This window comes from Cnephaeus nilssonii (genome assembly GCF_951640355.1).
Source record: "Cnephaeus nilssonii genome assembly, chromosome: 16".
NCBI lineage: Eukaryota > Metazoa > Chordata > Mammalia > Chiroptera > Vespertilionidae > Cnephaeus > Cnephaeus nilssonii.
The window spans coordinates 40427636-40499340 of NC_137087.1; the positions used below are offsets into that span (position 1 = coordinate 40427636).

At 44.8% G+C, this 71705-nt stretch overlaps 2 protein-coding genes across 3 annotated transcripts; both read right to left on the minus strand.

The window, feature by feature from the left end:
• Nucleotides 1-5468: 5468 nt before the first annotated feature.
• On the minus strand, nucleotides 5469-42554 carry ALDH18A1 (aldehyde dehydrogenase 18 family member A1). 2 transcript variants are annotated; one of them, XM_079794354.1, is made up of 18 exons: nucleotides 42415-42554; nucleotides 38951-39066; nucleotides 31943-32157; nucleotides 26894-27043; nucleotides 26702-26806; nucleotides 23188-23340; nucleotides 22720-22810; nucleotides 21195-21319; nucleotides 20204-20348; nucleotides 19470-19543; nucleotides 19158-19251; nucleotides 16352-16572; nucleotides 13573-13710; nucleotides 11417-11612; nucleotides 11192-11313; nucleotides 10008-10194; nucleotides 8954-9049; nucleotides 5469-6665 (listed from the first exon to the last, which is right to left on the minus strand). In XM_079794354.1, exons 2-18 carry the CDS (start codon nucleotides 39036-39038, stop codon nucleotides 6484-6486), a joined length of 2382 nt encoding a protein of 793 aa, XP_079650480.1. In that variant the 5' UTR covers nucleotides 39039-39066; nucleotides 42415-42554; the 3' UTR covers nucleotides 5469-6483. The 2 variants fall into 2 exon arrangements, with proteins under 2 accessions (XP_079650480.1, XP_079650479.1); XM_079794353.1 differs by having other exon boundaries at nucleotides 23182-23340.
• An 11220-nt stretch (nucleotides 42555-53774) lies between these two features.
• TCTN3 (tectonic family member 3) lies at nucleotides 53775-71660 on the minus strand. The gene is given in 15 exon segments (XM_079793336.1): nucleotides 53775-56013; nucleotides 56016-56228; nucleotides 59933-60070; nucleotides 63788-63941; nucleotides 64509-64603; nucleotides 65044-65148; nucleotides 66259-66384; nucleotides 67371-67451; nucleotides 67885-67920; nucleotides 68417-68532; nucleotides 68621-68729; nucleotides 68946-69073; nucleotides 70458-70576; nucleotides 70898-71021; nucleotides 71194-71660. Coding segments are annotated over 15 exon segments (1815 nt in total). The 5' UTR covers nucleotides 71444-71660; the 3' UTR covers nucleotides 53775-55992.
• Nucleotides 71661-71705: the final 45 nt, after the last annotated feature.

Genomic DNA, 71705 nt, shown 5'->3' on the forward strand with positions numbered 1-71705 from the left:
ATCCAAACCCCGCTCTGTCTCTCATCCCCCAAAAAGCCTGTGTCCTTGCCTCTAGGTGAGAGGGTCTCAGGGAGTTGTTTTACTGTGCCAGCACTCCTGTAGGTGAGCATGGCCGGGTGGTGGTGGGGCGGGGTTGCAGGCACCAGGACTTGAGGGAGGGCTGACCTCCTTAGGTCTGTGGGGCCAGACTGCCCCCTAGTGTTAGAGGAGTCTTAGGGCAAGATGAAATAAAGAGTGAGTTGCTTTTCTTCCGAGGTGGCAATGAACTCTCCTCCCTTCCAAACTGGAGCAGATCTATCTGTTTTGTCCAAAGGGTTTCTCCTAGGAATTGGGGCAAAAGGAAGGATAAGCACTGGGAATTAAGAACTACTATCTGGGGGTAGGGCAGCATTCTCAGACTAGTTTTGAACCACCGGTTAGGGGAAATGTCTCTTATTTCCAGCACGTAGCACTGAAGTGCTCACTGAGTAGTGAATGAAGTTTTAAACCTCATTCTCACTAAAAGGGTTATAAGGTAAGAGCGGTTATAAGGTTATTCACTGAGTTTTGCCAGAAGCACTAGCAGAAAAGACACTGTAATTGTAACATGTAACCTACCGCCCACTCCAGGACACGCCAAGGGCAGGTTCACGTGCACAACTCGGAGAGAACGGTGACACTCCTCAGTTTTTCAGAAATAAGTCGGGGTCAGCAAAGGCATTGACTGACAGCCTGCCGGTCTTCTCAACCCTGAAAGCCTGTGGAAGATTCAGTTCTATTCTTAGGAGCTTAGGCTCTTTGGTCTCTTGCCCCACACAGTTTCAAAATTTAACAAATGTCATTTTAGGTTGCCACCCTCACTCCGATGTCCCCAATGGTTCATGGCTCTCAGAAAAGACCCCCTCCACCTCCCTAATTCTGCCCAAGTCATCCATTTCGATAGATAATCACTAGCCATGCTATGGGAACAATCTAAGTGTCCATCAATAGAGGAATGGATAAAGAAAATGTGGCATATCCTATCCTATATTAAAAAAAGGCTAATGTGCAAATCGACCAAACAGCGGAACGACCAGTCGCTATGATGCACACTGACCACCAGAGGCCAGAAGCTCAATGCCAGGAGCTGCCCCCTGGTGGTCAGTGTGCTCCTACAGGGGGAGCGCCACTCAGCCAGAAGCTGGGCTCACAGCTGGCGAGCGCAGCGGTGGTGGTGGGAGCCTCTCCCACCTTCGCAGCAGCGCTAAGCCGTCAGTCGGACATCCCCCAAGGACTCCTGGACTGCAAGAGGGTGCAGGCCCGGCTGAGGGACTCCCCTGAGTGCACGGATTTTGTGCACTGGGCCTCTAGTACATATATAATGGAATATTATTCAGCCATAAAAAAGAAGAAAAGCCTGCTATTTGAGACAACATGAATGAACATTGAGGACATTCTGGTAAGGAAAAGGACACAAGTCAGACAAATACAATCTCTCTTATATGTGGAATCTTAACACACACACACACACACACACACACACACACACACCCCAAACCAAGCTCATAGACACAGACAACAGATTGGTGGTTGCCAGAGGCAGGGTGTGGGAGGTGGGTGAAATGGATGAAAGGGGTCAAATGGTTCAAACTTCCAGTTCTAAAATAAATAAGTCATGGGGATGTAATGTACAGCTTGGTGACTAGAGTTAATACTCCTGTATTGGATATTTGAAAGTTGCTAAGAGAGTAGATCTTAAAAGTTTTCATCATAAGAAAAAAATGTGTAACTATATATGGTGACAGATATGAACTAGACTTAAGATGATGGTCATTTTACAATATATAGAAATATCAAATCGTTATGTCACACACCTGACACTAATATAATGTTATGCCAATTATACCTCAATAAAAAATTGTTGATCAGTTAGCACCTACATGCATTGCTCCTAGCTGCGCTCAGTGGGGAACAGAAAGACAGATATGCCAGCTGTGTCCCTACTGCTAACTGTGGCCAATATTGGGGGAGCTTCTTTCGTGGGCTAGGTGTCTACTCCATTACTTGGCTCTCTCCTGATAGGTAGGTGTTAGTCCTCTACTTTTTCCCAATAAGGAAACTGAGACTTATTTTAGTAAAAGTATGTCTGCTAAGTTCACATAATTTCTCGTTGGCAGTGCAGGCCAGTATGACTCCCAAATGCATGCTCTTCCCTCTATGTCACTCTGGCTAATTCTTTGGAATAACAAGTCTCCTTTTCTAAAATGCGAGTACTTCCAAGAGAATTACTCCCATTGAGTCATCAGTTTAAAAACAGATGCTTTTCTTATACTTTGGAAATTAGCTTTCTCGAGCCCAACTTCCTGCTGATCCTTGGTCTAGGCCCGTGGTCGGCAAACTGCGGCTCGCGAGCCACATGCGGCTCTTTGGCCCCTTGAGTGTGGCTCTTCCACAAAATACCACGGCCTGGGCGAGTCTATTTTGAAGAAGTGGCGTTAGAAGAAGTTTAAGTTTAAAAAATTTGGCTCTCAAAAGACATTTCAATCGTTGTACTGTTGATATTTGGCTCTGTTGACTAATGAGTTTGCCGACCACTGATCTAGGGCAGGTCTACAACCCACTCTCTGCTCTCCAGAATTGCCCAAGAATTTAGGCTTTTCTTCATCTCTTACAGAGCAATTTAGCTTTCCCATCCTACCACAAAATCTGAATTACAAAACCCATCAATGAGCTCAAGAAAACAAAAGAACCGTCCAAGAAAATCCTTATGGGTAATTGTGGCAAATAGTGCCAGCAGCTTACCCAATACTTACCTTTTTTCTTCCTTACGAAGAGGATCCTGGTTTTTGTTAGGACAGGAATGTGCCCAGCTACAAATATATTTCCCAGCTTCCCTTGCAGCTAGAATGGTCCATGTGGCCACAAACAGTTCCTTTCCCAACAGCCATGTTTAAGCTAATCGATCCCACTTCCAGCTCCATGATCAATTAGGATAATTTCCCTCTACCCAGTTTCCATCCTCCCCTACCAATAGACTCCTACTTCTTGGAGCTGCAATGTGCCCAGATCCCTTATAGACAGGGGAGGCCACAAGCCAATTCTGGCCAAGCCATTGGTTGGGCCTTCCTGGAAATTCACTTAGAAGGGGCAGCTGGCAATACTATTTTGCCCACAGTTATTTCCCCTTCCTGCTGTCTAGGATGCTGTCCTGATGGTTGGGATACCACTATCACGTGCTGGAGGTAGGAGGGTAATAGATTTGTTGTTGTTGTTGTTAATCCTCACCCGAGAATATTTTTCCGTTGATTTGTAGAGAGTAAGAGAGGGAGAGACACACAGAGAGAAACATCAATGTGAGAGAGACACATCGATTAGATGCCTCCTGCATACACTCCAACTAGGGATAGGGATAGGGGCCTGCAGCTGAGGTACATGCCCTTGACCAGGATCAAACCTGGCTAAGGCAATACAATTTTTTTATCCAGTGCCGCCTGAATAAATGTTGCCAGAAACAGTCTCCTTTCTCTATCTCAGACCCAAAATAGGCTTTTTACTGCTCATGCCCTCCTCAGTAGCAGCCACCCACATACTCCAGGTCTTAAATGTTTAATGAAACTCAGCGCTCTGTTCCTCCCTGCTCCTGTGGAGGGCAAGGCTGGTCTTCTGGTGACCAGATGGAGCTGGCATGGGGAAATCCGGCTCCTGAAAACTGCCTCATGAGGAACAGAAGAAACGTCTGGTTTCTTGTGAAGTGCAGAGTCAAGCACGCAGTTGGGCACCTGAAAGCCGCAAGTGACCTTCTCTGGTTTATTGGGTGCTCGCTATGTGCCCATGCTGTGCCAAGTATTTAGACTACTACCTATGTGGTAGGAGGTGTCAATATTCCTACAAGGAAACAGGCTCACAGAAGTCAGGCGACTTTGCCCAAAGTCACTTGTTTAAGTGGCAGAGCAGATGTTTGAACCCAGGTACATCATCCCAAGTCTTCTAAGGTGAAAGGGATAGAAATCCAACTCAAACTAGCTTAAGCAAAGAAGGGAAATTATTGAATTGAGTCCAGGGGTGGTTTCAGGCACAGATGGAACCAGGGGCCCAGTCTCTCTCTTCCCCTGGCTCCCTTTCCTCTGTGTGGATACTGCTTACACAGTCTATGTGGAAGGATGGATCTTACCGGCTTTAGTCCTTGAGAATTAGAGTTTATAACTCCAGAGAGTTTTTTCTAATAACCGCAGTGAAAATTCAATTCCACCAGTACGCTGTGTCGCCAAGTTTTAATCACATGCCTGGCCCTGAAGCCATTGCTGTTAGCAGGGAAACAGACTTCTCAGACCCAGGTCACAAGACTACCACTAAAAATAGCCAGGTACTGGGATATCAGCATCCCTCCCCGGAACCACACAGACTGAGCCGAATTACTGAAAATGCAGATGGTTCCCTAAAATAAGGGGGACAGAGCAGAGCAGACACCACCTATTGCAATATAGCCTGTAGCTGTTTCTCGGACCAAACCCCACCCCATTCCTTGCCTTAAGAAGAGTAGTTCCAGTCAAGATGATACCATCAGCCATTTGGAAGTAATACCTTCCTGTTTACCCACGTGAACTTCTGCCCCAATTGGAGTATTCACTTGTGTTCAGCCCCCATGCCTGGACTTTTGCTTGCACGGTCCCCTGCCTGAGTCTCTGCCCACCACTTCCTCACTCCCGGCGTCTTGCTTGGGGCCCAGATCCAGGCCTGCCTCCTTGGTGTCTTCCCCAAGGGCCTCCGTGGGTCACTTGCTATTCTAGACGCCAGGGACATTTGTTTGGCTGTGCGCTGATGGTGGTATTCGCCATGCAGTTCCAGGCGGGACTTGGTTGCCTTTTCAGGCAAGCTATGCCAGAATTCCCCACTCAGAGGACCGCAGGCAGGCTAATTTGCCAGACCCTGTCGGGGTCTGGATGAGAGGCAGTTTAGAGCCAGCCTGGGAACATGATCCACATGACACCGTAATTCTTCAAACATCCTCCGAGGATAAGCAGCAGCATGTAAGTGATGGTTATTTTTTGGGGAGGGCCTCCATGAGACCAGAAATCTTTCAGCTGTAGACTCCAGGGACCCCCAAGAACAGGAGCTGGGAGGAGGGTGAGGGGTGAGAGCTGCCAATGAAACAGGTGACCCTGAGGTGAGGAGGTCAGCTGGGGCCCTGGCCATCCAGGTGGACACTGTGCGGACCTGCACAATGGTGGCATGCTCGTGTCATACACACCCCCAACTTCAGACCATCGCCATGCTGTTAGTCCTTCAAGTCCTGGCATTTTCCTCTCCCGCCTCTAGTCTGGTCTGAGTCCCTCCCCTGGCACCTGCCGGGGCTGCTTGCACTGGCGCTGTCGGGGGAGGGCCCGGCTGCCTCCCAACCAGCTTCCAGGGAGACAATGTGTAAAAGCGAGGCTGTGAGGGCTGCCAGACGGGGAAAGGGAGGAGGGGAATAGCCAATGAGGGAGAAAACATTAATCCGGCACACAGGCTTTTCATAAGAACTTTATTTCTCAAAAAGGGGGAAGAATCCAAAGTATTAAAATAAACCTCTAATTTTATTTTAGAGGGAAAGGATAGGATGACAAAAATTCATATAAAAATTTCAAGCATAATCGTCAGATACTTCACCCTGACACCTGCACCTCCTGTCTGCGCTCCAGGTTCCAACTGCATCACGAGTACTGCCAATCTCCTGGACCGGAGAGGCTGCGAGCGTCCGGAATGCTTATAGTTACTCCACAAATAAATACAGATCAACCTCCCAGCGGAAATGATTGGCCCATTTTGGTGATTGTTTTTGATGAGAATGATGCCCCTCATCTAAGTTCCAGACCTTTCCTTTTTGAAGATGACTATGAGTGTGAAAGAAATGTGGAAACCTGTATTAGGTATGGCTGGCTCTGGTACCAACCAAATGCCAAGGGAGACTTTACCTCACTGAGGCAATAAAAAGGGGAGAAGCAGCCATAATTTTTCCATTGCCTCTACCTCGGAAACCTTATCTGTGTTTCTATCACTGAAGAAAACTGGACCATGCAAAGCAAAGTCCCTATTTGGAGCAATTAAGCAAAGTCCCCATCCATAATAATTATTGTCTTTTTAAAAATCTATTTATTGATTTCAGAGAGGAAGGAAGGAGAGATAGAAACATCAATGATAAGAGAGAATCATTGACTGGCTGCCTCCTGCACGCCTCCTACTGGGGATTGAGCCCACAACCAGGGCATGTGCCCTGGGCTGAAATTGAACCTGGGACCCTTCAGTCTGCAGGCCAACGCTCTATCCACTGAGCCAAACCAGCTAGGGCCATAATAATTACTTTCTAACTTAAAAAAATAAAAAGAAAACGGTGAGCTTGATTGTGTCATTAGCTAAGACCAATGCTGCCAAAATGAGCCCACAGCAGGAAGGCCTTCGGGACGCGGGAGCTGCGACCGGCTCAGCCTAGGTCCTGGAGCGAGCTCAGCGGTGAGGATCTCTCAGAACACCCGCTCTCCTCTGCGGCTTTTAGTTGGTGTTTCTCTGAGGAACGGGGAGGTTCTCGTGAAGATACTTTAAAGTTCCATGCTCTGAGAAATCCGAGACCACGTGGTCCTCCCCTCGCAGCAGCCACTTAGTAGTAAGTAGTCCCTCAAGTCCTACTGGTCCCCGAGCGTGGATTCGCGAGGTACTGATTCCCACTTCAGCTCCTGCAAAGAAGCACGGATGAGGGTGTGGCGTTTCCCGCCTCTGCTTCCTGTCTGCTCACCAGCCCCTCGCCCGCCCCTGCCCATCCTCCCGGCCAGCTTGAGCTTCACTGTCCCCACGTGTCTCTGGTCGCTGTACATCATGCCGAGCCTCCTTCTTCTCAAGAAACCCAGCGTGTGGGCTCTCCTGTGCTTTACCAGAAGTGCTCTCTGCTATTTGTTCAGTGTGTGGACTGCGCACCGTAATTTGACATTGGGGCATTTTCTGAGTAATATAACAATGCTTATTATGGAGGTTTCATCTCCCTAAATATTCTTCAAATCCTAGAAAGGGATAAGTTCTCAGGATCCCCCAGAATTCTTAGCACTAAACTGAATACATGAAAGGGTGTTGCTCATCTCCCACTCCTCTCGCTCCTGGCTCAGACGTGGCCATCAGGAGTCTTCCTGGGTCTGGCTCAGTGTTCTGCGCCTCCCACGGGGAAGGCAGGGTCCCATGTCCATCACAACTGTACTGAGCACGTACTGGCCCTGGGGATAAGGTGGTGAATAACTGATACAGTCCCGTTTTTGTGGAGTTTATGTTCTTATGAACAAGGCAGCCAAGAACTCCTGTGACAGACTACGCGGGCGGGTGGGGGACACACTGGGCAGAAGCTACGTTTCCGCTGAAACCAGAACAATGAGGAGCCAGCGGGGAGGGCAGGTACAGGGTGCTGCAGGCAGAGAGGAGTGAGGAGACCGAGTGGGGATGAGCTTGGGGTAGTGGTTGGCAAGGAGCCTGTGAGCACCACATTCCAATTCTGTTAACTAATGTAGAGACCATGTGACTCTGGGAGTGTTGCCTTGATCATCTTTTGTGCTTTGATTTTTGTCATTAAAAAAATGAGTAAAATAATCGATCCATTATGGAGATCTAAGGGAGATACTGCATGTGATGCACTTAACACAGTGCTGGAGATACAGTAAATGCCCAATAAGTATTATCTGTCAGTGTTACAAATGCATTTGACTCAACCAGAGCCTGAGCTTCTGCTCTGAGCCAGGAAAGACGATGGAGGGATCCCTGGCTCTCCCCACATCTTGACTTTCGCTTCGAAGCTGGGCTCCTCAGCCCTTAAACGTATGCTGCTATTTCTTCTTCAAGGCCATGGAATACAAAATTCAGTGCAAGTGATGTGATATTAAATCAAAACCCCAACACAATAGAGTCAGGGAACTAAAAATAAGGTGTCTAATGACTAAGAATAACTGAGTAAAATTCCCTTTAATAACTTTTAACAATTCAGTGAGAACTATTTCTCTCTAGGCAGATCATCTATTCAAAAGTTCAGAGGGATTACAATGTTTCAAATGCTTACACTACTTCTCAGATGTGTCATAACTGCCTTATTAAAGCTTTGTATAATGGCACCCCTGACAACCAGAGATGGTCTGAAAAAACCCTAACTACTGGGGATGGAGATTTTATTATTATTATTTTTAATATATTTTTATTGATTTCAGAAAGGAAGAGAGAGGGAGAGATAGAACCATCAACAATGAGAGAGAATCATTGATTGGCTGCCTCCTGCATGCTCTCCCACCCCCCAAATTGGGGATTGAGCTTGCAACTCGAGCCCATGCCTTGACCGGGAATCAAACCCATGACCTCCTGGTTCATAGGTCAATGTTCAACCACTGAGCCATGCTTGGGTGAAAGATGGAAGGGGAGAAGGGTGTCTTTCAGAAGCTTTTCGAAGTAAACCTTGTACCCCGGGCTTACCTGTCTGTTTTCGATGCTGACACTTAAGCCCAGCATAGGCACTAACACCTTTGTCCTGCCTCATGGGGAATTCCTAGCTCTGAGGCAACCTGGCTGTGTCTCTCTAAAGAACTAAACCTGCAATCGCAGTGTTCTCAAGGGACTGGCACAGACCCCTGTTACCACCTGTGTATGGAGACAGGCTGTGGTCTGCCTGCACTGCGGTGAGAGCAACCGGGGCTTCGGGCTTGCACAAGTCTGGGTTTGAATGCCAGCTGTGTGACTTTGTGCAAGTTACTTCACTTCCTTGAACCTCAGTTTCCCCATCTATGGAAAAGAAAATACAAGTACCTACCTTCTTAATATGTGGAACACCCAGAGCATAGGACTTTATCAGCTATGATTTTCTCTCACATTCCCACCCTCCCACAACTCTGTCTCTCTTATCTTGACCAAGCATGTGACCACTGAGGGAGCTGTCTCCTCCACCCTCATCATGCTCCTTCAACCACACAGCGGTCCTTTCTCCCATGACCAGAGTCCTTACCCAGCCCGAAGCGGTAGCCATCAGAGAAGCGGGTGCTGGCGTTCCAGAACACACAGGCACTGTCAACGTGCTGCAGGAAGAACTCTGCTGTTTTCTCTGCAGCAGAAAAAGAAGAAACTGAGTTAGGATGACCCACAGAGAACACCCTGCTTCCAGCCCCTCACCTGGGACTGACTGGGGCAGGGTCCAGGCACCAAGGGGCTTCCCCGTGTGTTAAACATGGATTTGTGAAAAATCCAAAGAGGAAGAAGGTAGACCGGCTTCATCAGTCACTGCTGAGGAAAGAGTAGCTGCTTGGGAGCTCCCACTGCAGAGGTACCCTCGCTGCTACACTATTTATTTAGAGGCTCTGGACCCAGAGTCTTTAAGTCTGAAGTCCAAGTTCACACCCACTAGCTGGGTGACCTTGGGCAGGTTTCTGAACCTCTTTGTGCCTAAGTAAAACAGGGACTGACAATGACTTAGCTCACAGTGTGTGGAGAGAATAAGATGAACTGACATCCACAAAGCACTCATCACAGTCTAGCACATAGTAGGTGCTCTGTAAATGTTAGCTGTTACTATTAGTGCTGTTGTGATTCCCCAATAAGTGAACTGCAAATTCCCTGAGGGGGCCATACCGGCTTTCTTAATCACTGGGCCTGACACCCAGGCATGTCCTGCAATACACATCTGTACAGTGAATGAATGACTGTGGCATTGGTTCTGCCCTTACTCTCCTGAACCTTGGTTTCCTCAGCTGTAAAATGGGTTTATTCCAATAACCTGGAAAGACTGTTGTGTGGATTAAATGGTAGCGCCTCTAATGCAGGAGTCATCTTTACAGTGAAGCTAATAATCTCTTTCCTGCCTCCTCCCACGGGGACACCATCACTCTATTATGAGGTAACAGATGTGAGAGCACTCAGCAAAGCAGCAAATGCAACCGACAGCCAGCATTCTCATCAGTTTGTTCAGTTACGTTTCCTACAGGCCAGGAGGCACTGAGTGGAGAACCACCGTAAAGACGAGGGCAGAGAGAGCAGGCGCCTCCGCTGCAGCATCTGGCACTGACCGTTCTCCGTGACGATGACCTCCGTGTGGGAGCTGCCGTACTTGTGGATGTGGTCGATGGCCTCCTGGACGCTGTCCACCACCTCAATGCACAGCTCCAGGTCCCCGTACTCAGTTCGGAGGGACTTCACTTCCGAGGGGCTGAAGGTCAGATAGGAGGCGAACTTGGGGCCTGCGTGAATTTTCACCTGGAACAGAGGAAGTCCAGGGCAACAACAGAAACCCACATGAGGAAGCAAGCTCACACTTCTTCCAGGACCAACAGCAGGCCCGATCAGAGGCCATTTGCGTGAAGGAAGGCCCAGCATAAGTGAGCATGTGCCCTAACTCCCTTTTAATTTGTGGGGTGCATCTTCATTTTCAAACAATGCTCTCAGGTTCTCACTAGGTCTGTGCCATATTTATAGCTGACTGGAGCCTCTTTTCCAGGAAAGGATGGAAGGGAAGAAACACGTGCTACAGGTCAAAGTGACCAAGGCCAGCAGTCACTCTGCCAGCTGCTGCACAGAACTCTGCCAGGACGTCCGATACATCTGACGGAAAACCTCAGGCTGTCCGTTTTTGTCTGGGGAGCATCTATTTCCTTGCAATAGGAATGTAAGATGGAGCATATGTTTACGTTGGAAACTTACTGGTATTGGTTGTTTATAACCTTAATAAAATAATCTCAGAAAAAGAGGATATTACACAAATTGTTGACTCCCAATACCACTGTATTAAGTAGGTTAATACTGGTAATTGAAGACATTTATGGAGGGGCGGATGCAATACATTTTGGTTTGAGAACATTTCTTTTCAAATCAAATCCAAACAGGAATGTGTTCAGATTCACAAACTTTAAACTATGTCGCCTGAATAAATGTTGCCAGAAACAGTCCATTCAACGGGCTGCCATGCGGTCTGTCTTATCTCTAACCCCTCTTTAGCACTTAACACATTCCACTCGGTAATGAAGCTATTTGTGTGTGTGATTCTCCCACCCACTGGGCTGTCAGAAGACAGGGGCCTGTCTTCATCTTACTCCTCTCTGTCTACTGAGCACAGAGCTCTGTACATAGCAGATGCTCAAAAATGCTGCCTCTGGAATGGCCTCACTGGCGTGGAGATGCTCCTGGTCTAGTCCCACAGGCTCTCAGTCTCCACGTGAGAGGCAGGAAGTGGTGCGATCCTGTGGGCTTGTCTTACCTGTTCCACTCGCAGCATATCAATGATCTGGTCAAACAGGGGTGTTCTCAGCAGGTCTCGGTGGATCAACAGAGTCTCCAAAGCGTTACAGGCAGCTGGATATTCACATTTAGAGTCTCTGACTAAAGAAAGAAAACAAAGAGTTGTTTCGATTAACATGATCCAGAGCCACAGAGGATCTGACAAATATTTTGCCTGTAGAACAGGGGACCCTGTCCAGCTCACCCAGTCTGGAGGCTTTATCGACACTGGCCTCTGAATCCACATACATGTGGCAGATCCCTTCACTGTGCCCCATCACTGGGATCCCCTTGGCGGCTTTCTGGATATCTCTGACCAGCTGAGAAGAGCCGCGTGGAATGATCAGATCTATCATTTTGTCTAGTCGGCAAAGATCTTCCACTTCTTCTCTGGTATTCACCTGAAGAGGTAGAGAATAAAAGGATAAAGAGGGTATCTTCTAACCTCATGAAATATAGAAGTGGCAACATCCCCGTTACAGTCACATGTCTGCACCTCCTGAGCACTAACCAGGCACTGTGAAAACTCATTCCAAAATAAAACTAGTCCCTGATCATGGGAATCAATGCTGTCCTGCAAATGCTCACCAAACTCCGCACACTAAGTGCTTTGCTGGGCATGACCACAGGCAGGACCCGGTCCCTGCCTCCAGCAGCTCAGAATCTAGTGGGGAAGAGGGGGTTAGGACACAACCAGCCATACACTGGGCAGATAACTTTTTAAATGCCCGGAGAGGTAAAAGTGCCACCTCTGGAATTAGAGGAGGCACAGATTATGCCATGTGATGAGGATCACAAGAGAAAGTGGCTGCCCTGGTGATTCTCTAACCACAGCCTTAGTGACAAGTTGGGACTTGCTAGGGAGTCTGGTTCTTCATGGCTTCTGCTGACAACCTCAACCCTGGGATGCTGGCTGGGCTAATGAAAGTACTTATGTTCGGACACTGACATTGTGGGCAGCGTTTTATCTTCTTGATTTTTCATTGTCCCCTATATGGTCATGTTACTTACAAGAGAAATACAAATATATGTTTAAAAAAATGCTTACAGCAACTTTAATCTGCATAGTCCAAAGCTGGAAACAACCCAAATGTTCATCAACAGCAGAAAGGACAAACTAGTATATGCATGTAAATGGAATACTACACGATAGTGACAGAGAAGACTACTGCTAGGTGCAACAACATGGATGAAGTTCATGGACATCATAACGAACAAAAGAAAATACAACAAAAAAAGAATGCATTGTGTGATTCCATTTATATGAAGTTCAAGAACAGGCAAAAGAAACTGAACGTGAAAGAAGTAAAAAGCAGTTATCTGGTGGTGGGGGCGCATACTGACAGGCAAGGGGATCTGGGAGCCTCTGGGGTGTTGGGAATGTCCTGTATCTTGATATGGTTGGTAGTTACATATGTGCATGTACATGTGGACAAAATCACATAGGATCTGTATACTTACTGCATATATGTTGTACATCAATAGGAAGGAGGGAAGCAGAAGCCTCTGAATTAAGCTAGGAGGTGGCAGAGCTGGGATTTGAATCCACCACTATGTTGCCATGAGAAAAACCCAGACTCTCATCAGTGAGCATGTGATGCAGCAGTTTTGAAGACCCTCTCCCAGCAGCCCAAAGAATCCTGCAATGTGGGAGCGAGTAGCCTCGATGGAACAGGAAGGATCCGGAGCCAGCCTAAGTCCAAATCTAAACCACTACAGACTGTGTGACTTGGTGTGAGTTACTTAACCTCTGTGCCTATTTTTTTCCATCTATAAAATGGGCCTAAAGTTGATGATATTTTTCTCATAGGGTTGTTGAGAGGATGAAGTGAGAGATAAGAAAGTGCTTTGCCCATAGCAGGTGTTCAATAAATTGCAGCTCCTACTATCTAGTTCAGAAATTCTACTTGACAATTGAGGAGTATAAGACAATGGTTAAGATAACAACAACAACAATAATAATAATAACAGCATGACCTCATATTTACACGCTCCCATGATGGTTTATGACAAACTTTCATAAATTGATCTCATCTGACTTGGCCTAAATGACTCTGCCAGTGTGCAGAACCCAGGCCTCACACTCTAGTGCTGGTATTCCTGTTGCCCTGTGACCTAGACAATGAAGGGCTAATAGGCATTCTCATGAAGTCAATGGTGCCGGGACACAGCCATATGAGAGTATCCTTCCTAAGCCACTGAAGACCCATCTGGCACTGTCCTGCTCGGGTCCTGCTGCCACTTCAATTAAGCCTGCCCATGGAAGTGGCTCAGACGCACATGGCCTAAGCTTTGCTTCAAATACCCAAAGACCTGACCTGGCTCCTCTGGACCCGACACGGCTCATTCTCAGGGACCTACCAGCTGTACGGCCTCCTTGACTCCGTGGATCGAGAGAGCCTCCTGGGTCAGGACATGAAGAATCCGGTTGCTGTGTGCAGCCTCCTTCCCCCCTTTGAGTAACAAGCCATTACCACTTGCAATAGCCAAGGCTGCCACCTGCAGACCAAAGGGGAGAGCAGTGAGCCAAAGGGAAAAGCAGTAAGAGTAACAGTAACGTTAGCACTCACCGAGCACTTTTTCTGTGGCGAGTGCAGTGTCAATGTCAATCACTTCAAAAGGCCTATCCTATTTAATCTTCGGAATAGGAGACCCTGACTTGGAGCCAAAGCACCCAGATCTTAGAAACTAAACTCTGAGTCTTCCTTAGCATCATCAGCAAAGTAACCTGAGTTAAGTGGCCAGGGTCACATGGCCCCTCCCTAAGGTGGCCACAGTGGAGGACAGGGTGCTCAGCTGCCTCCTGACCCAGATGCTTGCTCCACTTGCTGAGCAGAGGATGGGCAGCACTGCTGGCCACATCTTACTCTGGCCCTGTCACTGTTCTGAGAGCTCTGGAGAGGACCAGGCTCCCGCCAGCTCTGGCAGAGATGCTGGGAACGGAGCACAGTCTGTCTGGGAAGGAAGAAGCAGGCCATGTAGGAGGAGGATCAGTCATTGACCTGGTCACCCAAGGCCTGGAGCTTAACTTTCTGAGTGCTCCTGGGGTAAAGGAGAACCTTCCTGTTTTGTTTTTTTAAAGTAGCTAAAGACAGTTTCCTAAAAACACTGCCTGAATATGTTCACCTCCAGATCAGTGGCTCTTAATCTTTGTTGTTGCTCATTGAAGCCCTCATAAAAGTTATGTACTTTCTCCAGATAAATGCACAAACCCAATGAATTCTGCATACAACTTTTAGGATTCAGGATTCTGTGAGGCTATCCAAGCGAGGAACCTCAGCTACAGTTGGCCAAAGAGGAAACCTTTACCGTGTGAAGTGTCAGCTAGTGTGGCTAAAAGGGAGCAGAGAGACCTCATGGACACTGCTGCACAGAGACTAGGACTCATTTCTACCAGCAGAGGGGGCTGGATGGTGAACAGGCTGGTTTTAGGTCCTCAAGGAGAATCCTCCACAGAGCATGCTGGACTCCCATGGTCACTGATGCCATGGAGTAAAGAGTGCTGGTTGTTTGTTTTTAAATAGACTTTCTCCCTGAGACTTCGTGGCTTGACCAAAGAAAGAGCTGATATCGTACTGGACAGTCCAGTGGGGGATAATCTAAGATTTCTGGGAGAAAGTTTAGGGCAAGAGCATGGCTGCTTGGCAAGCTCTTTAATACATGCTTTCTCATATGTCAGATTCCTGGAAGATGATTGTAGTATAGTTTACATCACTACTAGACATTCTTTTTCTTTTTTTAAAAAAGTTTCTTTTTTATACCAGCTTAGTATTCCATTGTGTAGATATACCATAGTTTTAAAAAATATATATATTTTATTGATTTTAGAGAGGAAGGGAGAGGGAGAGATAGAAACATCAATGATGAGAATCATTGATTGGCTGCCTCCTGCACGCCCCCCACTGGGGACCGAGCCCGCAACCCAGGCATGTGTCCTTGGTCAGAATTGAACCCGGGACCCTTCAGTCCGCAGGCTGACGCTCTATCCATTGAGCCAAACCAGCTAGGGCTAGACATTCTTTTTCTAAGATGTACCTACAGGAAGCCACCTGAGACACTGATAATAAACGGCCCTTTTTTGCATGGGCAAAATAACTATGAGAGGAAGGACCTGCAGGAGGCTAGCAGGGACTCTGGGGTGAGGGACAAAGTGCCTAGTGAGCTAAGATACTAGGAAGTGGGCTCCTGTGGTAAGGGAGATTCATCTGGGTTTAAGGCTTAGATCCATATTAATAAGTTTCACAATACTACTACCTTCTATAAACTTCAGTTTCTTCAACTGTAAAGTGCACATATAAATACCTACTTTAGAATTATTGGAAAAACCAGCAACATAATTTACCTTAAGAACAACATGAGAATAAAGTCTCAAAAATTATTTTTTTGGCCCTAGCTGATTTGTCTCAGTGGACAGAGCGTTGGCCTGTGGACTGAAGGGTCCCAGGTTCAATTCCCACCAAGGGCACATGCCTGGGTTGTGAGTTCGATCCCCAGTGGGGGCGTGCAGGAGGCAGCCGATCAATGATTCCCTCTCATCATTGATGTTTCTACTTCTGTGGGGCGCAGCTACAGTGTTTTGGACAGGTTCAAGCCTTGGATTAATGAGAGGGCACAGTCCTCTCGTGGCCACGTGCAAGTCCCAGCTTGGAGGGCAGAGCCCTCCCAGCACAATTATAGCCAACAGCTGTACTTGTAAGCTTGAACCTGTGGTCCGAACACATGGCCCCACATGCCTGAGTGATAGCGTTCAGGTTCATGTAATTGAGTAGGATCGAAACCCACGAGAATGTTGTATACATCCTGACCACGCCCTTACTTTGCCTCGTGGAAATCTGGCTATAGAATAAAGACACGGCTTGTGGGCGCTGGCGCTGTCTCTCCATGAGGAAGCAGCGTCCCACCGAGACCCAGCTTTCATTCTCTTGTCTGTCTTTTCTAAGCCTTTAAGACGCCCCCACTCAGGGTCACCCTTGGCCATGCCGGCGCAGCACATACTTCTCTCTCCCTCTCCCTTCCTCTCTGAAATCAATAAAAAAATATTTTTTTAAATTTATTTTTTGGTGGGGGAAGATAAACGTTCTCACTTAAAAAAAAAAAAAAAAGAATCTTTGGGAGATTTATCTCGGCATTAGTCACATACCTGGGGTAGACAGTCGGGGCGAGACTCGAAGATGACCAGTAGGACTCCGATTGGGACAGTCACTTGTTCTAGTTCCAAGTTTTTGGCAACTCGGATCCGGCGCAAAACGCGTCCCACACTGTCCTGGGAGGAGGCTGCGATCTGCCGCAGACCGATGGCCAGGCTGTTCAACTTAGACGTGGAGAGGCTCAGTCGTTTCAGCAGAGGAGGTGCGAGTCTCCCTGGGGTGTGAAAATGCATGATAAAGGAGGAGACCTGGGCAGCAGCAACTGTCCTACTGGACGTGTGGTGCTGTCTTCGGACAGACATGGAATTAAGGGGCTCTCGGGAAAACAAGGACAGGCCATTTATACAGCTTTTCTGAGGGTAATAGCTCGCCACATAAAGGTATATAAACCTACACCTTTTGTGCAAGTTCAGCTCCAGAAGCTTATCATTTGCATGAGTGAACTTGCGTGTAAGGAGGATACTTAACACAGCATTTTTATAATAGTGGGAAACTGGGTCCCACCTATAAAATCAGGCAGTGGGCTACCATGCAGTTAACATAAATAGCTATATTAAATGATATGGAGAATACAGTTTGTGGAAAAGGAAAACTACAAAATAGTATGTATGGTAGGATCCTATTGATGAAACATGACATGTTTCTAAGTCTGGAAGGCATCAAGAACAGTGGTGATCGCTGTCTATGTTTCTGCATTATTTTAATCTTTTATAAGAAATGATTAGAAGCAATGAAGATGTTTTCTTTTAAAATAAAAACTTAAATAGAATTTCAAGTTAACAAGTAAAATTTTCTTTAAATTTAAATACAATGGTATGCATGGAGTGATTCTCTGTATATACACATGTTCAAATACATCCATGAATATATACTCAGGAAAACCATATGGAATCCCACATCACAAATCATCACTGTGGTTAATGACATGAGATTATGAAAAATTTCCCTTTCTTTTTAATAACCACAGCCAGCTAGATAATAAAAATATTTATTTTTTTGAGAGGAGAAACCAACCTTATATTAAGAAAAGAAATTAGCCCTAGCTGGTTTGGCTCAGTGGATAGAGCATCGGCCTGTGACTGAAGGGTCCTGGGTTCGATTCCGGTCAAGGGCATGTACCTTGGTTGCGGGTACATCCCCAGTAGGGGGTGTGCAGGAGGCAGCTGATCGATGTTTCTCTCTCATCGATGTTTCTAACTCTCTATCCCTCTCCCTTCCTCTCTGTAAAAAATCAATAAAATATATTTAAAAAAAGAAAAGAAATTAAACCATCATTCTACCAAACAATACCAATATCATTTAACTATATAAGAATGAATTTTCTTCACATTTTCCCGTGTGCTAAAAATCAAGTTTTAATTATAGTGCATGTTAAATGTTACACTCTAGTTTTTCACCTTACAATGCATGTACATTTTCCATGTTGCAAAAATTTAATTACTACTAAATATTTCATTGAGTTGATACAGGTTAATGCACTTAACCACACTTACGTTATCAGACACTCAGGTTGTTTCCAGTTTTCAGTGTGACAAATAATCCTGCTCTAAGAATCGTCACATATAGAGCTGTTTTCTCCTCTTGAAGTATTTTATTGGAATAAATTTCCTGCAATGGGCTTCCTGAGTGAAAGGGGTTACCATGCTCATGATGACCCAGGACTTTGTTCTCAAGCCACCATGTAGTCTCGTGAATTTCCAGAGATAATTGGGATGCTAACCACGAGTCATATGATTTTGAAAAACATTTGTGGGTCTTAATTCTTTTACTTTAAATTAATGGATAGGATGTCATCAAAGATTTCCATTTCTCTACAGGAAGTTCGAAAGCAATGGCTCAAACATGTATTAAGGAATGGAAATAATGTTGTTAAGCCTTGCAAGGTTTCTTTTAAGGGCATAAAACTAACTTGGATGTTTAATTTAAGGCACATTTATTCAAGAGAAAATAAAATAAAAAAATCCCATTAAAACCAATCCCCATTATTTTAGGGTGCCAAAGACAGAGAATTAGGAAAAGGGCGAGACAGAGTGAGGGCCTACCTGGCTCTACATATTTAGTTGTCAGCCATCTCACTCCTCTACCATTAGCACCTTGAGGGCATTTCTGTTGGGGCCTGTTGCTAACCCTGGGCAGACCACACAGTAGGAGATGAGCTGTCTTTCATTACAGGCTGCATAAACTATTCTATAACTATTTTACAGACACAGTCCATTTGGGTTTAAATCTGGATCTGTCACTGGCCATGGTTTCAGGCATCTGAAAACTGCTTCTTTTCTCCTCTGTAAAATCGGGATAATAAATAGTAGCTACCTCATAGTGCTATATTGCAAAGATAAAATGAGATCCTGTCAGCCCAGCCAGTGTGGCTCAGTGGTTGAGCATCGACCTATGAACCAGGAGGTCACGGTTAGATTCCTGGTCAGGGCACATGAGATTCTGTCTGTTAAGCCCTTAGCACAATGCCTGGCAACACAGAAAACTATGAAGAAATGTTAGCAACTGTTAGCTGAATGTCTAAAATGGTGAGGTCTTTAATCTTTTCTTTTTTTGTCTTGAAATTGCCATAATAGCCATGTAAGGAATGGAAAAAGCTCCTATGGAGGTTGTGCTGGAATATCTTGGAAAGGAGGTGTGTATAATTTGAAAGAGCCCAATGAACATTAACCACCAACCCTCAATAAATAGGATACAGAATATATGACATTTTCTATAACGATCTTGACTTTAGGTAGATTATGATATAAGACTTAAACAAAACCCTGCTTAAAACTGACTCCAAATTGCCAGGTTATTTACCCTCTGCCTCCTCCAAGTCTTTCTTGTTGGCTGACAGGATCTCATCACGATGGTCAGTCAACAGGTCAGCCAGATGATGGATAATCTCTGATCTCTAGAAAAAGATGGAAAATTAAGCAAATATTATTCAAGAAGAATGCATGCCTGCTCCTTTAAATCTACTCTTCTGAGCATGCCAGGCCTTGCTGCTAAACCCAGATAACTCTGGGGGACACGAGGAACAACGGGGGAGATAGCAGGCTTGACTGTGTACTAAACCTCAGCATGATCCACTCTGAAAACAACAGAGCTATCAGCTAGGTTGTTTATTACCTGCTCTGGTTCCAAAGTGGCCAACATCCGTCCTCCCGATCGAGCCATTTCTCCCTGCTGCTCAACAGTAGGGCCTGCAAGCACATTTGCAAATATCAGATCACGGTCAGCGCAGTTCCCTGTCACTATCTCAGCACATGCATAGGTTCCTCACATGCACGGATCATACACTTGGTATCTTGCTATGTCTGTTGCACATACAGAGATCACTCTGACGAGTAAAATGGCAAAAGGATATACCAGATTAACTCAGGCATAAACACAAGAAACTTGCCTGCACTTCTGGGGTAGACAATACAACTCATGTCTCCATCATTCAATTCCACTTTGGCTGACATTTCCTAACAAGTCTACATGTCTGAACATAGATTGTGATGCAGGTCTATCTTTGTGAACACGTGAGAGCACAAACCATATCTTAGGCGTCTCTCATGTTTATTAGTATCTGGCATCCAGCCCAGGCCTAGCACAGTATTTGTTGATAAAATGGTCTTATATTCTTTAACTTAGTGATTTTAGAGAGAATTAGGAGGTCTAATTAGGAAGGTTAGATAAATTTTATGAAAGCAAAGCAAAATCGTTTTGCAAATAGTGTTCAAAACACCATATTTCCTAACATTGGCACATCAATTTTGTGATCTCTGTTCCCAGAATGAGAGCTCAGCCTGCGGTCCCATCTAAGTCATGGTGTCACTAGCGATCATTGACCACAGGACTCCATGAAGAATACTTACCTGCAGGCTTCACTTCGGAAAAGAAGGTGCCAACTTTCTTTCCCTCTACGATGTCTGTGATGACATGCCCAGACACTTTCGGGTGGGTTCCATTGGCAATAACCACCGAAGTGCCACCCTGCAAAGCCCAGAGGGCCGCTTTCACCTAGAGGAGAGGTTAGACCCAAAGATGAGACTCAGACCTTTGCAGGGTCTTGTCACCCGCACTTTAAATTTGCAAAAGATTTAAAATACAATGTGATGCGGAGCAATTTAAGAATACAAAGGACCGTTTCAGAAGCTCCGAAAACACACCCAGCCCATCACTCTTTCCAGTCCAACCGTGGCGTGTGCTGCCTAAAGGTGAACCAATCTGCCCTTCCTGCTCAGCGTTCCCTCTCCAAGACTCTACACTGGGACTCCCCATGTCCACATCTGCCGCACTGAGCCTCAACTCAGTGTCCCGCCGGGTGTCTGGCCAAGTCTGAAGCTGAGTACTTTTAGCTTTTGTGAATGGGGCTTTTGTCCTCACCTCTACCATTGCTACATATGAGGCTGTACCTTAAGGCATAACTTCTTAGAAAAATTAATGGGAGACAAGAATTTTTGCAAGATGTCATCAAAAAATATTTGAGCTGATAACATTAGAAGATTTATGAATTATGAAAACTATACAGACCTTGCCCTTAAGGAGTTTACAATATGAATAGCCTTTATATAATATAGAATATTAATAAAAAAGCATACACAAACATGACTCAATACAGGTACACAATATTTTTGCACTCGCTTGCTTTTTTCTCGATTCCTTTATTCTAATGCTAACTGTGTTGAGTCACACTCGACATCTGAGTGCAAAAGGTTAAGCCTATATTTAGATATGTGCATATGTAATTGTGTTATGTGCCTAGCATGTGCACCATTAGCCTGTAAAGAATTACAAAAGTAAAAATGATAAAATGGTATTTTGGCTTTATAAATGTTACAGGCGGTAAAGGCACCAGATTCTTACCTTGGCTTCCATGCCACCCATTCCCACTCTTGACTTGGTGCCAAATGTCACAGACTGCTGATCTCCAGGATAGAATGTGTCAATGAGCTTTGCATCATCTGACCCTGGGGGGCTGTCAAAGAGGCCTAAAAAGTAAACAAGAGTCAGTCATACTGCTTTAATGGAAGTAAATGTCCCTCAAGAGAGGCCTCCCAGGCACTGCCAACCACTCTGTACTTAACCCATCCAGAAGGATTCTGCTGTTCCATCAGCTCTACCCAGGAAGGAGGATGGGGGATTCCGGGAGTCCACCCCCCTGAGGAACAGCTCCAGGACGCACCTTGCATACTTTATTACCAGCTTGGTAAGTGAATGTTTGCCAGCATCAGAGCATGGACCATGTCCTTGGCACAGGTTATTCTGCCTAGGGGGTGGGCTGGGTACTAAACTGGCTTTTCTGACTTCCTGGGAATGTAATGGGGAGCTTTGCGGATCCTGTAGATTTGGCCTGTTTTTGACACAGCTCATGTTCTTTACGGGTCAAAATGTAAATGGGTACAACTCAGCAAAGTGGAAGAGTGAATGGAGAGTCAAACTGGAGCCACGAGGGGCCCCTCCCTGAGAAGGGAAAAAGGGAGTAATACATAATCCAAGGTGGCCAGACAGCCTGGATTTTCTGCAGTGGCTCCAATTTAAAATGGTATGTCTCATGAATTATATTAAAAACTGAAAGTGATAAAAAATAAGATGATGTACCACTCCACACCACTAGGATGGCTATAATAAAAAAGGCAGATGACAAGAGGTAAGTGTTGTGGATGTGGAGAAACAAGAGCCCTTGTCTACTGTGAGTGGGATTGTAAAAGGGTGCATTTTGTACCATTCTGGAAATGGTTTGCATGGCTAAATGGTATATACATGGTTTGAAAAACAGTCTGGCACTTCTTTCAAAGAGTTACACCTTATGATCCAACAATTCTGCTCCTCAGTAAAATAAAAAATACATCCATACTAACACTTGTACATAAAGGTTCAAAGCAGCATTAGTGTATGGTTCCATTTATATAAAATGTCCAGAACAGGCAAATCAACAGAGACCATGCAGACTGAGGGTTGCGTGGGGTTGGAGAGTCTCTGGGGAAGTGAACAGTGACTACTAATGGGGATGGGATTCTTGTGGTGGGGATAAAAATGTTCTAAAATTGTGGTGAGGGTTGAAAAACTGTATGAAGACACTAAAAATCACTGGATTGTAAACTTTAAACAGGTGAATGGTATGGTCTGTGAATTAATTCTCCATAAAGCTGTTATAAAAAACAAAATGAAAGTGCTGGAAAACGACAATCTTTCAGCATTTAAACTGCATCTCCCAGACTCCCCCACCTTCTTCTGAGCCATAAAAAGCCTTCATCACACCACATGGCTCAGAAAATAATGTTCCATAGAAAAAAAGATCAGAAGGACTCAAAGAAAGAGGGAAACCCATGCTCACACATGTCGTATTTACAACAAAGGCTGGATAAAAGGAAAAGGCGTTACTTTGTACCTTCTACATCTGAAAGAACAATCAAGAGGTCAGTTTTCATTTCCACAGCCAGCCGGGCAGCCAAGCTGTCATTATCTTTGACACTAATAACCTGGAATGCAGGTGAAAAGTCATGAGTGAACTACACAGTTCAAAAGGAAGTTCACAGAAACGCTCAGCCAGGCTCCGCAGGCCCCCTGTCTGCAGAACACCATCCCTCTGGCAACCCCCCTTACCAAACATGCACCCTTCTATCCACTGACATACACAAGCCATGCTCACAGCAGCAGCTTCAATCGCGATCACACCTAACCCCGTTGAAGGAAACCCTCCGACTCCAGGAGAGCTTATGCCCCACTGGTCAGGACACCACTCACTCCCAATTTCCACCTCGTTAGAACCAGACTTCCGGTGTTAGTACATGCAGCACCGTGTGGCGTTAGTGTCTCTGGCATGCTCGACCCTTCGGAGCATTTTACCCACATTTACCCCCTGGAGATCACTATTGGGCTCAGCTGGGGGGACAACAGCGTCATTTGTGTTGACAATGGGGACGATGTTCATTCGGAGGAGCTCATGAAGTGTTCCATTGAGATTCCGGCGCTTCTGTTCATCGTGGAAATCCAAATTGGTCACCAAAATCTAAAAGGTTTAAAGAGATCAAAAACACAGGGGGGAGAAAAATGATGAAATTACTAGGTATAGCTTACAAAAGATGCTAAGACTGGAGAAGTTAAACATCAGGATTCTGCAATCCTACACAGATTGGAATGTAACACACATCTTTGATGCCTACTCAATTATTCTAGATATGAGGAAAAAGTTAGAATGACTTGGAAGATCAGGACTTCTTGTAAAAGTACTTTAATTCTCAGGGCACTACCAAATCTCACCCATTTACAAAATTAAGAAAAATGAATGTATCTACTTGGGAGTGCTTTTGGGGAAAGTAATGACTGTCATTAACTTCTAAAATATCTTTGTATCCTAGCATCTGATTCAGGCATAGAAACATTTGCTGAGCGAATGAATGAATGGTTTTCCCTGCTGGGAAGTGTCTGAGATAAAAGGAAATAGGGCTGTGTCATCACTGTTCTCGCTCTGCGGCCGACCACTACTGGAGTTTAAAGACTGTGAGAGCATGTGGGGCTAATCTGAGAGGTGTATGGAGGTGACTCTTTAGTCACACACTGAAGGAAGGGCTAAATGTAACTTTGTTCAGGGCAGGGGATGAGCATACGCTGCTCAGAGGTAGAGTGGAGAGCTGGTGGTCAGCTCTGCTTCCCTGCCTGAATCCAAGTTTTCAGCAGGGTTTAGCAGGGGAGAGAGGTAAAGGCAGATGGTGTCAAGAAACTAAATGGCAACAAACCCTGAAGCTCATGAAAAAACGTTTCACCAAAAACCCTCTGATGGTAAGGAAGGGGGCTCTTGTGGTGAAAGGCAGGCTGAAGTAGGAAGGTTGGAGGCAGGTGGTCAAGGAGGAAGGGGCTAAACACTGGGAAAGGCTGAGCCCTGAACTGGGGTTGGGCAATGGTAACTAAGGTAACAGCAGCCTGAATGACATACAAAATGTGAGTGAAGAAGACCAAATGGTAATGTCTAAGGGAAATAATTCACTCACTCATTCCATAGAATATTTATTGAGTACTTCTGGAATGCCAGGCCCTGTACCAGCTGCTGGGATGGAGAATAAAAACGTTGAGGGTTTGGGTAAGATGGAATAGGGCCTGTTTTTATATGGATATAGATCATGAACTCCTCTTCAGAAAAGCTTAGTCCTGTAGGAAACAGGTCAGAGTCAAAGGCAAACAATGGATTCTAGTCCTGGTGGTGAAAGGTCAAACAATAAAAGTAACCACATGTATGTAGGAGAGGCAAGCAGAAGGTATAAAGGTCCAGGGAAAATACCTATTGCTCAAACAACTGAACACGCAAGAGAGAGGAGACAAGAGCCCTAAGAGAGAAAAGTATGTGCCTGGAGGACAACCTGTTACCATGCAAACCAGTGTCACGTCTATGAAGAAAAAATAAGCTGCTTTACTTGTTTAAGTCTTTCACTTGACAACTTACTGGAGATTTCCACAGCCCCTGAAAATGGTCTTCAAACGAGATTAGTAAAGAAAACAAGGAACCACAGGCTAAGGTACAAAGGGCAAAGACTTCTGGTAGGTAAGATCAGTGGGGAAGGCAAAGGAAGGGGCCCAGGGCGGATGCTTGCTGGAAAGTGGAGGGGGCAGAACTCTTTCTTCACATCAACATTAATGGAAACGATGGTTACTGTGCACTGACTTTTAATGACTTTCATTAAAAAAAAAAGTCTAATCAGTGTGGCTCAGTGACTGTTGACCCATGCACCAAGAGATTGCTGGTTTGATTCCCGGTCAGGGCACATGTCCAGTTTGCAGGCATGATCCACAGTAGGGGGCGTGCAAGAGGCAGCTGATCAAAGTTTCTCTCTCTTTGGTGCTTCTATCTCTCTCTCCGTCTCCTTTCTTCTCTCTCTAACAGCAATAAAAACATATTAAAAAACCAACAACTGCCTGGCCGGCGTGGCTCAGTGGTTGAGTGTGAACCTATGAACCAAGAGGTCCCAGTTCGATTCTCAGTCAGGGCACATGCCTGGGTTTTGGCCTCGATCCCTAGTAGGGGGCATGCAGGGGGCAGCTGATCAATGATTCTCTCGTCGTTGATGTTTCTCTCTCTCTCTTCCTCTCTGCAATCAATAAAAATATATTTTAAAAAAACACATACCAAAAAACCAACAACTGAAACACCTAAAACCCCCCCCCCAAAAAAAAAACAAACCTGGGAAAAAGCAAAACAAAACAAAAACATAGTTCCTGGATGTAAGTTTCCTCATTTGGCTCCAGGCATTTTAAAAAAATTAAAGACTAAGACTGTCATGGGATTATAGCAGAGAAGAACTGATAATAAAAGGGGACAGAAATTGAGATTTCCATTGTATTTATGCTAACAGGAAAAAACACACACAAAAACCACAAAAGCTAAGATGACAGAGAGTGGGATCTCCAGCCACAGGAAACAGGTGGGTAAGTCCACACCTTTCTGTTTCAGCTCACTTTTTCAAGGACACTCTAGTATAATTCCAGAACATCACTGAATAACAACTGTGAAAATGAGGAGGACACAAAGCAATGGGAAGTGAAAGATGCACATATATCATCACCTGTGTAAAATAACCCGTGTAAGTGATCAGAGGCAGCAAGGGCGTCTGAAAAGAATAACCTGGGGAGTTAGATTATTTTCAGTTGTTTTGTGAAGTGACCATTCAGTTGTTTCGTGATATTTAGATCTTTCTATTCAGTGTGTAGATGTTTAGTTGATGAAAAATACAATTTATTAAAATTCTGGAAATTTAGGTAAAAAATAAATAAGGTAGGAAGAAGGTTCTAGAACATTCAGAGGTAATCACTAAACATTTCTAAATTCCATGGAGACTGGAACCATGGCTGACTTGTTCACCACAGTATCCCCAATGCTTAACAGATTCCTTGGTACACCATAGGTACCCCAAAAATATCTGCTGAATGAATAAAAACCTAACCAACCACCAACATTCCTTTTTACCTTCAATGCTTAGCAGGTATCTAAGGCAACCACTACCAAGTGAAGCAAGCCAATGAAATAAAGATATCTATCTTCAGAAGAATTAGCAGCTGCAGCCCTAAGAGGTACTAGTATAACAACCAGAGCTAACACTTGTTATTAAACACTGCATTACATGTTTTTCATGTAGTATTTTCTCAGTAAGCCCATCCAAAAACCCTGACATTGGCACTGATATTATCCTCATTTTCCAGAGGAAGAGACTGAGGCACAAAAAGGTTAGATTGAAAGAGTTTCTCCAGATCTCCCAACTAGCAAGTGCTGAAGCCCAGACTGTCTCCTGGTGGTCTGCTCCACAGCCCTGCTCATGATCTTCTTGCTCCACGGGAATCACCCTCACAGGTCCCATGCCCCCTTGCAAAGGCCAGCCTCTCACCTGGGCAGCACAGATGCTGTACTGGGTAAACATGGCTTCATACAAGGCCATCAGTCCACTCTGTCCCGCAGCTGCACAGGCTCGGGCTTCTAAGACAGGAATTGCCTGGAACACACCAACAGACAAGGTGTAGTTGAGAGAGAGGGAAGGAGGGCTGAGGGCCCATTCCAAGGGGTGGGAAGCAGCACTCACCATCTCCTTCAGCTGGTTCTGCCCCGAGTGCAGGGCCTGCCTCACGCTCTGAGACAGAAGGATCTCATGGCGCAAGCGTTGCTTGCCGAAAGCTACGGCTCCACTAGTTACCAGCATCATCTCTCGGCCTTGATTCTGTAGCACTGACACCTGACAGTGAGGAACAAAAAGGCACCACAAGTCACTTGTAACATCTCTTTCCTCTCTTTACAAGAAATGCAGGTAAGATGGACAACTGAATGGATCTCAAATGCTGGTTTATGGACCAGCCCTGGGCTGGTCCTGGGAAGAATCACCCAAGTTGCTTGGTAAAAATATAGATTCCTACATGCTGACTCAAATCTGGTAAGCAGGTAGCAGACAGAAATCAGAAGTTTTAAATAAGGGATTCTGGTGTGTAGCCAGGTTTGGCATCTACAGGGCTTGATGGTGTCTGTTGTAGTTTGGTCTCTGCAGAAGGCCTAGTTGTTACAGGAAACAAGGCCAGAAGAAAAGTTTGGATAAGCTTAGCGGATGAATTCAAATCCTAAAGGGGTATGTCTGCTATGGTCACCTGTGGCTGGACCAGAGACAGGTGCTCACCCTGTTAGGCTCTGTCTGCCCAGGACCCAGCCCTTTTCCCCCTACCTTGGACAGATCCACAAGAAAGAATCAAGGAGTCAAGATGCAAATACAGTCAATATTTCTAACCTGTCCTTTATTCCTGATGCTTGGAACCCTTTAACCTGGTTCAGGAACTCACAAAGTTATTTTAAAAAATAATGTTTTACCACAGAAAGTCTCATACTTAACCAAAGTGGTGAACAGTATTATGAATTCAAACGTACTCATCACCCCTCTTCAACAACGATCTCTTATGGACAATATCTCACTTTCCAATACTCCTTGTATAGTTCCACCATTATTTCAATACAAATCCCAAGGCCCCAGACATATAATTTCACCTGTAAATACTCTAGCAGTAATTGCTAAAAGACAGGGAATATACAGGGTGTACCCAAAAATGTATATACACTTTGAATAATTATATATTCCAATGGGTTAAATATGAAAAGAAAGAAACATCAATTGAGCTATCAGCTGTTAAAGTGTGTATACATTTGTTGGGGACATGCTATACATATATATACATCCATAAAACCACTGTCATCTAAAACATTTAAGTAATTCATTAATTATCAAGTCAGTGTTCACAATTCTTCATTTTTTTCAGGTTGCTCAAACTGAGATATAAATTTAAGCCCATATATTGCAATTAACTGAAATATCTCTTACATCTCTTTTAATCCACAGGTGTACCCCCACCCGCCCCCCCTCACTATTTTTTGTTAAAGAATTGATGTTGTTTGTCCTTCAGAGTTTCCCAGCCTCAATTTTTCTGCTTGTGTCCCTGTGGTGTAAGTTTGTTTGTTTTTAAATATGTTTTTATTGATTTCAGAGAAGGAGAAAGAGATAGAAACATCAATGAGAGACAATTATTGATTGGCTGACTCCTGCATGCCCCCTACTGGGGATTAAGCCTGCAATCTGGATGTGCCCTAATGGGGAATCAAACTGTGACCTCTGGGTTCATAGGTCAATACTCAACCACTGACCCACACTGGTGGGGCCTGTGGTGTAAGTTTAATGCCGTATTTTATATTCCTACTAGAGGCCCAGTGCATGAAATTTGTGCACGGGGGGGGGGGGGTGTCCCTCAGCCCAGCCTGCACCCTCTCCAATCTGGGAGCCCTTGGGGAATGTCCAACTGCCCATTTAGGCCCAATCCAGGTAGGATCAGGCCTAAACGGGCAGTCAGACAGCCCCCTCACAATCCAGGACTGCTGGCTCCCAACTGCTCGCCTGCCTTCCTTCCTGATTGCCCCTAACCACTTCTGCCTGCCAGCCTGATCACCCCTAACCAATCCCCTGCCAGCCTGATTGATGTCTAACTGCTCCCTTGCCAGCCTGTTTGCCCCTAACGGCCCTCTCCTGCAGGCCTGGTCACCCCTAACGGCCCTCTCCTGCAGGCCTGGTCACCCCCAACTGCTCTCCCCTGCAGGCTTGGGTCCCCCCCACAACTGCCCTTCCCTGCAGGCCCGGTCACCCTCAACTTCCCTCCTTTGCCAGCCTGGTCACCCCTAACTGCCCTCTCCTGCCCCCAACTGCCCTCCCTTGCAGGCCTGGTCCCTCCCAACTATCCTCCCCTGCTGGCCATCTTGTGGCAGCCATCTTGTGTCCACATGGAGGCAGCCATCTTGTGTGTTGGAGTGACAGTAAATTTGCATATTATTATTTTATTAGATAGGATAAACTGCTACTAGGTATGGAGGCTTGATTTGTTTTGTCAAGAATTTATAGGTCATGGTGTCCATCAAGGGAATACATATTTCCTGGTTATCTTTCTTTTTGTGATGTTAACCGCTATTTATGATCGTCACTAAGATCTCTATTAATTATTAGGGCTTCAAAAGGCTGACATTCAAATTTATTCATTTTTTTCTTCATTCATAGGCTAAACACTTCCATAAAGGGAAATTTTCCTTCATTAAGTGCTTGGTCACCTTGAGGTATAGTTTGTTTATGAAAGGCAGGACAGATGTGTGCCTCTTTTCCTTTATTTACCAGCTTTTAAAATAACGAGTAGGTCCTCTAGTATCCTCCAAAGATGACCAATGAGTTATTTTAAAGTATCATTATGAATTCATGGATTAAACATACTTCATGTGTTTAAATTTGTTGCAGTAATTATCTCTGCATCTTTGGCCAGTGGAAGCCAAGTTGGCTCCTGCGTCCAGCGAACATGATCAGGTGCTTTGGATGAGACATATTAGCACTGCCCTGATCCAGAAAGTCCTTCCATTAGGTCCATGCATGGTTTCTAGAAGGGGAGCTGGTGACCTAAGAAATCATTACCAGGTTCTCCCCACTGTTTCAACTTTCTCTTTTGCTCAAAATCTTCAAACTGCTTTTGAGATTGGACCCCAATTCCTCTACCTTGCCAAAGCCCTGCCTGATGGAATGATCCACTTCCCATTCTCCCTGAAGAGATCATTGCCACTGCTCACAAACTCCTCCCTCCCTGTCCCCCATGTGGGATCAACCTGCAGAGCCTCTTCTTCTAAGAAGCACTGGCTGCACAACTCCGGGGGCACCACTCACACTGTGCACTCAGCGGATGGAATAGTTCCCCTCTGTTGGTGCAAATCCAGCCAGGTGTAAAGGCCCAGGCTGAGTCCCAGCTCTCCTAGGAAGCCCCAAGAATAACCACACTGTCATTTGACTTTCCCATCTCTGGACCCATCAGTGACTGTCATTTGGGCCCACTCATTTGAATACTTACTGCCTTAAACAATCACCTAATTGTTTCAGGAGTCCCAGTCCTGGCTCCCCAAGCCCCCCAAAATGTAGCCCTTACACAAATATTTGTTAAGCTGAATTGATTTCATGGACTCAATTTGGGAGGAAGATTTGATCATTGCTCAATAGAGAAAATATAAGAAGATGCCATTAAATTTCAGGTTAGCAGTTTCCTAATACCAGCTCCTCAATAAAGTTATTATAAACTGAAAACATGGTTATATATGATTGAGGTGAGTTACAGCCAGAGTGGAAAAGCTCTAGCTTTAGCTCCAGGATGCCTGGTGTCTGGTTTTGACTTTGGTCAGGCACTGGCAAACCAGGGCCTACAGGTCAAATCTGTCCTGCACCAGTTTTTATAAACAAATCTTTACTGGAACCAGCCATGCTCATTAATTTACATATCGTCTAAGGTGGCTTTCATGCTACAACAGCAGAACTGAGAAGCTGAGACACAGACATAGCCTACAAAGCCTAAAACATTATCTGCCTTTTGCAGAAAAAATTTGCTGAACCTTGCTCTCAGCAAAGATAAGGGTAGTGGGATTTGTGACACGTTTAAAGTCCAAAATTCCTACTGTCAACCCCCAAGGTCAGTTTCTTTACTGATAATCTGTGGTCGGCCTGGCGTGATTGCATGACCAGTGGAGCATTAAATCCCCACCGGAAACTTCTGTGTTGAGCCTTCTAAAGCCAATATTCCTTACACAGATATCCTGTGACTCAATCTGGAGACTAAGTGTTGTCCCTGTCTCTCAGACCCCCACTGTTTATTTGCACTCTCTCTCCTACTGCCTGTATTCTTTGCCTTAAATGAAAGCCTTACATGGGTATTCTCTGTGGAGTCTGGTGAGTCCTTTTTAAATATCTGGCCTTGGAAAACCCTATTTAGTTCAAGATTATTGGGCTAATTAAAAAAGAAAAAGCCCAGCAAAACAGGAAAAAGCTCAATATTTACACACATCCCCCCGAGTTCTCAACCCTAACTATATATTAGAGTCACCTGGGAAACTTTAAAAACAATGGTGCTTGAGCCCCACCCCAGAGACACATCCTATAACAAAAGCCTAATATGCTAAGTGTCTGACCATTTGACCAGTAGCTATGACATGCACTGACCACCAGGGGGCAGATGCTCCAACCAGTAGGTTAGCTTGCTGCTGGGGTCCAGCCGATAGGGACTGGGTGAGATGTGTTGGACACACCCCGGAGCCCTCTCTGGCCCCAATTGTGCACCGGTGGGGTCCCTTGGCCTGGCCTGCACCCTCTCACAATCCAGGATCCCTCAGGGGATGTTGGAGAGCCAGTTTTGGCCCAATCTGCACAGGCCAGGCCCCAGGGACCCCACTGGTGCACAAATCCGTGCACCGGGCCTCTAGTATTAAATGATTGAGTGTGCAGCCCTGGCATCTCCAGGTCCTGAGAATTTTAATGTGCAGCAGGATTGAGAATCACTGACATGTACAGCTCCTGGTCACTAAGAAGCCCAAGAGATGAACTGCAGAATCAGCTCTTCTCCTTGACATCCCCTTTGCTTACTGTAGGATGATATCTCCCACTGGCACCTTCAGTGAGAAAGGGAGTTTTCAGATTAGGTTAAATCTATTACACTCAAATCAAGATTATTTGTACAAGCTGATAAACCTGAACTGACAGCTTAAAAACCCTATTTTATTTTGGTTCAGTAGAATTTTCCATCTTGGCAATTACCTGCTCAACAATAGATGCCAGGCGTCCCAGTGCCAGGCCACATTCATCCCCTCGGGTCACCACGGCGCTTCCAAGTTTCACCACGATTCTCTTGGCATGCTTCAGCTCACTGCGGTGGGCAAAAGACTTGCCATGTGCGCGACTAAGGGGTACAGTGATAAATGGGATGTTGCTCCAAGAACGGATATTTCTGATGGTTGAAGGCTGGACAGGATCTGTAGCCCCCAAACAAAGTTGAATGAAAAAAAGAAGGGGAAAAAAAGGAAAAGAAAAACACAATATATTGTCTTATTAAAAAGATATATGCACAGTATTAACCAGTTTAGCCATCAAAAAATAGCTTTATCATTCTTAAGCAAGTAAAACCAGTATATCAAAAGTCATATCTAGCATGTACCCACTACACAGATCACAGGTACACTCAAACACTGCTGGTGAAGAGTTCAAACAAAACGATCTTTCCTGAAGATGTGTTGGCAAAATATATTAAAAACCTTAAAAATTTTCGCAAATCTTTCCTCTGGCTGGTGTGGCTCAGTTGGTTGGGTATCGTCCTGCAAACTGAAAGGTTGCAGGTTTGATTCCAGGTCAGGGCACATGCCCAGGTTTCAGGCTCAATCCTGAGTAGGGGGCGTGTGAGAGGCAGCTGGTTGAAGTTTCACTCTCACATTTATGTTTCTCTTTCTCTCTCCCCCTCCCTCTCTTCTCTCTCTAAAAATCAATTAAAAAAATGTTTTCATCCAGCAATTCCACATTCAGAAATTTATTATAAGAACCTACTCAGAGATCAAAACAAAGAGATTCATCAGAAGGCTGTTCACCAGTGTTATTTATAATAGGAAAAATTGGCAGGTAAATGTCTGAAAAAAGGGGAGATGGATTAATAAACATTTTTAGATTTTTAATAAAACAGGAAAATGCTCATGGTATGTTCCCTAGACATGTCTAAATGCATAGAAAAAAGATGCAGAAAATAAATCAAAATGATTGAGTGATTTAATTTTCTTCTTTATTCCTATCTATGTTTCCCAAATTTATGCAGTAAAAATGCATTGCTTTCATAATAAAAATACAGTATATGTGCTTTAAAAGCCACAATACTATAAAAAGACAGTGAGTCTGATTAGCAAAGACAATTAAGAGCAAAGTAATTAGTAGGAGTAATAAAAAATTACAACTAATCTAGCTACAAAGTTCCTCTCTGACAAGGCAGCATGAATCCAGGTTTCTGTAATGAAAAAAGGAACTGGACAGCTTTCTGAAGGAAGAGTAATGTTGGAGTCAGACATTTTGTTTCTATCCCTTGGGTCATACGCCCCTAACAACCCTTACTGATTCCTTTTTTTTGGGGTGGGGGTGGGGAGGGGTGCCAGGGGAGTAAAACTGTACAAGATTTCTAAGGAGGCAAAACAAAAACAACAAAATCTTACCAATTACCCATGTGCCCTCTCTCACAAATTAGGAGGTTTCCTGTTCTAGCAGAATACACTGCCACCAGTCAAAAGACTGCAGTTCCCAGACTTTCTTGCTCACCTAGACATGGCCATGTGACTAAGTTCTGGTTAACACAATACATATGAAAATGCTAGGTGGGACTTCAAGGAATTTCCTTAAATAGAAAAGAGCTTCCTGCGTGAGATTTGAACCCACGGCTGCCTGATTTCAGGCGGCCAACAACCACATCTATTTGTGCCAATTCATGGCTATTATTTATTCCCAGATAAATCAAGGTGCAACAGCTCAGAGCCCTCCAATTACTCTACACATAGAACCATTCTGCCTCTTAGAGTCTCCTCTCCTTCCTACCCAATGCTATTTAACTACTGATGCCTTTTTGACGGAAATTACATTAAAGGTGAACAAAAAAATGTAAAAAAGGAAAAATGCTTCCTTCTTCCCTTTGTCCATCCTGCTGCTTGGAACGTGGGGATGAAGGCTGTAGCTCAAACATCCACTGTGGACCATAGAAAACATGGTAGAACTGTGAGGCAAAAAGAGCGTGGAGGCCTGATGATTTCACGTACTACCTGGAAGCCCTGGACTGCCTCCCTTCTTTTAGGACCCCCGGCTTCTCTCAAGGGAAAGAGAGAGAAACAGATTTCTATCCTGGATGAGCCATTATGTTTTGGGTTTCCTGTTACCTGCCCCTGACCTAATTGTACCGAACACAGAAGCAGAATGAGGGCATAGGCAGAAGGGCAGGAGAGGCCTGCACGGGGAAGAGAAGCTGGCTGTGGACGTGAGTTGTTGACAGGTGGTCTCACTCACCGCGAATGGACTTTCACTTGGTGGGATTCCAGATTGTAAGAAGCAAGACAACTTGGGCAACAGGCAACACAGGCTCTCAGCAGACTAAACTTTAGGCATTGCCTCCCCACACCAAGAGCTCTCTGTATCATTACAGGCATTAATGAGTTACTAAAAGAAGCATTCCAAGCCACCTTTTGGACCATTCTTCTATAATTGTACTATTATAGAATAACTTCCTCCACTTGAATCAAACATTATTACCTCCATTTATATTTACAGATTTTCCCTAGACCCACTGCCTCTATCTCCTGACCACGGACCACTGACTGTAATCCAGCTCCTAGCCTTTTCTCTAAGCTGTAACAATGGTGGGTACAGCAGGCAGTCTTATTCTTGTGGACCAGGAGATCATTGTGTTCTCCTCCCTCTCTGCCTCCTTCACACACAAACCTTCCCTCTCTTAAATAATCACTTTTTAAAGTGACTATGTTTCAAGTCTGCTGAAGATACCAGAAAGATAACATGGTCTCCTTTCATAATGGGCTTGCAGTCCAGTTGCTGGCAGAAAGCTGCTCAGTAAGTCCATCATCTGGGATACACTTGGCGCTTGGCACCCTGGCTAACAGGTAGTTCTCTCTTCCTGCTGAGGGATCCCAGAGACCAAAGGACTGTTTGCTGTTGGGCCTAAGTTCCCTGGAGAGCTCCCTTTCTTCATTAGGTTCATCAACATAGGGACCCTGGCTCAGTCTTCAAGGATATTACCTATCCTAAGCAATATATACACCTAAGTCTAAGCTTAAAAGTTGTATACGTAACAGTCTGGCCTCGCTGACCTGACAGAGAAAGAGGTGGTAGAGGAAGAGACTTACTCCCCTGGGGTTTGGCCCTGGGATCATCAGTGGCTGCAGAGCTCTGAGTTACACCCAGGTATCATGTACCCTTACAGCTCTCAGACCAGGCCTGCTGGCTATCTTTCTCTCCTGTCACTGCAGGGCATGTCCTGTCCTGGAAGTGTGCTGACATGGGTGGGGCAGCCTGAGAGGGCACCTCAGAGACACAAGTAGTAGCACACATGTCAGTTCAGGTGATCAGATGACAGAAACCAATCAGAATCAGTCAGGCCAGGTTAGCATGAATGAGACACCTGATACAAAGCCTGTATCAGCAGAGGGTGGCTGGGCTCGGTGCCAGGCAGTCAAGGGTCGCTCTGGCTGCTGGCAACTGGGTCACAGCAGATCAGGGCTGACAAGGTTCAAGAGGTCACACAAGGCTTCAAGCACATAAAAGCTCAGTCACATCCAGTGGGCTAGAGCACCAAGGGTAGTTCTAGGGGACCCAGGGCTTTTTGGGTTTCCTGTTTAACAGTGCTCTCACCCTTCCAGATTGACCCTACCTTTCTAGGTGGCATTATTTTATGTTCTGCAGTGCATTATACTTTCAGGGTCCATACTGCAGACTGAGAAGGCCTTGATTACTTTGGAAAAATCTAAGGCTTCTGGATGAGTAATCTCTTTCCATCTTCTAAGGAATCTTTAGGCTCTAAGTCCCAGAGAATAGCCATCACCTCCAAGGAAGTCTGAGGGGCTACTGAGGTGTACGTGTTGGGGGTTGGGGGTAGGGAAGTACTGTAAGGTTGTCCATACTCCTCAAAGGTGCCATGGATCATACTCCAAGGGAGGATAAGCCCTTTACCTTTTCAGCATCAGAGCCCTTATGCCCTGCAATCAATGAGGCTGTGTCCCAGGCCTGAACAAGAAGGAACTCTGACATTATTTCTTTCTCCCTTCCTGGCTTTCCACTTCCCTCTGTGTTTGTATCTATATGCTTTCTCAATTTGCCCTTTTAATTTCTTTAGTTCTCTTCTGCTTACCATGGTCAGTGAACACAGGGCTCTAGGCCCCAGAAAAATCTGGATACAAATATAGAAAAATAAATCTAGGCACAAGATCAGAAAGTGCCTCCTTCTGTGAATGAGGCTACTGAGAATAAACAGTATCACCAATAAAAATACTGACATGAATACTTACTACATACCAAGAGCTGTGTTAACTATTCATACACCTTTATAGGGTAGAGGATATATAAAAGGTCAAGTGTAGACTCTGGAGCCAGACTGCCTAGGTTGGAATCTCAACTGTCCACTTACTTACTGTAACCTTTACCTATCACATAAAGTTGTGAGGGAAGGAAAGAGTTAATGCACTAAGGGACTGACACAAAATAAACATTCAAGTATTGGCTGTTTTTATAAAAAAGTGTTAGCTATCATTGTCATCATCATCATCATCATCATCTTACTGAATGTTAATGAGTTAATACTCATGGCTTAGGAATTATGAGTTAGTTATCATTAGCCTCATTTTACAAATAAGGGAACCAAGGCCCAGAGAAGTTGAGTAACTCACCAACATTACCAGATTATAAAAATGGCCTCAATACTTGAAGCTTCTCTCACCAACAGGTGGAGTCTATTTTCCCACCCCTTGAATCTGAGCTGGCCCTATGACTTGCTCTGACCCCAACCATGATGTGAAGAAGCCATGGATAGCCTGCTGGAGGATGAGAGACCACATGGAAAAGAGATGATCTATCATCCCAGCAGAGCCCTCACCCTCACCCCCATCCCCGCCCTCAACAATCAGCCCTGAGCCAATGTGAAAACTAACACAGACACAGAACCACTGTGCAGCTGAGCCCAGTCCATCATGCCAACCCATAAAATTGTGACCTAACTCCATAGCTGCTGTCACTAAGTTACTTACAAAGCAAGTAGCAGAATTAGTTTTCAAACCCAGGGAGCCTACATCTAGACCTTGACCTCTTCTTTACTAGACTGGGAAATAGAGATTTTTCCAGATGATAATAAGCTTGATTAGTTGATAAGCACGTCTTCTGCAGTAAGGTTTGGAGCCAGACTGTTGATAAGATTTAGGTGTTATCACGGGGATAGCCAATTCAAAATACAATAAACAGTCCTTGAACAAACAGTGTTGCAACAACTACACATCCATAGGCCAAAAAATGAACCTTGCAACAGCTAACCCTCACATCTTCCATAAAAATTAACTCAAAGTGATCATAGACTTAAATGTAAAACTATAAAACTTTTAGAAAAAAAGAAATGAAGAAAATCTAGGGCTATTCAGAGTTCTTAGACTTGACCCCAAAAGTATAATCCATAAAAGAAAAAACTGGTAAATTGGACCTCATCAAAAAATTTTTTAAAAAACCCAAACACAAAAAAGCATAAACAAACTAAAAAACTTTCCTATTAAGAGAATGAAATGAAAAACTACAAACTGGGAGGAAATAGTTCCCAACCACACATCTGACCAAGGACTAGTATCTAAATAATAACTCTCAAAACTCAACAGTAAAAAACTAAACAATTCAATTAAAAATGAGCAAATGACATTTCACTGAAGAGAGTATACAAATGGCAAATAAGCACATGAAAAGATGTTCACCATCATAAGCCATTTAGGGAAAAACAAATTAAAACCACAATGAGATATCATTACACACCTATCAGAATGGATAAAATGAAAACATCATCAAAGTTGGTGAGGATGAAGAGAAAGTGGATCACTCATACATTGCTGGTGTGAATATAAAAAAGTGTGGCAGTTTCTTATAAAACTAACTACCATATGACCCAGCAATTGAACTCTTGGGCATTTATCTCAGACAAATGAAAACTATGTTCACACAAAATCCTGTACTTAAATGTTCATAATAGTCAAACAATGGAAACAACCAGTTGCCCTTCAATGGGTGAATGGGTGAATTAAATACAATTCAATAATAAAAAGGAACCAGTTTACACACACAAATTGAGTAAGTCTCCAGAGAATTTTGCTGAGTTAAAAAAACAAAAAAAGCCATCCCCACTGGTCACATACTGTATAATTTCATTTGTATAAGATTTTGAAATGACAAAACTATAAAAATGGAGAACACACTAGAAGTTGCCAGGGGTTAGAGATAGGGAGGAGGGAGATGGCTTGAAAGGAGAAACCGGAGGATCCTATATCTTGACTCTATCAATGGCAATATCCTGGCTGAGATATTGGGAGAAATGGGTAAAGGGTATAAGGAATGTCTCTGTGTTAATTCTTATAATTGCAAATGAATCTATAATTATCTCAAAATTAAAAATATTTAATTACCAAAAAAGTAATGAACAAAAATAGCCTGTAAAAAATTGGGGGGGGGGGGGGAGAGGGAATGAATATAGATAACACTTTATTTAAACAAATTTTTAAAAACATGTTTTTATTGATTTGAGAGAAAAAGAGAGGGGGAGAGGGAAACATCAATGAGAGAGAAACATCAATTGGCTGCCCCTTTCTGGGGATCGAGCCTGCAACCTGGGCATGTGCCTGGATTGGGAATGGAACCAGTGACCTTTTGGTGCATGGGATGATGCTCACCCAATTGAACCAGGACTAAATTTTCGTTTTCACTTTGAATTATTTATTTATTTGACATACAAAATGTTGTACACAATTAATGTAAACAACTTGATAACTTTGGAGGTAAGTATATATTCATGAAACTATCACCATATTCTATTTCATAAAACTATTATGTCTCCGAGTTTCACTTTATTGATACAAACACTTAGAACATTTCACCACTTGCTTACTGTCTTTGTCCAATTCCACCATTTTATATTTTTTCCCTCCCTTAATACCTTGTTTGAAACACAGGCTGACCAAACTTCCCACATATTTCTGAGTCTCCTATGGTACGTACGAGATCTGGAGAGAGCTGTGGATTGAGCCCAGAGCAGGAGACGCTGGTTGAAGGGCTGGAAGCCAGAGCGGCAGACTTGACTCAACATGTTGCGATGTGGTCACTGATCAAAGTGCCTGCAGAATGCATTTTAAAAAATTGAATAATGAAAAACACTAGACAATTTCCTTTTCCTCTACTTCCCCATACTCAGAATAAAAACTTGACCCTCCTGCTTCAAACTCCTCTGTATTGAGGAAACTCCTACCTCCTCTGTAGAGTGTATAAAAGAGAGAAAAACACAAATGGTTACGTCCTATACTCCAACTCAACCTTTCCCTTCCTAGATTCCCTTAGTTTTTGTGTAAGTAAATGGCAATTAAGGATTATGAATGTTTTGAGTGACAAAAAAAATCTTTAAGGTATAGTGTTTATCTTCACTACGATTCCTATACCACTGGGGAGTCTCCAACAGATTAAAAACAGATCCAACAGCCCGGGCTGGGTAGTTCAGTTGGTTAGAGCATTGTTCTGATATGCCAAGGTTGTGGGTTCTATAGAGAGCTCCTGGGAAGGCACATGGGCATTTCTTGAATGCACAAAATCTCCTTTGTCTTGACTTTTAGTAAAACTTCCTGATTTTTGCTGTATAAAATAAACACGCTGTATTGGCTCTGGGTCCCTGTCCCTGTTCCTGTCAGAGGACAGTGGTCCCACCCGGCCCCAGCCTTTTCCTTCTATCTCTGTGTCTGTCTCTTTCTTTCATTTTCTCAATCCCCAGCAGCCCCTACTCAGGAACCAGACCGCTCTCTAGCCGCGTTGGACACTGAAAAGAGAGAAATATTTACAGGTTCAATCTCTGGTAATGACACAAATAAGAAGCAACCAATGAATGCATCAATGAGTGGAACAACAAATCGATGTTTCTCTCTCTCTAAAATAATCAATAAATAAAATTAAATTAAAAAAAAAAAAAAATCCGATCCAACATCCAACAAGAGCTATCTCTACCTTCTGCTATTACCCTCAACAGACCTCCAAAAACCACATACGTGACATGTCAGCTTGATTCCTGCAGACACAAGAGGAGGAAAGACCAGAGGATGCTGCCACGTCTTTCTTCCTGCCATCCACAGGAAGCTAAAGCACATTCTTACATCCCTGGGAGGGAGTGGTAATGTCCCCAAGTGGCTGGCGTTTTAAATGACTGTGGGCACACCCCAAGAAGGGATGTGCCCACAGTCAAACCTCTTAACTTGAGGTTTCTACCTGGCTAGAAACCTCAAGTTAAGAACATGGTGGTTGTGGGCATTTTCCCACCCTAGGTCAAACTTAAGGCTTTAGCCAAAGAATAATTTATTTCACAAAATGGGGAGCTCCTTCCTATACATATACAGAGAATAAACCACTTATTGTTGTAGCTGGTTCATTGCTGCTTTCACAAGATAAGAAAAATACTGCCCCTTCTTTGCTAGCTGGGGCCTCCTTTCAACTTTTGCTCTATGGATTAGTGAACATATTCCTACCCTCTTAAATGTGCCTCAAAGACTAGCATTTAGGCCCATGGTGAAGAGAAATAAGGAGTAGAGTGTACTGTTCTTCAATGTATACTGTACCAAGGCACAAAAAGGAGAGAGAAGAGATTGGCAGGATACATCTGTTGTAAAAAATATGGCATCTAATAGGCAATAGAAAGTGCTAAGTGCTGTCGTTATTGACTTCTGTGTTTGTGACAATCTAGAAGAGAAGATCCCAAAAGAAAATTATTTGCATAATTCTGAAGCATGATATGAGCCTATGGTCTGTTTGCTTCTTGTGTAATTTCCTTCAGTAATTGTTGCTAAACAATTATTTCCAAATGAATTCTCAAAATACTCATAGATGAGCCAAAAGGTAAAATAATCAAGTAGTGACATTAAAATTCCAGTTCCATCTCCTTCATGAACCTTCTCCAGCAACTCTAGCATTCAAAGTTGGGCATCATCCTACAGGTTATCTTTTAACTGGCTCCTTGTATTACTGTTGCTTTTCCCAGCGAGATTATAAACTGACAGCATGGTAAATAGGATGGGAACATGGGCTTTGAAGTTGGAGAGATTTGCGTTCAAGCTCTGTACTTGCTAGCTGCGTGCCTTTTAGAGGATTACTTAATCTCCTTCTATGCCTCCATTTCTTCCTTTGAAAACCAGGGTCAATAACAGTAAGGACCTCATACGATTATTGTGAGAATTAAATGAGACAATGCATGGAATGCCTGGGTACAACAGACGGTCAATAAATGTCAGTTTTCCTCTTCCTGTCTTTTAGGCACGAATGGTATCTTACAACCATTTTCTTTATTTCCTTCAGGACCTGGCACAGGCACAAATAATTCTATAAATATTCTCTGATGGATATAGTCACAATTACACTTATGGACTGTTCAGCCCTCTCTTATCTAAGAGTAACTGAAAGCTCTGCATGTTTAAGGTCACTAAGTTATTAGGATGAAGACTGACCTGGAAACCACCCTCCTGGCCTCTCCCCTGCACCACACAGCCTCTGATCGACCCCTTCCTCATTGCAATGGATGGTTCACCCTGCCGGTTTATTATGCCCTTAAAGAGCAGATAGCTGATTCCAGGGAGCAAAGGGTATACCGTGTGCCTGTCTGTGTCTAGACTCAACGTCATCAGTTGAAAAGAGTTTCCATGTTTTGACTCAGGACGTTTCTCAAGTACCTTTTCATAGGCATAGGTTCTAAGCAGAAAGCTCTTATCCTATTGACCTGGACGGAGAACTGAGCTTTAGTCCTAACAGAAATACAGGCTCGGCATATGGTTCACTTCAAGACAGAAAGATCCGACGATAAATGTCACCGTCTTAGAGAGCGGGAATAACCGGGGCGGCGGGGGTGAGTGGGAAGGTCTGGGTGCTCCCTGTTAGGCCAGGAACTACTCACAGACCACATGCCATCCTGCAAAGGGCCGTCGTGAGCCGATGGGGGGCGGGGGGGGGGGCTGGTTTTGAGGGGAGGATCGCGAAAGCCAGGCGGGCCACGGGGGACTGCACACACAGGCCCCTGAGGTCAGCGTGCGGCCAGTTACAAAGTGGGTAAACCCGACCCCGAGGCAGGTGCACTGGACCGGAAGGGGTCCGGCCAGCCTTCCAGCATCTGCCTGGACCAGTTCCTCCATTTGGGTGGCCAGCAAGGCCGGGTACCCTAGGTCCCCGCAGACCCGAGCCTCCGCGCCTCCAGCCATATGGACCGCGCCGGGGCCGCGTGCACCCCCGGGCGGCCCGGCCCGCCGCCCTCCCTCGGCGCGAGCCCACGCCCACTCGTGGGCCCGGGCCACCCGGCTCCTACTAGGGCGGCGCTCCCGCATCCCCCACGGCCGCCCGCGCCCGAGCACGCACACCTTCCCCGCCTGGGCGCATCAATCCCCGCAGCGGCGCGGGCGCCTCGCCATCCCTGCGGTCCCCGCCGCCCGCCGCCCGCCGCGTACCTGCCTCACCGCAGCGCGCCCGGCCCCGCCGCCCCTCCCGTAGTCCACACGGGGCCGATTCTGGCGCCGGCTTACTGGCGTCTTTCTTCCGTCCACGTCCCGCAAGATGACGTTACGTCAGCGGCGTAGGCGTAGAGCCAGGCCGCGGTGCCTCCGCTGTTGACGTGGGGCTAGGGGCCGGCCCGGGGCTGCGCCGCGGCGACGGCGTAGGCGCCTTCTGAGAATCCGCCCTCGCTCCACGTGGCGGGCCCCGCCCACCGGAGCCGGGGCGGCCGGCGGGGGCGGGGCTGGAGTTCTCCGGCCGAGCCTCCACGTCCCCGGAGGAGGGCCGCCAGGGGGCCTTCCCGGGAGGCAGGAGAGAGGCGTTGGTGCCTCAGCTGCTGGTGTAACTCGGTAGGTGCGTTTTCCAGTGTGGGTTTCACACACCTCCAAAATAGGTGGACTCTAGGTACACATTTAGAGCCCACAGCCCCGGCAAACTTTTGCTGTTTAAATGGGAAACATTTTGGCACTGAGATAAAATGATTTGCCCCCTAATCGTCTGGAGGTTTTCCCCAAGGGTCCCAGCCCAACGCTTGCTCGGCAAGGGCATTGGTGAGGATATTGCACTTGAATAGCTGTATTTAATCCTAGACAATTGGAACTATTTCAAAGGCGAATGAGGATCCACCCTAAAAATTAGCGCTCAGGCTCTCCCTCTCTACTTCCCGCGCGTTGCTCAAAGGGCACACACATTCCTGCACCGGCTGGGACTGAGCGCTGGGCGCCAGGGGAGGGGAGGAGAGGCCGCACTTGAGTGGAGTTCGGTGACAAGGAAGCGCTCTGGCCCCTTCCGTAGTTGTCCCTAAGAACATTGCTGAGCCTGTTTATTCATTCAACATTGGCTCCTAGGCATTCCCCAGGAGTGGAGAAAGACACTGTCCCCTCCCCAATGAGTTCACAGCCTCTGGGAGAGAGAGATCCGTGAGCAAATGATTATAAGAGTTGAAAGATGAAATAGAGGGCCGGAGACCATGGGATACCAGGACACAGGCTTTATTGGCGATCACCCTGCCGGCCGTCTTCCAGAAGGGAAAAGGGCTTGAGAGAGAGAGAGAGAGAGCTTGAGAGAAAGAGAGAGAGAGCTTGAGAGAGAGAGAGAGAGAGAGAGAGAGAGAGAAAGAGAGGGGGGGAGAGAGGGGGAGAGAAGGAGAGAGGGAGAGAGAGAGGGGGAGGGCTTGAGAGTGGAGAGTGAGAGAGCATGCTGGGGTGAGAGTGCCTTTTAAGGGGAGGAAAAGAGGGGACGGGGCTTAGGGCACTCAGCACACGCTGATTGGTGGTTTCATGTAAGGCACATGATTAGGCACCTAGGGACTTAGGAATTGGGGGCTTAGGGTATATGGCAGGTGCTGATTGGTGGTTCAATGTACAGTCCATAAGGTGTTCAGGAATGACCGGCTGCAGGTGGAGTTTACATCATACTCCGTCCATCAGTTGGGGGAAGGGAGGATCTATCATTCCAGGCTTTTGCTAATATTAAAAAAAATTGAGTCCGGGCAGGGTCAGGGGATGAAGGTCTGTCTTCCATAGCTACTTCCTGCTGAGAGGGGGCGTCGTTAGGGGCATCTACCCGGGGTCTCAAGGGTTCTGGTGTTAGGTTCTGAATTCAGTGCCAGATAGATCTCTCCCACCTTCTGGTTGGCGAACGCCTGCATTCTGTTCTGCAAAAGACTAGAAAACAGCGCATGAGAAAGGGGGTTAAAGAGTAAAATTAAGAGTATAAATACCAGTGGGCCTAATAGTGGGAGGAGCCATGGGGTAAGTGAGCGAAAAACAGGTAGTGTTTTCCATGCTGGACAAGGGGTGCAGCAGCATGATTTCCCCAAGGGACTGGTTGGTGAAGTCTTGAGAGCGAAGTCTTGTTGAATCACTTGGGAGGTAAAAGCTGGTCCTGAGGCTGCCACAGCATCACTTGTCTGGTTTTGCTGTTTTTCTGGACCTGGAGCTGAAAGACAACTGAGACCTAGATATTATTTTTAGGGGGGAAAAGAGTAGGGGTCTCAGTTGCCTCACTAGTGATATGAAAGGGGAGAAAAGGTTACCCTGGGGGTGAGGTTCTTGTTTTTTGCCCCTTGCTGGGCATCCACAGACAGGGTTTCAAAGTATGGGTAGAGCAGTGGTTAAGCTCCCTGTGGCAGTTCCAACTCCTGCTGTGATGCTGAGGGTTAGGAGGAGAGGGATGATCTGGACTGCCCTTTTGTGTCAGATATGATGGGTTACAGGGACAGGTAAAGACTGATTATTGGGGCTGCATCTACATTGGGTGAGAGATAGATGAAAGTACAGGTTCCTGTCCAGTTGATGGGGAGCCAGATGTATGTGTTTTCCCCACAGGGTAAGAAAAATCCCTATCATGGAGACAAGCTGAAAGGTGTAGGGAGAAGAGGTGGACTAAAGGGTATGAGATTCTTTTTTCTAGTTCTGCACTCCAAGCTGAGAGAGTAGTCACCATGGCGCTACCAATAAGGGGTGACAGATGAGTGATTGAGATTGTATTGCAGTGAAAGTGGGAGGGAAAGGGAAGGAAAGGAGTAGTGAGAGCCAGGGACCTGGATGGTTGGATAAGAGATTAGACACTGAATATTCTGGTTTAGCTTAAGAAGTATCCAGCAACCTTGTCCTGCCAGGCTTGGAGACTGAAGCCTCACTTTCTTGCTGAGAGTTCCTTCTTCCTTTCTTTCTACTTTCCTCTGTTCCATCTCATCACATGCACAAACCTTCACAAAAACCTTCACAGTTTCAAATTAGCCTTCAAACCTTCCTTCTATGTCCTTCAAAAATGCATAACCATGCCTCAGACCTTCTATTAAGTATTTCTAAACATGTCTAGCAATCAATGTTTCAGTATTGTGTGCTAGAAAAGGCAGCGAGGGAGGGAGCAGGCTCCGCAGCCAGTTCCCAGGATAGCCAGGCCTCTAGCTGCTTCAGTCCCAAATGGCCACATTCTTCCTACAGATAATGATCATAGAGGAGATAAGGAGATAAGGCGTTTACAGTCCAAGGAATGGCTTGGCCTTTTGGGGTGAGAGAGTGAAACTGAGATAGGTGACTGTGGTTTGGGACAACTGGGTTTTAAGAGGGGATGCATGGTAGCCCTGGCCGGGCACCAAGGTAGAATGAGAAAAGAGTGAGCGGGGGAATTTAGTAAGATGCAGTGTAGACGTGAGGTGGCTAATGGCTGTGAAACTGATCCGTCAACCCCCATAATAGAGACTGAGGAGTGGACAAGGGTCCCAGCGAATTTGGAGAGGGCAGAATAAGTGGCCCTAGTGTCAATTAAGAAGGAGATCGGCTTACCTGCCACCACAGTCGTTACCCGAGGCTCTGTCCTGGTGATGTAAGTCTGTGGGGCCCTGTTGGGGCCTGGGCAGCTTCTTTGGTGGCCAGTCCCAGGAGGTCTGGGAGTTCCAAACCGGATCCAGAGGGCGGCCATGCTGGACTGGCTGAGGCCAGACCGGAGGAGCCAGACTACAGTCTGAGTTCCAGTGTCCTTCCCTTCCGCACCTTGGGCAGGGCCCAGGCGGGGGTCTCGGGTTTTGAGCAGGACTTGGCCCAGTGTCCTTCCTTGCTGCATGTGAAGCATGGGTCCGGAGGAGGCTTAGCCCCTGACTTACCCGCGGTTGGAGGACCGGCACTCCGTTTGGGGTTCGTGAGAGTGGTGGCTAGGAGCTGGAAGGCTCCCTAATGGGCCTGAGCCTTGGCCTGATCTCGACTTTGATTTTGGATTTGGGTCTCCTTGTCTCTATTATTAAAGACCTTAAAGGTTAGGTTAACGAGGTCTTTTTGAGGGGCTTGTGGACCTGCAGTTGCGGCATATGTCGGGGAGTAAAGGTGGTCAGGTCAGTGGAAAAAGAAACCTGAGATGCCTCTCAATCTGTGAGGCTGGACATAGAGAATGGGACATGGACTCAAAGAGTGTGCCCTCAGTTCCTGCTGCCTTCCTCAGGGGCAGAGTGGACGCGAGAGTAGAAGAAGCTGTTGAGGAAGGCAGTCTTTGGGCCTGAGAATGAGTATTAGATGGAAAGGCTGTTTTGGAGCTCAGGTTCTCAGGATTTGGGCTCTCAGGGACTGGGGAGAAGGCGGCTGCTGGTTAAGAGGGTCTGAAGAGAAAGAGCCTAGGCGTTTTTCAATTTGAGAAAGGTCAGAGAGTGAGAAGGGAAATGGCCAGCCACCTGTAAATTTGTTTGCTGGAAGCCACAGGAGCGGAGATTAGGTGGAGAGCACAGGGGAAGGTGGGGGGGTTAGAATTCTCAGAGGTAGAAATGCCCCATCCTGCCTCCCATAATGAGGGCGGGACCAGGAGGGGCTTTGCAGGGAGACTGAGGACTCAGGAAGCGAACACCCTGAGGGAGAGGAAGGGCCTGTAAATGCAGCCGCTGCCGCTGCCGCTGGTCAGTGGGCGGGACCAGTGAGTGTAAAGGAAAAAAAAAAAAAAAGTTAAACGTACTCCCGGAGTCCTCCAAGGACTCCTGCACTCCGGGGATGACCTGGGGAAAAAAAGTGCTTAGTCAGAGAGGGACAGGTTTAGGATTGTAAGGAGGTGGCGAGATTGAGACACGTGGAGAGAAATGATCCACTGGGTTGAAAGAGTCAGAAGACAGGGAAAGGGGTTTGAGAGGGCAAAGAGGACTTCACGAGGAGGATCAAGCGAGGGGGGGAGAGCGGAAGGGGGGGGAAGCCTGTTCGTAGGAATCTCAAACGCTTTCCAATCCGGTGGCAAAAATTATCTAGATCTCGGAGGATATTGGAATTTTCAGGCCACAGAGAGACATTGTCGAGTTTATATTGTGGCCAGGTAGAGCTTCTTTGAGGTTACGAGAGGGTTTGGATTGAGAGGTTCCCATGACCGGATGGAAGGGCCAACGAGATGTTGGGGAGGAAAGAAGAAGCGTCCTTCTTCTCCCTCAGCCAACCCGAGAGAGAGAGACGAGAGAAGGTTTCAAGGTCGTCACCCCGATACCTTTCCCGTAGAGACGAGCAGAGTTTTCCCGGCCAGGCGCCTGGGCTTTCGAGAAGACGTGAAGCCGAGATTTCGGGAAAACTCCGAGGCCCTTCCAGGTCAAGGGAACGAGAGGGAGAGTGGGGGAGGGGGGGTCCCTGAAGCCTACCGGTTAGAAGAAAGCGACGAGATTCCCACGTGTCCTGGTATGGCAGGGTTCGAGAAGTGTTCTGAGCAGGCCAATCGACTCAGAACCATGCCGCCGAGCAGAGCCAGAGCAGGAGTCAGAAGCTCGGGGCTAGGTTCGAGGATAGTCCATGCTCACCCAGTTTCGGCACCATGATGAAAGATGAAATAGAGGGCCGGAGACCATGGGATACCAGGACACAGGCTTTATTGGCGATCACCCTGCCGGCCGTCTTCCAGAAGGGAAAAGGGCTTGAGAGAGAGAGAGAGAGAGAGCTTGAGAGAAAGAGAGAGAGAGCTTGAGAGAGAGAGAGAGAGAGAGAGAGAGAGAGAGAGAGAAAGAGAGGGGGGGAGAGAGGGGGAGAGAAGGAGAGAGGGAGAGAGAGAGGGGGAGGGCTTGAGAGTGGAGAGTGAGAGAGCGTGCTGGGGTGAGAGTGCCTTTTGAGGGGAGGAAAAGAAGGGACGGGGCTTAGGGCACTCAGCACACGCTGATTGGTGGTTTCATGTAAGGCACATGATTAGGCACCTAGGGACTTAGGAATTGGGGGCTTAGGGTATATGGCAGGTGCTGATTGGTGGTTCAATGTACAGTCCATAAGGTGTTCAGGAATGACCGGCTGCAGGTGGAGTTTACATCATACTCCGTCCATCAGTTGGGGGAAGGGAGGATCTATCAAGAGTGTGTGATTAATTCCAGAGGAAGGGATGCCCAGGGATTCAGGCAAGGCTTTAAAAAGAGAATAGACATTCGAGGTGTGTTTTGTGGGACAAGAAGTAAGCAGTTCATCTAGAAGAGGGACCAGGATCAGACCAGGAAGAGAGGCATGAGACATACCCTGCATGTGGGACAAGGCAGGAGAGGTGTTGGCCACCTTGCACATTGATTTCTGAGTCATGCTAAAGAATGTGAACGAAAGAAGCCACCTGCTAACCTGACAAGCTCAGGGGAGACCTGTGTGGCAGTCTTGAAAACTCAGAGACCTAAAATAACCACAAAAGATGGTCTGAAAATTAAATATTTAACTACAAACAGGTTATAGTGGGCAGTCATTCCTAGGCTGCTATCTTCCCTGACAAAGATCAACTTGGATCTTCTTTACTGAGCCCATTTGCCTTTTTGCCTCTAAGATAACATATCTGTGAGATGTCTGGGTAACTTGTAACTTCCTTCTTTTGCTGGAGCCCCTGGGGCACAACCAAATGTGGTAGGTGCCAGGACAGATGCCTCAAATTCCTTCATTATCATGTTAATTGTTCCTGTACCCACCTAAGTATGTGTCCATCATTTTACTTTTGTCCAATCCCAGGGGTTTCCCACCATTTGACTTTATCCAATGAATTTCATGTAGCCCACCTATGTCCCTCCTTTGATGGCAATGTATAAAAATAGATGTAACCCTGCATTCTCCGGAGCATAATCTCAATTCATTGAAGTTCTGCTTCCCGGCATATGTCGACAGTTTGGCTCAAATAAACTCACTAAAATTCTTTACAGGTTTCAATGGTTTTTTTCGTTAACAAGAACTTGAATTCTATTATCTTCACCGATAGAGGACCATGACTTTTAAAGTACTGGAATGGCATAATGAGATTTTATGTAAGAAATCAGTAACTAAAAAATAATAATAATAAAAAGAATTAAAAAAAAAAGAAATCAGTAACTAGGGAGATTGGATGTTAGCCCATAGCAGTGGTTCTCAACCTTTCTAATGCCACGACCCTTTAATACAGTTCCTCATCTTGTGGTGACCCCCAACCATAAAATTATTTTCGTTGCTACTTCATAACTGTAATTTTGCTACTGTTAATGAATCGCAACCCACAGGTTGAGAACCGCTAGCTGGGTCGCCTAAGACCATCAGAAAACAGATATTTACATTACGATTCATTAACAGTAGCAAATTTACAGTTATGAAGTAGCAACGAAAATAATTTTATGGTTGGGGGTCACCACAAGATGAGGAACTGTATTAAAGGGTCGCGGCATTAGAAAGGTTGAGAACCACTGGCCTATGGCAAAGGCCCAAGAAATGACGGCTGGAAAAAAGGCTCCAGCAGGGGACATGGAGCATAAAGGAAGAGCTTATAGCACTTACTACTGAAAGTGGGAGGGTGAGAAGGGAGGAGGGGTCCCTGCAAATTTGGTGGTGCTGCAGTACACTGGATTAGGAAACATGAGAGGAGCCATTCTTTTGGATGAAGGATGAGGACACGTGTTGTTTTGAGCACTCTGGGTTTGAAGTAGGGTGAGGGATACAAAAGAAATGAAACTGCCCTCCAGTAGTTTCATTCAGTACCTCACCTTTTCTTTTAAGAGTCTCGTCATGAACTTAGAACAAGTAAGGCAACTGTGAGTATAGCTAAAGCCATTAGGGACAGACGCCTTCTCCAATCAGGAAGTCCTGTCCTTAATGTGTTCTTACCCCACATATGGTGATTGCTTGTCTGCCTTCCCTGCTAGAATTTAAGCTCCTGAGAGCATGAAAGTACATTCTTGGCACATAATAGACAATATACATTTAATAAATGAATTTAATTTCGCTGGGCTTAGTTTTCTCAAATAAGAAATGGGCTAAATTTGGAAACAACCTAGGTGCCCGTCAGCAGATGACTGGATCAGAAAACTGTGGTACATCTACACAATGGAATACTATGCTGCCATAAAAAAGAAGAAATTCTCATCATTTGCAGCAACCTGGGAGGAATTGGAGAACATTATGTTAAGTGAAATAAGTCAGTCAATGAAAGAAAAATACCACATGATCTCACTCATTTATGGATAATAAAGAACATTATAAACTTGAAAAAAAAGATAGATACAGAGACAGTAAAGCATCAAACAGACTGTCAAATTACAAGGGGAAGGTTAGGGAGAGGTGGGGGAGATAAGAGATCAATCAAAGGACTTGTATGCATGCATATAAGCATAACCAATGGATGCAAAACTCTGGGGGGTGGGGGCATGTATGGGAGTGGGGTGTGGGGAGGGCAATGGTAAGATATGTACACATATAATACCTTAATAAAAAAATTGAAAAAAAAAAAAAAAGAAATGGGCTAATAACACTGTCCTTATCTATTCTATATACTTGGCTAAAGGGTTGTTAAGAGGATCAAATATGAAAATCTTTAAACATTGTGCATTTTTCCATTTCATTTAGTATTATCTTATTTTCACTATTATGTTACTACTAGAGGCCCGGTGCACGAAATTCGTGCACAGCGGGGGAGGGGGGTAGCGGGGGGGGTGTTGTCCCTCAGCCCAGCCTGCAGTCTCTCCAATCTGGGACCCCTCAAGGGACTTTCATTTTTTCCTTCAAGAGTGTGGTGGAAAAACTCTAGATTACCTTCTTGGATTCTTATAACCCAAATTACCAAGAACACTTCAATTGGCCTCCTCCTTCAAGAGTGTGGTGGAAAAACTCTAGATTACCTTCTTGGATTCTTATAACCCAAATTACCAAGAACACTTCAATTGGTGGCCTACAGGGAGCTTAGCCAATGAGTTGTCAGAAAAGGTATTTACTCTCAAAATGGTTTGGCTCAGTGGATAGACCGTGGGCCTGCAGACTGAAGGGTCCCAGGTTTGATTCCTGTTAAGGGCAAGTACCTTGGTTGGAGGCATATCCCCAGTGGGGAGTGTGCAGGAGGCAGCTAATGGATGTTTCTCTCTCATTGATATTTCTGACTGTCTATCCCTCTCCCCTCTTCTCTGTAAAAAAAAAAAATCAATAAAAATTTTTTTAAAAAGGTGTATCCTCTGCAGCTCATGCAGCCCCTGGGTTGTGTCCACTGGCCTAGGGGCGTGTCCCTGCCAACCAGTGGTGGCTGCCGGGGTCTCCGCACACCCCAGAGGCCAGCAGCCATCCCCCTGTGGAGGGCGCTAGGCTTGGGGCATGGACACAAACCGCCACTTGGTGCTGGAGCTTGGAAAGCCTCTGGGGCGGGGCGGGAACATCCCTGTCTCCAAACGCCCCAAGGCCAGCAGCCAGCCCCACCATGGGCCCCAGGCTCGAGGCTTGCAGGGACCCTGGGCAGTACACAGTGGTGGCAGCCAGGGTCTCGGCAAACCCAGGAGGCCAGCAGCAGCCCCTGGTCCTGGGCGCCTGGCTGGGGGTGTGGCCCCAAACCGCCGCTTTGTGCAGGAGCCTTTGCAAGCGGCTTAGGGAGGCCAGCAGCCAGCCTGACCATGGGCCTCAGGCTCGGGGCTTGCAGGGACCTCCTGAACAAAGTGGCGGTTTGGGGCCACGCCCCCAGCCAGGCGCTCAGGCTCGGGGCTTGCAGGGACCTCGGGCAGCACACAGCAGTGGCCGCCAGGGTCTTGGCACACCCCAGAGGCCAGCGGCAGCCCCCGGTCCTGGGCGCCTGGCTGGGGGCGTGGCTCCAAACTGCCGCTTTGTGCAGGAGCCTTTGCAAGCCACTGGGGGCGGGGCGGAACATAGCGACGCGGGGATGTTCCGCCCGCCAGGTTGCTTGGCGCCTACACCCATAGGCTCTGAGTGGCCAGGGGGTGTTCTGGGACCCCTGCCACTCAGGACCTAAGCACGGGCCTACAGGCTAGGAGTGGCCTGGGTCTAGAGGATGTTTCCTGGACCCAGGCCACTCAGTGCCCGCATATGCAAATTAACCGCCATCTTGTTCGCTCTGATTGGCTGTGGGCGTAGCGAAGGTGCGGTCAATTTGCATGTTTCTCTATTATAAGGTAGGATTACAATTCTACTCCAGAAAAGAGGGAGGAGTGGGCTATGTGACTATGGATGGGAAAAATCAAATACCAGAATTACTAGCTAGGAAATGATTCAGTCATGGTATCTTTCCTGAATGTGATTTTTATTAAAAAGTGATTTGTTTTTTGTTTTTGGTTAGTCCTTATGTGAGGATTTTCCCCCATTGATTTTTAGAGAGAGTGGGAGAATGAGAGAAAAATATATCGATGTGAAAGAGACACATCAATTGGTTGCCTCCATGCGCCGCAACTAGGGCTGGGGATTGAAACTGCAACTCAACTACATGCCCTTGACTAGGAATCAAACCTGAGACCCTTTGGTGTGCAGGCTGACACTCTAACCACTGAGCAACACCAGCCAGGGGAAAGGGATTCTTTTTTTTATCGGAGGAATTAAACTTTTGCCTCAGCAAATGGTAATAGGGCTGGACAAGACTAGAGAGTCTGGTAGAAAATGGACTATTTAGAATCTATAATAATGGAAGTGTAATATGCAAATGGACCGAACAGCTGAACAGCAGAACCTGTCTGTATGACCATGCTATGACACCCACTGGTGCCAGGCCAGCCAAAGCAGGTGGGATCCGATTGGTCAGTGGCCCGGCCATTGCCCCATGATTGCCCTGCAGAGGGAGGCCCAGGGTGTGTGTAGCAGCAGACTGGGCGGGAGGGGGGGAGGGGGGCAACGCCAGGCCAAGGCAGATGTTGGTGGGAGGTGGGGGGTGGGGCCGCGAGGCAGCCGGGGCTGCGAAGGCCTACCCTTGCACGAATTTCGTTCATCAGGCCTCTAGTTGGACTATAAGAATGCAGGACTGAGGGCTGCCTCGTTACATGCTATAAAGTACTAGGTTTAAGTTATCCAAGCCTTAGCTTCTTCAGTTGTTAGTAATAGAATGTTTTCAAACAAGGCAATTTACTGAAGGAGGATTTATAGTCTCTACAAGCAGGAGGTAAAATGGATCTCATAATAGGTGGGTATAAGGAACTGGATGTTAGTGACTAAGACTGTCCCCATCTCTCAGTCTCTTATTTACATTTCTCTGCACATCTGCTTTTTTTTCCTCCTTCGATTCTGGTGAAATCAGTGATGGCAGGGAGAGCAGGGGGCACACAGGTTATGTGAACACTAAACTGAGCATTGAATGATGGGAATTCTTAGAGACAAGGAAGTAGGCTAGGTTGGCAGATGTATTATGTGAATTGGCGATGATAGGGCAAACCTTTAAATGAACTAGTTTCAACACACTATGCAACATCACTTTGTAGTTTCACAAACTATACATCTAGGCTATACATCAGAAGGCTATACATCAGAAGCACCAGAAAAGCTTTGGATAAATACAGATTCTGAGAGCCCCCACTTTCCACCAGTGAATTAGAATCTCCAGGGCCATGGCCCAGGAATCAGCATTTTAATGAAACATTCCCAAAGATTATGATGTGACTGCTTTATGTTGTTGATTTATTGATGATAGCCATCTGACAAGTGCAAGGTGATATCTCATTGTGATTTTAATTTGCATTTCTCTGATGATTGGTGATGTTGAGCACCTTTCCATGTCTGTTGGCCATCTGTATGTCCTCTTTAGAGAAGTGTCCACTTAGGTCCTTTGCCCATTTTTAAATTGAATTGTGTGGTTTTTTGGTGTTTTGTTTTTTTAAAATAAATTTTGGATATTAACCCCTTATCACGTCTCATTGGAGAACATGCTCTCCCTTTAGTGTGTTGTCTTTTCATTTTGTTGATGGTTTCCTTTGCTGTGCAAAAACTTTTTAGTTTGATGTAGTCCCATTTGTTTATTTTTATTTTCCTTGCCTCAGGAGATATATCAGAAAAAAATATTACTAAGAGAAACGTCCAAGATTTTACTGACCATGTTTTCTTCTAGGATTTTTATGGTTTCGAGTCTTACATTTAGGTCTTTAAATCCATTTTGCGTTTATTCTTGTATATGGTGTAAGAAGGTTGTCTAGTTTCATTTTTTTGCATGTATCTGTTCAATTTTCCCAGCACCATTTATTGAATAGACCATCTTTATCCCCTTGTATGTTCTTGCCTCCTTTGTCAAATATTAATTGATCATATAGGTGTGAAGTTTATTTCTGGGCTTTCTTAATCTGTACCATTGATCTTCATATGTCTGATGGTGAAAATGTGGAGAAAAGGGAATCCTTGTGCACTGTTGGTGGGAATGCAGATTGGTGCAGCCACCATGGAAAACAGTATGGAAGTTCCTCAAAAAAAATAAAAAATGGAATTGCTTGCTGTAGCTGGTTTGGCTCAGTGGATAGCACGTCAGTATATAGACTGAAGGGTCCTGGGTTTGATTCCAGTTAAGGGCACATGATTGGGTGTGTGGGGCGTGCAGGAGGCAGCCCATTGATCATTCTCTCTCATCATTGATGTTTCTATCTCTCTCTTCCTCTCCCTTCCTTTCTGAAATCAATAAAAAATATCTTAAAAAAATAAAAATGTAATTGCTTTATGACCCAGCAATTCCACTTCTGGGTACATCCAAAGAAACCCAAAACACTCATTTGAAAGAATATATGCACCCCTATATTCATTGCAACATTATTTACAATAACCAAGCTACAGAAGCAACCCAAGTGCCTAGCAATAGAGGAGTGTGTAAAAGTAGTGGTACATTTGTGCAATGGAATATTACTTGGCCTTAAAAAGGAATGAAATCTTACATTGTGACAACATAGATGGACCTGAAGGGCTATGCTAAGTGAAATAAGTTAGTCAGAGAAAGACAAATACCATATGATTTTACTTATACGTGGAGTCTAAAGAGCAATATAAATGAACAAACAGAATTGGAAACAGACTCATAGATCCCGAGAACAGACTGATGGATGCCAGAGGGGAGGGTATTGGGGAACTGTGTGAAAAGGTGAAGTCTGTGTTGTTGTTGTTTTAAACCCTCATATATGTAGAAAAATAATCACGAGGCAGACCACGTCAGTTAACTTGTGTGTGCTGCTGGGATTCGGACAATTGAGCTCTCAATCAGTTTTATTTCTCCACCACAGTGGAGGAAAGAAAAAACACAGGTAGTAGGATCATTTGCTAGTAGGAAAGGGGGCTGGGATTCTACATTCATTTTGGAAACTGTAGAAGTAATTGCTTGCCTGGGAAGACTGGCCCAAGGGAGCAGGGAGGAGCCTGATAAAATATATAGCCAGTAGTTTTCTGTTCTGAACAGTCAGCTTCTTTCAAGTCCAGAGGGCAGCTATTCCCAAGTTCACGTGGGGGACGTAGGAGCATGCTCCTTTTGATGCTGAGCCCAGCTGTGCCTGTGAGCAGATGGATGAAGGTCTGCAAACCTTTAGTCAGGCATCACACACTGAAGGGCTGGAGGAAGGGCTCATTGCACTCTTTCCGGCTTGAGGAGTACAGAACTTGGTGTGTAGCTGGTATTCTGTAGGTTATATACCAGGTACTCAATCTTTGGAGCAGATCTTTGCAACTGACATTCCTGCAGCATGTTCAAGTTCAAAGCAGAGAGCTAGGATGAACAAGATATTTTTATTGCTTTTCTAAAATCTCTTCTCTCATGTACAAAGGCTCCTTCAGTTAAGTCCACTCTTCTCCTAAATGCTCTCTGGTCATTAGCCAACACAAGTAGGCTGCCGTAGGATTTCCCATAGGGAAAATTAAAATCCGATTCCTCTCCTTTTGTTACTTAGTCTCTAGGCTAAGAGAATTCCAAGGAGTAAGAGACACAGGATATGGACGGGAGAGACTGAGCCTTTCTGAGAGTCTGCTCCTTCGCTGAAGGCCACTTTGAAAGGAAAGAAGAAGTCGAATGGCAATTTCCAGTCGGTTCTGGGTTGGCCCCGTGGAGGCTCTGGCTTCTGGGTAATGTCCACAAAGGTCACAGTAGTTGTCAAAGGCATTTCTGTTACCTGGGAATCCTGCAGGAAGAAAGTCCATGACAGGTCTGCACTTGGTACCAATTTAAATAGCCCTCTACTTGACTTATTATAACTTTCCTGCAGAAAGACCAAAACCAAATTGCTCTAAGCAAGATATACCTTTTTCTCACATTGGTCCTATGTAATTTTCTATGAGACACAGGAAATGAATTTCTCAGCAACAGTCCATGACATCAGAACTGTGAACAGTTACACCTACCTAAAGACTGACGCTGGCTTCCCCCACCTGGGGAGCTGCCTGATATCAGAGAGGCCAGATGGCAAAACTGCTGTGACATGCTTAGCTCTACCTTATCAGGCTCCAAGAGGATCCAGGCTCACAGAGGGAAAGGAGGCTAAACCTAAAAGCCTCCAGAGACTAGAGCAAGCAAGTCTTTGTAGAACCCTGAAAGACTCAGTAACAGGAGATAACAGGGAGGGGGAAGACATAGGGACAGAACATGGTTACTGAATGGGACTCCCTCCATGCAAACAAGCAACAACCCCTTCCGCACCTCGAGAAGAGACTGGACAATTCAAATCAGAGAAATTCTGGATTTAGAGATGTTGGGCATAAAGAAGGACTGAGTGAGGCACAGAACTAAAAATAAGGAAATTACTCTGTGTAATGAAATACCTTCCCTCATCTAATTCCAAAATGTTGACAGATGGTCTTACAACTATACCGTTCAGTAGGGAGGGTCTTTTTCTGAAGAAAATTAGTAGTTCCACAAAAAGACACAAAGACACGGACAGCTGGCAGTTTTACAACCTTTTGGTCAATGACAACCATGTATATGATGGTGGTCCCATTAGATTATAATGGAGCTGAAAAATTCCTATTGCCCAGTGATGTGGCACTTATAAAGTCATAGCACAACAAATTACTCTCACATTTGTGGTAATGCTGGCATAAGCAAACCTAGTGTGCAACTAACTGTACCTCAAGGCCACACATCAGTCCGTCTCACTCATGATCCCAGAGCTTTAGGTCTTAATAGCTTACTCTTTTTCTGTGTAAGAACCCAAGTTTATTCAGACATAAAAACAAGCTGGTCTCTCTTGAAAATATAATACAAAATTTTTTTTAGTCCTGTATTTCAACATAGTGCAATGAGAATAACTTATTATGAGTGTATCTCTGTTTTCTTAGTCCTCATAAAGAACAAGATTTCTGCCAAAACCGGTTTGGCTCAGTGGATAGAGCGTTGGCCTGCGGACTGAGGGGTCCCAGGTTCGATTCCGGTCAAGGGCATGTACATTGGTTGCGGGCATATCCCCAGTGGGGGTTGTGCAGGAGGCAGCTGATCGATGTTTCTCTATCATCGATGTTTCTAACTCTCTATCCCTCTCTCTTCCTCTCTGTAAAAGAATCAATAAAATATATTAAAAAAAAAAAAAGAAGATTTCTGTGGTAAATTCAGTGTGTTATATTTGAATTCTAAAGTCTAAATTTTTTCTATTTACATTTAAAATTTATGTATAAGCAAAATTTGAAAATTCACTGTTTAGCATGAGCAACAAGGACAGTGAAAAAAAACAAAAAATGAAACCAAAGAAAAAACAACCTCAATCAAAGTCCAGTTAACTCAATTCTTTTACTAGTATCAAGACAACAAAAGGCACATGGCCAAGTCAGCTCATTTCTTTGAGTAGGGATTCAGTTATCCTGTATGGTGGATTTATTTTATTTCTACCTTAACCTACAATATTTTATGATGTCTACTTCAGAAATCGCTACCAACAATTCTGTTTTAACATTTTGTGAGATTTTAGGGGATTTTCCCCCCCCTTCAATTCAGTTTATATGCAGCAAAACTCGTTTTCCCCAAATAAGATTTACTTTGTAACAACATGAAAAGTTTGCATTAGGTTTTGTTTGGCTTTGGTAATAAAAAGTACATCATATGTATGTGTATATGTGTGTGTGTGTGTGTGTGTGTGTGTGTGTGTGTGTGTGTGTATTACTATATTACATTTTTGTAATCTCAATTTTTAAACCATTATATGCAAATCTGCATGTTGAATCATTTCAAATAAAAACTCATCTATAATAATAAAAGTGTAATATGCTAATTAGACCAGATGACTTTCCGGATGAAGCCAGGCTGCAAGGGAAGCCCGGGTCCCAGGTGCCTGCTGGCGCCCAGAGGGAAGCTGGGTCCCAGGTGCCAGAGGGAAGGAAGCCGGGGGAAGGAAGGCCTACTCTTGCACAAATTTTGTGCATCGGGCCTCTAGTTATCAGAGAAAAAGCTGTGGATACCACCTCTTTGATTTATGTTTTGTAGATACATATTTCAGACTATGAACTAGGACACATTCCTCTTTGACTCAGGTTTATAACTCACTAGAGGCCCAGTGCATGATTTAATCATGCACCTGGTGCACCAGCGGGCGGAGGCTTTCGAAAGGCCTTGTGCCGGAGCAGACAGCCGGCCAGCTCCCCTGCTTTGGCTTTTGATCGCGGGGGAGCTGGCCGGCTGTCCGCCGGTGCACCAGGCCTTCCGAAAGCCTCCGGCGCGGCGGAGGCTTTCGAAAGGCCTTGTGCCGGAGCAGACAGCCGGCCAGCTCCCCCGCTTTGGCTTTTGATCGCGGGGGAGCTGGCCGGCTGTCCGCCGGTGCACCAGGCCTTCCGAAAGCCTCCGGCGCAGCCATGACACAGACGCTGAGCTCGCGGCGCCACTGGCGCCGCGAGCTCAATGTCCTGCTGGCCCAATCAGCTACCCCGGCCACCCTGAGTCCCGCCCCCTGCGCCTCCTGCTGGCCCAATCGTGGGCGTAGCGGAGTGATGGTAATTTACATATTACCATTTTATTATGTAGGATTATTGAGTTGTAAGAGTTCTTTATTCTACATAGAAGAACTTTGCCAGGTACGTGTATTGCAAGTATTATCCCCTAGTCCAGTGGTTGGCAAACTCATTAGTCAACAGAGCTAAATATCAACAGTACAATGATTGAAATTTCTTTTGAGAGCCAAATTTTTAAAATTTAAACTTCTTCTAACGACACTTCTTCAAAATAGACTTGCCCAGGTCGTGGTATTTTGTGAAAGAGCCACACTCAAGGGCCAAAGAGCCGCATGTGGCTCGCGAACCGCAGTTTGCCGACCACGGCCCTAGTCAGTGGCTTTTTTTTTTTTTTGTCTTTTTGTTTCATTTTAATTTTTTCATTGAAGTATAACTTATATACAATAAAAGGTACACATCTCAAATGTTCAGTGTAATGAGTTTTGACAGTTGTATATGCAACTAGACCACCAACTTACACTATACACAAGAATAAACACAGATAAAAGTCTGTGTAAGTTACGAAAGCATAACAATCCTAAAAGAAAACATAGGCAGTAAAATCTCAGACATCTCTCAGAGCAAAAGGCTCAGAGACTCAAGTGTGTGACTGTCACATTGAATATATAGTTATGGAAAATTATTTTCTGTGGTTGAATCAACCGATATAGTAATAGTGGTATGATAATTTAAAAGAAACTAACCTACACTATAGTCTGGGTTCAGGATATTAAAAAATCAGTAACCAGGCAGGGAGGATCTACTTGAAAGTAAATTGTGTCAGCTCACTCTAACCAAGCATTGGCTGGTAGCATAAATTGTCTCTCAGAAGTCAAAAATTATATAGGCATCAAATGGCTGATAAGACAGTCTAGGCTTTGCTAGGATTAGTGATCCTTTATGAGCCATGACTTACCTTTATGGACTGACACTGGTACAGGAATCGTGCTCCTGACACATGAGCTTGTGGGTTGGACTGGAGGCCTATATATGCCCACAATACCTGGATCTCCAGGGACACTGGTATGACACAGCAAGAAGTGCAATGTGTAGCCTGCAAAAGGGTAAAGAAGCATCTGCTTGAATTTCTGATGGCTACCTATAAATCCATCACCATGCATTGAGTAGCCATTATTTCTTAAACATTGTACATTAATAGAGAAAGCAATGTGGCGTAGAGAACACAAAAGTTCACATAGACTGTATTACTATCCTTGATCTTAGGAAAATTAAAATTTCAAAATAGAAATTACTAATATAGAGATTATAAAATGTAAGCCCATTTACAATGGCTATAGGAAGTGCTCAGTGTGCCCAGCTGGAGTGGCACAGCTGGCTGGAGCATCGTCCCGTGCACTGAAAGGTTGCTGGTTCAATTCCTGGTCAGGACATGTACAGAAGGCAACCCATTGATGCCCCTCCCCCTCTCTCCAAGCCTGTCCTCAGGTGAGGATTAAAAAGTAATAAAAAAGAAGTGCTCAGTGAGTGGTGTGCAGTCAGGATTGTGGAATGCCAGAAGAAATAGCCATTTCTGGTTGAGGATGGAACTGGGATGAGTAATATGTGACCAAGAAATGGCGATTAAAGGAAAATTCAGGTAGAGCGATGGCATATAACAAGGTACACAACTAGAACAGCACGTGATGCCAGGGAAGGACATCATTGATTAATGTGAATCCTAGTTACTGAGTGTCTCCTATGTGCCTGGCATGTACGAGGCACTGGCCTCGAGCAGACACTTGACTGAAGCAAAGGATTGAGCACAGGAGCAGTGAAAAGTTAAGGAAGAAGGCATTTCAGTGATTATGAAGTCCAACCAAATAGTCTGATTCTTGGAGGACTAATTCTAAGATGCAGGAAGGATTGATGGAAGTGAGTGCTTTGATCAGCAGGTTACTGTAACTTAGCAGATACAAACTATCCTCAAATATGCTTTGTGCTTTTCTAGCTTCATACTTTTTTAAAGTAAGGCTCAGATATAGGCAATAACATGTATAAACTAGGAGCAGGAGAAGACAGGCCATGTTTATGTTTATGAAGTAACTGTCAAACTGTTTTCTAAGTAGCTGTACCATTTTGCAGTCCCACCAACAATGTCTGAGGGTTCCAATATCTCCACATTCTTGCCAACACCTGTTATCCATCTTTTTAATTATAGACATCCTAGTGGCTGTGAAATGGTATCTCATCATGGTTTTGCAATTTTTTAATGGCTAATGATGTTGAATATTTTTTCATAAGTTTGTTCCAAATACTTTTAAACACTTTTCTTTTCATTTATTCTAAATTTGGAACATTTTCCCATGTTGTCAAATGCTCTTTGGAAATGTGATTTTTAAGATGTAAACTTAAGAATAATAGAGAGTAGTTCCACAATAATCTCAACCCAACCCCTTCCTGTATTCAGCCATGTAGCATCCAAAATCCATACTCCCTCAGGTATGGCTTTGAAGTTTAAGAGAACTCAATTTGACTTCAGTTGCCTATATGCTGGATCAATACATGTGTTTACTTATCCCCCAAATCTCCTCAAAAGGAAAGAAGTATATAAGAAATAAAGTCAGAATAGTGCTGAGAAAGGGAAAAACAACACTTTAAAAATAATCTCTAAGGGGAAAGGTCTTTCAAAGTCTGAACTAAAATTAAAATGCCAAGGTAAAAAAGAAAAAGGACTGGTAAGTTTCACAACATAAAAGTCAACTTCTGCATGGCAAAAAACACCATAAACAAAGTCAAAAGACAAGTGACAAACTCAGAAAAAAAAATCTGCAAATCAAATCACAGAAAAGAACCCATTTCTCAAATATGCAAAGATTTCCTGTAAGTCATGAGACCAATAATTCAATAAAAATGGGCAAGGGATATATATACAGATCACAGTGAAGAAAACACAAATTGTTCAACCATATGTCAAAATACTCAACCTTATTCATAGAGAAAAATAAAACTACATTGGAATGCTATTTTCCCTTGGAAGAGTGAAGCTTAAAAAATTCAAAAACACAGTATTGATGTAAGTTTGGGATAACAAGCAGTCTCATGGATGGATGGAGGGACTACAAATTGCTATAACCTGTAGATAGAATGAATTGGCAGTACTTATTAAAGCTTTAAATGCCTATACCATTTGATCTAGAAATTCTTACTTCTAGGATTTAACATATAGGTTTATTCTCACATGTATGATGTGGTAACCTGAATGAGGTTATAAAATGCCACATTGTATATAATAGCAAAACTCAAAAAACCTGAATGTCCACCCATAAAACTGGTTAAATAAATTATGGTTAATCTGTACTTTTTGAAAATTTCAAGCCAAGTGTATGTATTACTTATACAGAAAAATAATTTACATTTTTAAATAAAAAGAAAATTAAAGGTACAGCAAACTAAAGTGAGGAGGTAGGGGGTAGGCAAAAGAGGAAGAAAATAGAAGACGTCAGCAAATTTCTTTATTTTAGTCAGACTGCAGTCAAGAGAACTCATCTAGTGGGCCACCCAAAAAAGTAAAAACATAACAGCTGGATGAGGTGACTTCAGGGGCAGCGGGTGTTGAGGTTTTGACTTTTAATTTAATACTATTCTACATGGCATGAGAATTTCTGACTTGGTAATGTATTGCTATTAAATGTGAAAATACAAATTTTATAACAGAAAGGACATAATTTCAACCTCAAAGAAAGAATCTGTGCTGACCAAATATTCAGGAATGCAAGAATATTTGAAATATATATGTAATATATTTTTCTCTTACAATGAGGAAGGTTGATTTTTAAAAATATTTTTATTGATTTCAGAGAGGAAGGGAGAGGGAGAGAGAGAGAGAAACATCAATGATGAGAGAGAATTAATAATCAGCTGCTTCCTGCATGTCCCACCCTGAGGATTGAGCCTGCAACCTGGGCATGTGCCCTTGACCAGAATCGAACCTGGGACCCTTCAGTTTGCAGCCCGACACTCTATCCACTGAACCAAACCAGCTAGGGCAGTAAGTTTGATTTTGAACCACAGAGCAATCTCTAGATTTTTTACCTTCAAAGTTTTCTCTAAGGAAAATAAGTTAAATATAAACCTAACCTGAAATAATGACAGCAAATGGGCATGATTTCTTATATTCTTACGAGAGGCCTGGTGCATGAATTCGTGCACAAGTGAGGTCCCTTGGCTTGGCCGGCCATTGGAGGTGATCAGGGCCAATAGGGGCTGTCTGGCCCAGTGCCAATCAGGCCAGCCAACTTGGGGGAAGGACCGTGAGAGGTTGGCCAGCCGCAGGAGGTTGGCTGTGGGAGCGCACTGACCACCAGGGGCAGGCCCTGCATTGAGCGGTTGCCCCCTGGTGGTCAGTGTGCATCATAGCAATCAGTTGTAACAGTCACGTAGGCTTTTATATACATAGATAGACTAGAGGCCCAGGGCACGAATTCGTGCATGGGAGGGGTCTGGCCAGCCTGTCCCAATTGGGCCGGGACAGCCAGGGGGAGGGAACATGTGAGGTTGGCTGGCCAGCCCGCCCCCAATCAGGGTGGGGGGGAGGGTGATCAGGAGTGGGGCTGGCCAGGGGGAGGGGCTGTGGGCAGTTGGCCAGCCAGCCCCACCCCCTAGTCGAACTCCCGGTTGAACTCCTGGTTGAACTCCCAGTTGAGGGGACAATTTGCATATTAGCCTTTTATTATATAGGATGATAACCACATTATCTATGGAAATAGGGCTGGTTTTAATTTCAACAAAATGGGGATGCGAGTCCTGGTCAGACAGGTATTTCTCTCCTTACTGAAACACTGCAGTTCTTGCTGAGGATCCGGGTCCACTCTGCCTTCTGAGCTGGGTCAGCATTACCGAAGATGGCAACATGCTCTGGTCTGGGCCTTCCATGAAGAGTCTGGTACATCTCTTGCTGCAAGTGGCTGCAATCCACATTTTTCACTCTGAAATTAAACATCATAGAGGCTGCAGTCCAATGCTAACTTAATAATGTAACCATATTAGCATATTAATCCAAGTATTAGAAACTAGAGGCCCGGTGCACGAAATTCATGCACGGGGGTGTGTGTGTAGGGGGGTGGGGTCTCTCAACCCAGCCTGCACTCTCTCGCAGTCTGGGAGCCCTCACCAGCCGTGAGCCTGGCTTCTGGCTGAGCGGTGCTCCCCCTGTGGGAGCGCACTGACCACCAGGGGGCAGCTCCTGCGTTGAGCGTCTGCTCCCTGGTGGTCAGTGTGCATGATAGTGACCGGTCATTCTGCTGTTCGGTCGATTTGCATATTAGCCTTTTATTATATAGGATAATAGTATAAAATGAATTGGAAGGAAAAAATCTCCGGTAAGTATAGAGGACTGTCAGAAAACTCTTAGTATTGTGAATATCATTTAGATTCTATGACTATTCCTAACTAGCAATCTCTGAACTATCATTCAAAATATAAAAGTTACCATATCAACATAATCCCTAGATAGAGACAAAATTGTGGGAAATGATGTGGGAGCAATGAATTACCTCAGTTTGCATCCAGACATTGCATTCACCCCAAATTGTACTTTGTGTCTCCTGACAGAGCAAGTTCCATCACCCTGGCTCTGCAAGAGGGTCATCTGAGGTAGAAAGTGATGGTCAAGGAGGTCAAAACAGAAGAAAAGTAGGCAGACTGGAAAATGTATGCTCTTATTGTTTCCTTAACACCACTTACATTTTATTAATATCATGGTATCGTTCAAGTCGTAATTTATTTTCTTCTTCTAGTAATTAAAAAGCACACAGAGATAGTGTTTTTCCAAAAATGGTTAATCACACACCAGCATATAAATACCTCATTAAAACAAAAATCAGTCATGATCCTCACCTTCAGCCAGTCTAAGATGTTTTAAAGCCTTTGGTCGTATCACCATTTGAGAATACACTGTATTAATGGCTTGGTAAAGGAAGTGTTGGATACCTAAAACATGGGGACTGCAGAATTGGAAAATCCAAAAAATCAGCAGCTGCAGCTTTTCTCATTGGTTTGCAACAGGCCACTCAGCTCCAGAAAGGATACAGAGTGACTTATGTCACCAGTTAGAGCCAAGAGTGGCTTCCCAACAATATAGCCAGGATTCCCACTTCTAGGACCAGGAAGAGAAGTGGCTGTGCTCTGAAAAGCCTGCAGAAAGAGTAAAAGAAAGTCACTTACGGAGGAAGCATGCTCTCACACCTTCCCCTGCTTGACTGCACACCCTTCCTTAAGTTAGCTGCGCTGGGGGCTCCCTCCACAGTGTAGGATTTTGCAAAAATTTCTATTCCATTGACTTCCATTTTTATCCCCTGCAGTAAATCCTGAGTGATCTGAATATTGAAATTGACTATATAAATTCACTGTATGGCACTGCTACCAAGGGTTACAAGCAAAGATCTATCAACCCTGTTTTTAAAAAATTACTATCAATTTAGGTCTATGTTCAGCCTGGCTGAAAGGAGAAATGTAATTTAAGATATATTTTAATTAGCTATAGATGTTCCAGAGATGAACTCTGAGAGATGAGACCTGGTTGATCACCTGGAGGCAGAGCTGAGGAAAAACTGGACTCGGCAAGGTTCAAAAAGTAGCAGCAGAAGAAAGACAAAGGTGGTGATCAAGACTGGAAACTTAGGTTAAGTGGGGAACGATTAAAACACTGAATGCCATTTACATTTTTGACAACATTCATAAATACACATAGACAAAATTCATGCTCATTGTAAGCACGTAAGATCAAATAATGCAGAAATATAAAAAGTGAAAAAGTATCTACTGAATGCACAGAAATATGAGAAAAGCTACTTAAAGAATGTCTGTGGGATGATGGCTGAGTTTATGATTCAAAATGACTATTTAAAAAAAGAGTTTGGATTTGACATTGAATTCCTGCTTTGCTGGGGGCCAAATAGAGAATCATAGAAAATGTTAATGAACAGGCATCGCTGAATCCCTATCGTTTGTAGTTAAGTTATGGCATACTAGATGTTGAGGCCTCTTGCACAGTGAACACCAAGTGTGCTTTATGGTTCCCTTGGCTTTGACTCTGTGCTACAGCAATGGCTGTTCTTTTCCTCTGTAGTGACGGGGTTATTGATCCTTTTAAATGTATTCAGGAAGTCAGCACACTATAAAAGAAATGCCTCAACTGACAGACTGAAGTAGGCCTTCATAGTCTCACTCTGTTTCACATGTGTTACCAACGCAGAGGAACTATATTCCTTCCCCCTCTACCCCCTATAGGAGAAGGGCCCTTACCCTGAAGCGAATGATGAACTGTTGCTGTAAGGAAGCGCCTGGCTCAACAGTCAGGTTGGTTTGTCCAAAACTGACAGAGACCTTCTGGATTCCAAAAGTCCCATTGGTCTCTATCTCATAGATGACCTGCAATACAAAAGTAGAATCAATTAATAAAGATTATTTAGTGGGCCAATTATGTTTAATTTAAATTTTCTATCTTGAAGGGTTTTATAAATGAATGAGGGTACAGCATGGTGACTACTATGAACAAAATTGTATATTTGAAAGTTGATAAAAGAGTAGATCTTGAAAGTTCTCATTGCAAGAAAAAAATTTGTAACCGTGTGGTAATGGTCGTTAACTCACAACTGTAAACCTATTTTTGCCCACCCCATTACATATATCAAATCATATTGTACATCTAAAACTAATTCAATATTATATGTTAATTATATCTCAATTAAAAATATAGCTAAATGAGGGAGAATAAACAAGTAGTCTTAAAAACACACGAGAAAAGAGACTGGATAGAGCTCTTAAAAGATCCATGGGAGAGGTGACTTTTAAGATTTGAAAGGGAAGAAAAATAAGTTTTGATTGTGTGCAGAGGAAGGTGAGAAGAAGCACAGGCAAGTGAATGGAAACCTGGTTTACTTGGCTGTCCCATGTCTGAGGATGAGGAGAAATAGCAGCTGGAGTTGGAAGTTATAAGCAAGTGATCCTTAGATTTCTGAACAGTCTTTAAAGTTACGCTTTAAGATAATTTTTACTTCTGTAGGTTGATTAGAAGAGAGAGAATAGAGGAAAAGTTGATTAGTCTACTTCAGATTTTCAGATGATACTGACTTTGCTAACAGAAGAAAACATGGTCAGTAAGAACCCTAAGAGACTGCATATCAACAGAGGAGTCAGAAATACTCTTAATGTTCACGACACGCAATACTGGAGGACGGTAGCAGTAGAAACGACCGAAACATGGTAGGGAGGAAGGGGATGGGCTCAGTTCCTGACATGCTAATTTTCAGGTAATGCACAAAACTTCATGTGGGTCGGTGTGGTGCTGAAGATGAGGCACCTCAGTAATGGTGATCAACATTCATCCACCCAGAACCTGAGGTCAGCATCCCTACCTGGGAAACAGCATTCTGACAAGTGTTTCCAGCCAACAGAGGAGAACCAGCCTGTGAGACAAGTGTTACAGGAACCTGGAACTAGCAAGGGAAAGAAGCAAATCAACTAAAATTGTAAGCAGCATTTTCTCTTCTAGCTACATAGCATGCTAAAATGAGTATTTTTCATTTTGACCATCAACTTTCTTTCTCCTTCCGCTGCCAGCCTACGACTTAAGTCCAAGTCATTGTCATTCTAAGTCAGCACATCTCAAAACATATTTCTCAGAACATTGATTCTATTAGATATAACCAAATATTTCCCAAACTTATCTAATAATATTTTGAATTCTTAATTCATATGATACTTATTAATCATATAGAACACATGAAAACATTGTTTTAGATTCACACTTAACATTTTGGTACATTACAAAGACATTTTCTTTCATCATTTATAATCAAGACTGAAATTGCCTCAGATGCAAAGGGACCAAATATTCACTTTACTTTTTCCTGATGAGCAGCAGCCTACCTTCATGTTCTGCAGATCAGCCATCCCTCTTGGCACCTAGAATAAGAGAAAAGCAAGAAAACGAGCATGAGCATGCACATACCCGAGGGAAAGTCTTCAGGGCTTGCGTTTTCACACTTGGGGGGGAATAAGTCAACATATTACAATCATTTGCCTCCTCTCTTCTACCTGACTCTTCTTTACACTAAACGCCAGGAGAAAGCTGAAGGGAGGCTGGATGGACTGTGACGCCCATCTACTCTGAGCTCTACCGAATGACAAAAGCAGAAGTTTTGATGAAATAGTGAGATGTCACCCTTCTCACCCTCCCTAGCCAATCCCATTAGCCAGGAGGTTGAAAATCTCTAACCATGGCTATATAGCCCTAATTCTTTCATCTTTCTTCAGACAATAGGACTTCCAGGCCCTCTGTCTTCTATGTAGCTCTTGGGCATTCTGACTTCCAAGTTAGTGCTTTGCCCACAACCCAGCAGTGGGCAGCATGTTGACTTTAAACCCATACCGCTGACAGTGGGAGAGAAGGGATGCCCACCTTCAAGACTGTGAAGTTGTAGTAAGAGACAGCATTGAGGGCTGGATCCAAGGTGCAGCTGTCTGCTAGGTTCTTGAAGAAACGGACACAGGTTGTACTTTTACTCTCCAAGAAACCTTAGCGCACAAAGAATTAAGGGGGTGGTAAATGAGAAAGCCTATTCTAACTTGAAGAAAAAGGTTGGCACTTCTGCTCTGGACTCACCTGCAGGATTGCTCTCGATACAGAGTCCCCCAGCTCCAACTCCTGAAGGCTGCCTCAGCAAGCTTAGTACAGACCACTTGGAGAAGTAAGTCAAAATGGGGTCCCCAGCCTGAACAAAGCATAGCAGAAATTTATTCACAATGAAAGTGGACAGAAGTCCACCAGAAACTAAAAAAGCAGAAACAAAAATTAATTCAGCTTGTTAATGTGGACAACCAACACTGCCCTCCAAAAGAACTGACAACTGTTTACCTAACTGCCAGCCAATTGTTGGTTATGAGGGAAAAATCAAACCAAACAATTCCGTCCCCTTCCCCAGGCTTACCCTGTAAAAAGGCGCTGGCGACTGCGTTTGGAATGTTGAATCGAATGGTTTGCCTCCAAACTCTGTAGCTAGGGTCTGGAAGTTGGATGCATTGACTGTTTGGGGCTTCTGGAAATAGTTTAATTTTGCTAAAATATGTTTAGAAATAAAAGGGTTTTAGTTAAAAGCAAAATATTTATTTTTAAATAGCTTGCATGCCAAGTAACTAATATTTTTATTGAGGCATAATATATACACAGTAAGCTTAAGCATACAAACGCAGTAATCTTAAGTGTAAACGCAAAAGAATTTTTACAAATCTACATTATGTTATTACTACTACTCAGATTAAGTTATAAAACATTTTCCCAGAAGGTTCCCAATCAATACTCCATCTTGAGTTAACAATTCTGATTTCTATCACCTTCTAATTTATTTGTAATCTGTTAAATGAATTATTGTTTTAGTATTAATATCGGAGATAAGAATATAGCCAACACAATGGAAAACAGTATGGAGGTTCCTCAAAAAATTAATAATAGAGTTACCACATGACCCAGCAACCCCACTTCTGGGTATATAATCCATCCTTTCTAGATTCTGATAATTTACCTTGGGAGACACGATGTTTATATAAACGGAACAATCCTAAGTATCCTATAGTTTCCAAGGGAATGACTCTCAGGTGTTGTTGGGGAAAGAAAGTTCAAAACTACTGGTCCAGAGCAGTAGCAGGATGGCATAGGAGGCAGGAGGGGAGATCAAAAGCCAGGGAGACCAGTTGGATGCTATTGCAATAGCTCTGGAGCAGGAAGGCTGGGACTAGAAGGCAGTGGGAGATTTAGAAAGGATGGGGCAGCTGCAGCTAGTTTGTTATAGCTATCCTCAGCAAATTTCCAAGTCTATTTAAAAACCTTAATAATAACAACCACCTCTCATTGCTATTGCGCTCTAACGTTAACAGAGCACTTTCACATCCAGGGCTAGTATTATTATTATTATTGCTTATTTTTCAATTGAAGAAATGAGACTGGAAATGCCAAGGGATTTGCCCAAGTCTGAGCAGCTAGTAAGTAAATGGCAAGGCTGAGATCCTACTCTGATGCTCTTTCTCCTACACTGTTGCTTCATAAAATAAAAACAAGGTTGGTATATAGGTCATTTTTCAAAGACATTCATTCATGTACTATTTGGTGCCTCCTATGTATCACTTACTGGAGAGTCAATGAGAGCTTTCATGGACATTGTATCAAGTAGGGGAATAGAATCTACCTGTAATTATCTGGGCCAACAGGGATGATTGAAATTAAAGTTCTGTATGGGTTTTCTGACCCATAGCCAAGAGGGTATTAAAAAAGTGCAAATGTTCACTAATAAGAGAAAGAGAGAGGGGGCAGGTGGAGAAGAGGATGATAAAAATTCTCAAAGGACAAAGAAAAAAGTTTAAAAACAAAACAAAGAAAGAAAAATGACAGAGACAAAACCAACTTTCAATAAATGTTAGGCAATAAGAACCAACACGCTTCTACTCACAGTTGTTCACATGGACACAAAACTGCTTAATTCCATTTAAATCCATGACAACTCTTGAAGGAAATGGGGAATTACTCCTGAAGATAAGGGAGTTGTCCACACAAACCCAACTTGAAGACCTGCGAAGACACAGGATGAAGAAGATACATTTAGAAGCACAGGGCTAGGTCCAATCCCATTAGCCCAGGAGGTTGCCCCACAGATGTCAGTCAGATGCCAAAGAATGACTCTTTGGGCAGCCACAGGACAACACGAAGGTCCTAGTCTATCGGACAGCCCTGCTCTAAAGATTCCGGAGAGCAATGTCACTTCTGGGAACAACCAAGGCAACCCCACTTACAGTGGAAATGGGGGAGGAAGGCAGGAAGGATAGCTCTTCCTACTTCCAACTATTTCCTATTCTAGGGCCCCCATCCCCTTTAGGGCACAAGTAAGCTCACCTCACGCTTCCTGGGAGGCAGAAGGAGAAAACTGATCTCGGATGGAGAAGATAGCAGTCTCTGTCGCAGCAGCAATTTATATCGCAGGTGCCAGGAGTCAGGTCACAGACACAGATCGGTAAGACTACGAAGGGACAACATCAAGTTCAGCGAAAGGGATGAGGATCCCTACGTTCTTCCAGGTGCGAATTCCCCTCTTCTGACAGCCCCACCCCTCACTTTGTAGCAAATTCACGTTGTTCACAGAATTTTAGATCTAAGCCTGTAGTTTCCATCCCCACATTTCCTCCCCTCACCTGGGAGGAGGTCCACGGCCCCATTTTCAGGCGCTGAAGGGGTCCCCAGAGTAGGGAACGCCGATGAGGTCCCAGGCTCGGCCCGCGGAGTTTCAGTCCCCTCCGAAGAGGTTTGAAGGGTCCCGCCCTGCGACCCTGGCCCCGAGGAGGTGGGACCTGGCCCTGACGGGGAGGAAGAAGGCTGAGGACGGACGCCCTCGGGGGTCAGCAGGAGGAACACCTGCAGCAGCGCGAGCGGCGAGGTGTACATGGGGCAGCTGAGAACCCCAAGTGTTTACAGTGGGTTTCGGCGGTCGCCAGGCGCGTCGCTAGGGGATGGAGGGGGCTGAAGGGAGCAGGCGCATAGCGTCTGACGTTATCTTGTTTGCATCCGCTCATTGGTCCATGGTGGCGGCTGAGATCTCTTCAGCCAATAGAAAGCGGCGTTGTTACAGCTCTTTCGGCATCGTTTAGTGTGCGCCCTCCTCCTTAGGCCGGGCCCCGCCTCCGTCGCTTGGCAACCGCCACACTGG

What these genes read in the sequence shown, in the direction of transcription:
- ALDH18A1 (XM_079794353.1), bottom strand. Translation starts at nt 39,038, where the DNA reads ATGTTGAGTCAAGTCTGCCGCTCTGGCTTCCAGCCCTTCAACCAGCGT. An exon ending in TGGCATCTATTGTTGAGCAG is followed by an intron (nt 27,044 to 31,942) that starts GTAATTGCCAAG and finishes CCTCACTGTCAG; the next exon opens with GTGTCAGTGCTACAGAATCA. An exon ending in TCAAGGAGGCCGTACAGCTG is followed by an intron (nt 11,613 to 13,572) that starts GTAGGTCCCTGA and finishes CTACCTCTTCAG; the next exon opens with GTGAATACCAGAGAAGAAGT.